This window comes from Leptosomus discolor, unplaced genomic scaffold, assembly GCF_034619465.1.
Source record: "Leptosomus discolor isolate bLepDis1 unplaced genomic scaffold, bLepDis1.hap2 HAP2_SCAFFOLD_27, whole genome shotgun sequence".
In the NCBI taxonomy this organism is placed as follows: domain Eukaryota; kingdom Metazoa; phylum Chordata; class Aves; order Leptosomiformes; family Leptosomidae; genus Leptosomus; species Leptosomus discolor.
In genome coordinates, this window is record NW_028237782.1 from 740,117 (window position 1) to 810,743 (window position 70,627).

The window sequence follows — 70,627 nt, forward strand, 5'->3', positions numbered from 1 at the left end:
TCTACGTCGGCATTTACCTTTCAGCTCTACGTCGGGACGTGCGTTGGGCTCTACGTCGGGACGTGCGTTGGGCTGTACTTCGGGACGTGCGTTGGGCTCTACGTCGGGACGTGCGTTGGGTTCTACGTCGGGACGTGCGTTGGGCTCCACGTCTGTAGTTAGCTAACTTTCTGCTCTACGTCAGGACGTGCGTTGGGCTCTACGTCTGTAGTTAGCTAACTTTCAGCTCTACGTCGGGAGGTGCGTTGGGCTCTACGTCGGGACGTGCGTTGGGCTCTACGTCGGGACGTGCGTTGGGCTCTACGTCGGGATTTAGGTTACTTTCAGCTCTACGTCGGGACGTGCGTTGGCCTCTACGTCGGGACGTGCGTTGGGCGCTACGTCGGGACGTGCGTTGGCCTCTACGTCGGGACGTGCGTTGGGCTCTACGTCGGGATTTAGCTTACTTTCGCTCTACGTCAGGACGTGCGTTGGGCTCTACGTCGGGACACGAGTTGGGCTCTACGTCGGGATTTAGCTTACTTTCAGCTCTACGTCGGGACGTGCGTTGGTCTCTACGTCGGGACGTGCGTTGGGCGCTACGTCGGGACGTGCGTTGGCCTCTACGTCGGGATTTAGCTTACTTTCAGATCTACGTCGGGACGTGCGTTGGCCTCTACGTCGGGACGTGCATTGGGCTCTACGTCGGGACACGCGTTGGGCTCTACGTCGCGACGCGCGTTGGGCTCTACGTCTGCAGATAGCTAACTTTCAGCTCTACGTCGGGACGCGCGTTGGGCTCTTCGTCTGTAGTTAGGTAACTTTCAGCTCTACGTCGGGACGTGCGTTGGGGTCTACGTCGGGACGTGCGTTGGGCTCTAGATCAGGATTTATTTTACTTTCAGCTCTACGAGGGGACGTGTGTTGGGCTCGACATCAGGATTTAGCGTACTTTCAGCTCTACGTCGGGACGTGTGTTGTGCTCTACGTCGGGACGTGTGTTGGGCTCCACGTCGGGACGCGTGTTGGGCTGAATGTCGGGACGTGTGTTGGGCTCTACGTCGGGATTTAGTTACTTTCAGCTCTACGTCGGGACGTGTGTTGGCCTCTACGTCGCGACGTGTGTTGGACTCTACGTCGCGACGTGTGTTGGGCTGTACGTCGCGACGTGTGTTGGGCTCTGCGTCGCGACGTGTGTTGGGCTCTGCGTCGCGACGTGTGTTGGGCTCTACGTCGGGACGTGTGTTGGGCTCTAAGTCGGGACGTGTTTTGGGCACTAGATCAGGATTTATCTTACTTTCAGCTCTACGAGGGGACGTGTCTTGGGCTCGACATCAGGATTTAGCGTACTTTCAGCTCTACGTGGGGACCTGTGTTGGGCTCTACGTCGGGACGTGTGTTGGGCTCCACGTCGGGACGCGTGTTGGGCTGCATGTCGGGACGTGTGTTGGGCTCTACATCGGGACGTGTGTTGGGCTCCACGTCGGGACACGTGTTGGGCTGCATGTCGGGACGTGTGTTGGGCTCTACGTCGGGACGCGCGTTGGGCTCTTCGTCTGTAGTTAGCTAACTTTCAGCTCTACGTCGGGACGTGCGGTGGGCTCTACGTCGGGACGTGCGTTGGGCTCTACATCGGGACGTGCGTTGGGCTCTACGTCGGGATTTAGCTTACTTTCAGCTCTACGTCGGGACGTGCGTTGGGCTCTACGTCGGGACGTGCGTTGGGCTCTACGTCAGGACGTGCGTTGGGCTCTACGTCGGGATTTAGCTTACTTTCAGCTCTACGTCGGGACGTGCGTTGGGCTGTACGTCGGGACGTGCGTTGGGCTCTACGTCTGTAGTTAGCTAACTTTCAGCTCTACGTCGGGACGTGCATTGGGCTCTATGTCGGGACGTGCGTTGGGCTCTACGTCGGGACGTGCGTTGGGCTCTACGTCGGGACGTGCGTTGGGCTCTACGTCGGGATTTAGCTTACTTTCAGCTCTACGTCGGGACGTGCGTTGGGCTCTACGTCGGAACGTGCGTTGGGCTCCACGTCGGGACATGCGTTGGGCTCTACGTCTGTAGTTAGCTAACTTTCTGCTCTACGTCGGGACGTGCGTTGGGCTCTACGTCTGTAGTTAGCTAACTTTCAGCTCTACGTCGGGACGTGTGTTGGGCTCTACGTCGGGACGTCCGTTGGGCTCTACGTCGGGACGTGCGTTGGGCTCTACGTTGGGATTTTGCTTACTTTCAGCTCTACGTCGAGACGTGCGTTGGCCTCTACGTCGGGACGTGCGTTGGCCTCTACGTCGGGACGTGCGTTGGCCTCTACGTCGGGATTTAGCTTACTTTCAGCTCTACGTCGGGACGTGCATTGTGCGCTACGTCGGGACGTGCGTTGGGCGCTACGTCGGGACGTGCGTTGGGCGGTACTTCGGGAAATGTGTTGGGCGCTACGTCGGGATTTAGCTTACTTTCAGCTCTACGTCGGGACGTGCGTTGGGCTCTATGTCGGGACGTGCGTTGGGCTCTACGTCGGGACGTGCGTTGGGCTCTACGTCGGGATTTAGCTTACTTTCAGCTCTACGTCGGGACGTGCGTTGGCCTCTACATTGGGACGTGCGTTGGCCTCTACGTCGGGATTTAGCTTACTTTCAGCTCTACGTCGGGACGTGCGTTGGCCTCTACGTCGGGACGTGCGTTGGCCTCTACGTCGGGATTTAGCTTACTTTCAGCTCTACGTCGGGACGCGCGTTGGGCTCTACGTCGGGATTTAGCTTACTTTCAGCTCTACGTCGGGACGTGCGTTGGGCTCTACGTCGGGACGTGCGTTGGGCTCTACGTCTGTAGATAGGTAACTTTCCGCTCTACGTCGGGACGTGCGTTGGGCTCTACGTCGGGACGTGCGTTGGGCTCTACGTCTGTAGTTAGCTAACTTTCAGCTCTACGTCGGGACGTGCGTTGGGCTCTACGTCGGGACGTGAGTTGGGCTCTACGTCGGGACGTGCGTTGGGCTCTACGTCGGGATTTAGCTTACTTTCAGCTCTACGTCGGGACGTGCGTTGGGCTCTACGTCGGGACCCGCGTTGGGCTCTACGTCTGTAGTTAGCCAACTTTCTGCTCTACGTCGGGACGTGCGTTGGGCTCTACGTCTGTAGTTAGCTAACTTTCAGCTCTACGTCGGGACGTGCGTTGGGCGCTACGTCGGGACGTGCGTTGGGCTCTACGTCGTGACGTGCGTTGGGCTCTACGTCGGGATTTAGGTTACTTTCAGCTCTACGTCAGGACGTGCGTTGGGCTCTACGTCGGGACGTGCGTTGGCCTCTACGTCGGGATTTAGCTTACTTTCAGCTCTACGTCGGGACGTGCGTTGGCCTCTACGTCGGGACGTGCGTTGGGCTCTACGTCGGGACACGCGTTGGGCTCTACGTCGGGACGTGTGTTGGGCTCCACGTCGGGACGCGTGTTGGGCTGCATGTCGGGACGTGTGTTGGGCTCTACGTCGGGTTTTAGTTACTTTCAGCTCTACGTCGGGACGTGTGTTGGCCTCTACGTCGCGACGTGTGTTGGACTCTACGTCGCGACGTGTGTTGGGCTGTACGTCGCGACGTGTGTTGGGCTCTGCGTCGCGATTTGTGTTGGGCTCTGCGTCGGGACGTGTGTTGGGCTCTACGTCGGGACGTGTTTTGGGCACTAGATCAGGATTTATCTTACTTTCAGCTCTACGAGGGGACGTGTCCTGGGCTCGACATCAGGATTTAGCGTGCTTTCAGCTCTACGTGGGGACCTGTGTTGGGCTCTACGTCGGGACGTGTGTTGGGCTCCACGTCGGGACGCGTGTTGGGCTGCATGTCGGGACGTGTGTTGGGCTCTACGTCGGGATTTTGTTACTTTCAGCTCTACGTCGGGACGTGTGTTGGCCTCTACTTCGCGACGTGTGTTGGACTCTATGTCGCGACGTGTGTTGGGCTGTACGTCGCGACGTGTGTTGGGCTCTGCGTCGCGACTTGTGTTGGGTCTGCGTCGGGACGTGTGTTGGGCTCTACGTCGGGACTTGTTTTGGGCACTAGATCAGGATTTATCTTACTTTCAGCTCTACGAGGGGACGTGTCCTGGGCTCGACATCAGGATTTAGCGTACTTTCAGCTCTACGTGGGGACCTGTGTTGGGCTCTACGTCGGGACGTGTGTTGGGCTCCACGTCGGGACGCGTGTTGGGCTGCATGTCGGGACGTGTGTTGGGCTCTACGTCGGGACGTGTGTTGGGCTCCACGTCGGGACACGTGTTGGGCTGCATGTCGGGACGTGTGTTGGGCTCTGCGTCGGGACGTGTGTTGGGCTCTACGTCGGGATTTAGTTACTTTCAGCTCTACGTCGGGACGTGTGTTGGGCTCTACGTCGGGACTTGTGTTGGGCTCTACGTCACGACGTGTGTTGGACTCTGCGTCGGGACGTGTGTTGGGCTCTGCGTCGGGACGTGTGTTGGGTTCTACGTCGGGACGTGCGTTGGGCTCTACGTCGGGACGTGCGTTGGGCTCTACGTCGGGACGTGCGTTGGGCTCTACGTCTGTAGTTAGCTAACTTTCAGCTCTACGTCGGGACGTGCGTTGGGCTCTACGTCGGGAGTGCGTTGGGCTCTACGTCTGTAGTTAGCTAACTTTCAGCTCTACGTCGGGACGTGCGTTGGGCTCTACGTCGGGACGTGAGTTGGGCTCTACGTCGGGACGTGCGTTGGGCTCTACGTCGGGATTTAGCTTACTTTCAGCTCTACGTCGGGACGTGCGTTGGCCTCTAAGTCGGCATTTAGCTTACTTTCAGCTCTACGTCGGGACGTGCGTTGGGCTCTACGTCGGGACGTGCGTTGGGCTCTACGTCGGGACGTGCGTTGGGTTCTACGTCGGGACGTGCGTTGGGCTCTACGTCTGTAGTTAGCTAACTTTCTGCTCTACGTCGTGACGTGCGTTGGGCTCTACGTCTGTAGTTAGCTAACTTTCAGCTCTACGTCGGGACGTGCGTTGGGCGCTACGTCGGGACGTGCGTTGGGCTCTACGTCGGGACGTGCGTTGGGCTCTACGTCGGGATTTAGGTTACTTTCAGCTCTACGTCAGGACGTGCGTTGGCCTCTACGTTGGGACGTGCGTTGGCCTCTACGTCGGGATTTAGCTTACTTTCAGCTCTACGTCGGTACGTGCGTTGGCCTCTACGTCGGGACGTGCGTTGGGCTCTACGTCGGGACACGCGTTGGGCTCTACGTCGGGACGCGCGTTGGGCTCTACGTCTGTAGTTAGCTAACTTTCAGCTCTACGTCGGGACGCGCGTTGGGCTCTACGTCGGTACGTGCGTTTGGCTCTACGTCGGGATTTAGCTTACTTTCAGCTCTACGTCGGGACGTGCGTTGGGCTCTAGATCAGGATTTATTTTACTTTCAGCTCTACGAGGGGATGTGTGTTGGGCTCGACATCAGGATTTAGCGTACTTTCAGCTCTACGTCGGGACGTGTGTTGGGCTCTACGTCGGGACGTGTGTTGGGCTCCACGTCGGGACGCGTGTTGGGCTGCATGTCGGGACGTGTGTTGGGCTCTACGTCGGGATTTAGTTACTTTCAGCTCTACGTCGGGACGTGTGTTGGCCTCTACGTCGCGACGTGTGTTGGACTCTACGTCGCGACGTGTGTTGGGCTGTACGTCGCGACGTGTGTTGGGCTCTGCGTCGCGACGTGTGTTGGGCTCTACGTCGGGACGTGTGTTGGGCTCTACGTCGGGACGTGTTTTGGGCACTAGATCAGGATTTATCTTACTTTCAGCTCTACGAGGGGACGTGTCTTGGGCTCGACATCAGGATTTAGCGTACTTTCAGCTCTACGTGGGGACCTGTGTTGGGCTCTACGTCGGGACGTGTGTTGGGCTCCACGTCGGGACGCGTGTTGGGCTGCATTTCGGGACGTGTGTTGGGCTCTACTTCGGGACGTGTGTTGGGCTCCACGTCGGGACACGTGTTGGGCTGCATGTCGGGACGTGTGTTGGGCTCTGCGTTGGGACGTGTGTTGGGCTCTACGTCGGGATTTAGTTACTTTCAGCTCTACGTCGGGACGTGTGTTGGGCTCTACGTCGGGACTTGTGTTGGGCTCTACGTCACGACGTGTGTTGGACTCTGCGTCGGGACGTGTGTTGGGCACTGCGTCGGGACGTGTGTTGGGCTCTACGTCGGGACGTGCGTTGGGCTCTACGTCGGGACGTGCGTTGGGCTCTACTTCGGGATTTAGCTTACTTTCAGCTCTACGTCGGGACGTGCGTTGGGCTCTACGTCAGGATTTAGCTTACTTTCAGCTCTACGTCGGGACGTGCGTTGGGCTCTACGTCGGGACGTGCGTTGGGCTCTACGTCGGGACGTGTGTTGGGCTCTACGTCGGGACGTGCGTTAGGCTCTACATCTGTAGTTAGCTATCTTTCAGCTCTACGTCGGGACGTGCGTTGGGCTCTACGTCGGGACGTGCGTTGGGCTCTACGTCGGGACGTGTTTTGGGCTCTACGTCGGGACGTGTGTTGGGCTCTACGTCAGGATTTAGGATAATTTCAGCTCTACGTCGGGTCGTGCGTTGGGCACTACGTCGGGACGTGCGTTGGGCTCTACGTCGGGACGTGCGTTGGGCTCTACGTCGGGACGTGCGTTGGGCTCTACGTCGGGACGTGTGTTGGGATCTACATCATGATTTAGGTTAATTTCAGCTCTACGTCGGGTCGTGTGTTGGGCACTACGTCGGGAAGTGTGTTGGGCTCTATATCAGGATTTAGCTTACTTTCAGCTCTACGTCGGGACGTGCGTTGGGCTCTACGTCGGGACGTGCGTTGGGCTCTACGTCGGGACGTGTGTTGGGCTCTACATCAGGATTTAGATTACTTTCAGCTCTACGTCGGGACGTGTGTTGGGCTTTACGTCGGGAAGTGTGTTGGGCTCTACATCAGGATTTGGATTACTTTCAGCTCTTCGTCGGGACGTGTGTTGGGCTCTACGTTGGGACATGTGTTGGGCTGTACATCAGGATTTAGCTTACTTTTAGCTCTACGTGGGGACGTGTGTTGCGCTCGACATCAGGATTTAGCTTACTTTTAGCTCTACGTCGGGAGATGTGTTGGGCTCTACGTCGCGACGTGTGTTGGAGTCTGCCTCGGGACGTGTGTTGGGCTCTACGTCGGGACGTGGGTTGGACTCTACATCAGGATTTAGCTTACTTTCAGCTCTACGTCGGGACGTGTGTTGGGCTCTACATCATGATTTAGCTTACTTTCAGCTCTACGTCGGGACGTGTGTTGGGCTCTACATCAGGATTTAGCTTGTTTTCAGCTCTACCTCGGGACGTGCGTTGGGCTCTACGTCGGGACGTGCGCTGGGCTCTACGTCGGGACGTGCGCTGGGCTCTACGTCGGGACATGCGTTGGGCTCTACGTCGGGACTTGCGTTGGGCTCTACGTCGGGACGTGCGTTGTGCTCTACATCAGGGTTTAGCTTACTTTCACCTCTACGTCGGGACGTGTGTTGGGCTCTACATCGGGACGTGTGTTGCGCTCTACGTCGGGACGTGTGTTGGGCTCTACGTTGGGACGTGTGTTGGGCTGTACGTCGGGACGAGTGTTGGGCTCTACTTCGGGACGTGTGTTGGTCTCTACATAAGGATTTAGCTTACTTTCAGCTCTACGTCGGGACGTGTGTTGGGCTCTACGTCGGGACGTGCGTTGGGCTCTACGTCGGGACGTGCGTTGGGCTCTAAGTCGGGACGTGTGTTGGGATCTACATCAGGATTTAGGTTAATTTCAGCACTACGTCGGGTCGTGTGTAGGGCACTACGTCGGGACGTGTGTTGGGCTCTACATCAGGTTTTAGCTTACTTTCAGCTCTACGTCGGGACGTGTGTTGGGCTCTACTTCGGGACGTGTGTTGGGCTCTACATCAGGATTTGGATTACTTTCAGCTCTTCGTCGGGACGTGTGTTGGGCTCTACGTCGCGACGTGTGTTGGACTCTACGTCGCGACGTGTGTTGGGCTCTACGTCGCGACGTGTGTTGGGCTCTGCGTCGCGACGTGTTTTGGGCACTAGATCAGGATTTATCTTACTTCCAGCTCTACGAGGGGACGTGTCTTGGGCTCGACATCAGGATTTAGCGTACTTTCAGCTCTACGTGGGGACCTGTGTTGGGCTCTACGTCGGGACGTGTGTTGGGCTCCACGTCGGGACGCGTGTTGGGCTGCATGTCGGGACGTGTGTTGGGCTCTGCGTCGAGACGTGTGTTGGGCTCTATGTCGGGATTTAGTTACTTTCAGCTCTACGTCGGGACGTGTGTTGGGCTCTACGTCGGGATTTGTGTTGGGCTCTACGTCGCGACGTGTGTTGGACTCTGCGTCGGGACGTGTGTTGGGCTCTGCGTCGGGACGTGTGTTGGGCTCTACGTCGGGACGTGTGTTGGGCTCTACATCAGGATTTAGCTTACTTTCAGCTCTACGTCGGGACGTGTGTTGTGCTCTACATCGGGATGTTTGTTGGGCTCTACATCAGGATTTAGCTTACTTTCAGCTCTACGTCGGGACGTGTGTTGGGCTCTACGTCGGGACCTGTGTTGGGCTCTACGTCGGGACGTGTGTTGGGCTCTACATCAGGATTTAGCTTACATTCAGCTCTACGTCGGGACGTGTGTTGGGCTCTACGTCGGGACGTGTGTTGGGCTCCACGTCGGGACGTGCGTTGGGCTCTATGTCGGGACGTGCGTTGGGCTCTATGTCGGGACGTGCGTTGGGCTCTACGTCTGTAGTTAGCTTACTTTCAGCTCTATGTCGGGACGTGTGTTGGGCTCTATGTCGGGACGTGTGTTGTGCTCTACGTCGCGACGTGTGTTGGGCTCTACGTCGAGACGTATGTTGGGCTCTACATCAGGGTTTACCTTACTTTCAGCTCTACGTCGGGACGTGTGTTTGTGTCTACGTCGGGACGTGTGCTGGGCTCTACGTCGGGACGTGTGCTGGGCTCTACGTCGGGACGTGTTTTGGGCTCTACGTCGCGACTTGTGTTGGAGTCTGGCCCGGGACGTGTGTTGGGCTCTACGTCGGGACGTGTGTTGGGCTCTACGTCGGGACGTCGGTTGGCTCTACGTCGGGACGTGTGATGGGCTCTACGTCGGGACGTGGGTTGGGCTCTACGTCGGGACGTCTGTCGGGCCCTACGTCGGGACGTGGGTTGGGCTCTACGTCGGGACGTCTGTCGGGCTCTACGTCGGGACATCTGTTGGGCTCTACGTCGTGACATGTGTTGGGCTCTGCGTCGGGACGTGTGTTGGTCTCTACGTCAGGATTTAGCTTACTTTCAGCTCTATGTCGGGACGTGTGTTGGGCTCTTCATCGGGACGTGTGTTGGGCTCTACGTCGGGACGTGTGTTGGGCTCTACATCAGGATTTAGCTTACTTTTAGCTCTACGTCGGGACGTGTGTTGGGCTCTACGTCGGGACATGCATTGGGCTCTACGTCGGGACGTGTGTTGGGCTCTACGTCGGGACGTGTGTTGGGCTCTACGTCGGGACGTGTGTTGGGCTCTACATCAGGACTTAGCTTACTTTCGGCTCTACGTCGGGACGTGCGTTGGGCTCTACGTCGGGACGTGCGTTGGGCTCTACGTCGGGACGTGTGTTGGGCTCTACGTCGGGACGTGCGTTGGGCCCTACGTCGGGACGTGTGTTGGGCTCTTCGTCGGGACGTCTGTTCGGCTCTACTTCGGGATGTAGCTTACTTTCAGCTCTATGTCGGGACGTGTGTTGGGCTCTATGTCGGGACGTGTGTTGGGCTCTACGTCTCGATGTGTGTTGGGCTCTACGTCGAGACGTATGTTGGGCTCTACATCAGGGTTTACTTTACTTTCAGCTCTACGTCGGGACGTGAGTTTGTGTCTACGTCGGGACGTGTGCTGGGCTATACGTCGGGACGTGTGCTGGGCTCTACGTCGGGACGTGTGTTGGGCTCTACGTCGCGACTTGTGTTGGAGTCTGGCCCGGGACGTGTGTTGGGCTCTACGTCGGGACGTGTGTTGGGCTCTACGTCGGGAAGTCGGTTGGCTCTACGTCGGGACGTGTGATGGGCTCTACGTCGGGACGTGGGTTGGGCTCTACGTCGGGACGTGGGTTGGGCTCTACGTCGGGACATCTGTCGGGCCCTACGTCGGGACGTGGGTTGGGCTCTACGTCGGGACATCTGTTGGGCTTTACGTCGTGACATGTGTTGGGCTCTACGTCGTGACATGTGTTGGTCTCTGCGTCGGGACATGTGTTGGTCTCTACGTCAGGATTTAGCTTACTTTCAGCTCTATGTCGGGACGTGTGTTGGGCTCTTCATCGGGACGTGTGTTGGGCTCTACGTCGGGATGTGTGTTGGGCTCTACATCAGGATTTAGCTTACTTTTAGCTCTACGTCGGGACGTGTGTTGGGCTCTACGTCGGGACATGCGTTGGGCTCTACGTCGGGACGTGTGTTGGGCTCTACGTCGGGACGTGTGTTGGGCTCTACGTCGGGACGTGTGTTGGGCTCTACATCAGGACTTAGCTTACTTTCGGCTCTACGTCGGGACGTGCGTTGGGCTCTACGTCGGGACGTGCGTTGGGCTCTACGTCGGGACGTGTGTTGGGTTCTACGTCTGTAATTAGCTAACGTTCAGCTCTACATCGAGACGTGTGTTGGGCTCTACGTGTGTAGTTAGCTGACTTTCAGCTGTACGTCGGGACGTGTGTTGGGCTCTACATCAGGATTTAGCTTACTTTCAGCTCTACGTCGGGACGTGCGTTGGGCTCTACGTCGGGACGTGCGTTGGGCTCTACGTCGGGACGTGCGTTGGGCTCTACGTCGGGACGTGTGTTGGGTTCTACGTCTGTAATTAGCTAACGTTCAGCTCTACATCGAGACGTGTGTTGGGCTCTACGTCTGTAGTTAGCTGACTTTCAGCTGTACGTCGGGACGTGTGTTGGGCTCTACATCAGGATTTAGCTTACTTTCAGCTCTACGTCGGGAAGTGTGTTGGGCTCGACATCAGGATTTAGCTTGTTTTCAGCTCTACGTCGGGACGTGTGTTGGGCTCTACGTCGGGACGTGTGTTGGGCTCTACGTCGGGACGTGTGTTGGGCTCTACATCAGGTTTAGCTTATATTGAGCTCTACGTCGGGACGTGTGTTGGGCTCTACGTCGGGACGTGTGTTGGGCTCTACATCAGTGTTTAGCTTACTTTCACCTCTACGTCGGGACATGTGTTGGGCTCTACGTCGGGACGTGTGTTGGGCTCTACGTCCGGACGTGTGTTGGGCTCTACGTCGGGACGTGTGTTGGGCTCTACGTCGGGACGTGTGTTGGGCTCTACGTCGGGACGTGTGTTGGGCTCTACATCAGTGTTTAGCTTACTTTCACCTCTACGTCGGGACATGTGTTGGGCTCTACGTCGGGACGTGTGTTGGGCTCTACGTCGCGACGTGTGTTGGGCTCTACGTCGAGACGTATTTTGGGCTCTACATCAGGGTTTATCTTACTTTCAGCTCTACGTCGGGACGTGAGTTTGTGTCTACGTCGGGACGTGTGTTGGGCTCTACGTCGGGACGTGTGTTGGGCTCTACGTCGGGACGTCGGGTGGCTCTACGTCGGGACGTGTGATGGGCTCTACGTCGGGACGTGGGTTGGGCTCTACGTCGGGACGTGGGTTGGGCTCTACGTCGGGACGTCTGTCGGGCCCTACGTCGGGACGTGGGTTGGGCTCTACGTCGGGACGTGTGTTGGGCTCTACGTCGGGACGTGTGTTGGGCTCTACATCAGGTTTAGCTTATATTGAGCTCTACGTCGGGACGTGTGTTGGGCTCTACGTCGGGACGTGTGTTGGGCTCTACATCAGTGTTTAGCTTACTTTCACCTCTACGTCGGGACATGTGTTGGGCTCTACGTCGGGACGTGTGTTGGGCTCTACGTCCGGACGTGTGTTGGGCTCTACGTCGGGACGTGTGTTGGGCTCTACATCAGTGTTTAGCTTACTTTCACCTCTACTTCGGGACGTGTGTTGGGCTCTACGTCGGGACGTGTGTTGGGCTCTTCGTCGGGACATCTGTTCGGCTCTACGTCGGGATGTAGCTTACTTTCAGCTCTATGTCGGGACGTGTGTTGGGCTCTATGTCGGGACGTGTGTTGGGCTCTATGTCCGGACGTGTGTTGGGCTCTACGTCGCGACGTGTGTTGGGCTCTACGTCGAGACGTATGTTGGGCTCTATATCAGGGTTTATCTTACTTTCAGCTCTACGTCGGGACGTGAGTTTGTGTCTACGTCGGGACGTGTGTTGGGCTCTACGTCGGGACGTGTGTTGGGCTCTACGTCGGGACGTCGGTTGGCTCTACGTCAGGACGTGTGATGGGCTCTACGTCGGGACGTGGGTTGGGCTCTACGTCGGGACGTGGGTTGGGCTCTACGTCGGGACGTCTGTCGGGCCCTACGTCGGGACGTGGGTTGGGCTCTACGTCGGGACGTGTGTTGGGCTCTACGTCGGGACGTGTGTTGGGCTCTACGTCGGGACGTGTGTTGGGCTCTACATCAGGTTTAGCTTATATTGAGCTCTACGTCGGGACGTGTGTTGGGCTCTACGTCGGGACGTGTGTTGGGCTCTACATCAGTGTTTAGCTTACTTTCACCTCTACGTCGGGACATGTGTTGGGCTCTACGTCGGGACGTGTGTTGGGCTCTACGTCCGGACGTGTGTTGGGCTCTACGTCGGGACGTGTGTTGGGCTCTACGTCGGGACGTGTGTTGGGCTCGACATCAGGATTTAGCTTACTTTCAGCTCTACTTCGGGACGTGTGTTGGGCTCTACGTCGGGACGTGTGTTGGGCTCTTCGTCGGGACATCTGTTCGGCTCTACGTCGGGATGTAGCTTACTTTCAGCTCTATGTCGGGACGTGTGTTGGGCTCTATGACGGGACGTGTGTTGGGCTCTATGTCCGGACGTGTGTTGGGCTCTACGTCGCGACGTGTGTTGGGCTCTACGTCGAGACGTATGTTGGGCTCTACATCAGGGTTTATCTTACTTTCAGCTATACGTCGGGACGTGAGTTTGTGTCTACGTCGGGACGTGTGTTGGGCTCTACGTCGGGACGTGTGTTGGGCTCTACGTCGGGACGTCGGTTGGCTCTACATCGGGACGTGTGATGGGCTCTACGTCGGGACGTGGGTTGGGCTCTACGTCGGGACGTGGGTTGGGCTCTACGTCGGGACGTCTGTCGGGCCCTACGTCGGGACGTGGGTTGGGCTCTACGTCGGGACGTCTGTCGGGCTCTACGTCGGGACATCTGTTGGGCTCTACTTCGTGACATGTGTTGGGCTCTGCGTCGGGACGTGTGTTGGTCTCTACGTCAGGATTTAGCTTACTTTCAGCTCTATGTCGGGACGTGTGTTGGGCTCTTCATCGGGACGTGTGTTGGGCTCTACGTCGGGACGTGTGTTGGGCTCTACATCAGGATTTAGCTTACTTTTAGCTCTACGTCGGGACGTGTGTTGGGCTCTACGTCGGGACATGCGTTGGGCTCTACGTCGGGACTTGTGTTGGGCTCTACGTCGGGACGTGTGTTGGGCTCTACGTCGGGACGTGTGTTGGGCTCTACATCAGGACTTAGCTTACTTTCGGCTCTACGTCGGGACGTGCGTTGGGCTCTACGTCGGGACGTGTGTTGGGTTCTACGTCTGTAGTTAGCTAACGTTCAGCTCTACATCGAGATGTGTGTTGGGCTCTACGTCTGTAGTTAGCTGACTTTCAGCGGTACGTCGGGACGTGTGTTGGGCTCTACTTTAGGATTTAGCTTACTTTCAGCTCTACGTCGGGACGTGCGTTGGGCTCTACGTCGGGACGTGCGTTGGGCCCTACGTCGGGACGTGTGTTGGGTTCTACGTCTGTAGTTAGCTAACGTTCAGCTCTACATCGAGACGTGTGTTGGGCTCTACGTCTGTAGTTAGCTGACTTTCAGCTGTACGTCGGGACGTGTGTTGGGCTCTACATCAGGATTTAGCTTACTTTCAGCTCTACGTCGGGAAGTGTGTTGGGCTCGACATCAGGATTTAGCTTGTTTTCAGCTCTACGTCGGGACGTGTGTTGGGCTCTACGTCGGGACGTGTGTTGGGCTCTACGTCGGGACGTGTGTTGGGCTCTACATCAGGTTTAGCTTATATTGAGCTCTACGTCGGGACGTGTGTTGGGCTCTATGTCGGGACGTGTGTTGGGCTCTACATCAGTGTTTAGCTTACTTTCACCTCTACGTCGGGACATGTGTTGGGCTCTACGTCGGGACGTGTGTTGGGCTCTACGTCCGGACGTGTGTTGGGCTCTACGTCGGGACGTGTGTTGGGCTCTGCGTCGGGACGTGTGTTGGGCTCTACGTCGGGACGTGTGTTGGGCTCGACATCAGGATTTAGCTTACTTTCAGCTCTACTTCAGGACGTGTGTTGGGCTCTACGTCGGGACGTGTGTTGGGCTCTTCGTCGGGACATCTGTTCGGCTCTACGTCGGGATGTAGCTTACTTTCAGCTCTATGTCGGGACGTGTGTTGGGCTCTATGTCGGGACGTGTGTTGGGCTCTACGTCGCGACGTGTGTTGGGCTCTACGTCGAGACGTATGTTGGGCTCTACATCAGGGTTTACCTTACTTTCAGCTCTACGTCGGGACGTGAGTTTGTGTCTACGTCGGGACGTGTGCTGGGCTCTACGTCGGGACGTGTGCTGGGCTCTACGTCGGGACGTGTTTTGGGCTCTACGTCGCGACTTGTGTTGGAGTCTGGCCCGGGACGTGTGTTGGGCTCTACGTCGGGACGTGTGTTGGGCTCTACGTCGGGACGTCGGTTGGCTCTACATCGGGACGTGTGATGGGCTCTACGTCGGGACGTGGGTTGGGCTCTACGTCGGGACGTGGGTTGGGCTCTACGTCGGGACGTCTGTCGGGCCCTACGTCGGGACGTGGGTTGGGCTCTACGTCGGGACGTCTGTCGGGCTCTACGTCGGGACATCTGTTGGGCTCTACTTCGTGACATGTGTTGGGCTCTGCGTCGGGACGTGTGTTGGTCTCTACGTCAGGATTTAGCTTACTTTCAGCTCTATGTCGGGACGTGTGTTGGGCTCTTCATCGGGACGTGTGTTGGGCTCTACGTCGGGACGTGTGTTGGGCTCTACATCAGGATTTAGCTTACTTTTAGCTCTACGTCGGGACGTGTGTTGGGCTCTACGTCGGGACATGCGTTGGGCTCTACGTCGGGACGTGTGTTGGGCTCTACGTCGGGACGTGTGTTGGGCTCTACGTCGGGACGTGTGTTGGGCTCAACATCAGGACTTAGCTTACTTTCGGCTCTACGTCGGGACGTGCGTTGGGCTCTACGTCGGGACGTGCGTTGGGCTCTACGTCGGGACGTGTGTTGGGCTCTACGTCGGGACGTGCGTTGGGCCCTACGTCGGGACGTGTGTTGGGCTCTTCGTCGGGACGTCTGTTCGGCTCTACGTCGGGATGTAGCTTACTTTCAGCTCTATGTCTGGACGTGTGTTGGGCTCTATGTCGGGACGTGTGTTGGGCTCTACGTCGCGATGTGTGTTGGGCTCTACGTCGAGACGTATGTTGGGCTCTACATCAGGGTTTACCTTACTTTCAGCTCTACGTCGGGACGTGAGTTTGTGTCTACGTCGGGACGTGTGCTGGGCTATACGTCGGGACGTGTGCTGGGCTCTACGTCGTGACGTGTGTTGGGCTCTACGTCGCGACTTGTGTTGGAGTCTGGCCCGGGACGTGTGTTGGGCTCTACGTCGGGACGTGTGTTGGGCTCTACGTCGGGACGTCGGTTGGCTCTACGTCGGGACGTGGGTTGGGCTCTACGTCGGGACGTCTGTCGGGCCCTACGTCGGGACGTGGGTTGGGCTCTACGTCGGGACGTCTGTCGGGCTCTACGTCGGGACATCTGTTGGGCTCTACGTCGTGACATGTGTTGGTCTCTGCGTCGGGACGTGCGTTGGGCTCTACCTCAGGATTTAGCTTACTTTCAGCTCTACGTGGGGACGTGTGTTGGGCTCTACATCAGGATTTAGCTTACTTTTAGCTCTACGTCGGGACGTGTGTTGGGCTCTACGTCGGGACATGCGTTGGGCTCTACGTCGGGACATGTGTTGGGCTCTACGTCGGGACGTGTGTTGGGCTCTACGTCGGGACGTGTGTTGGGCTCTACATCAGGACTTAGCTTACTTTCGGCTCTACGTCGGGACGTGCGTTGGGCTCTACGTCGGGACGTGCGTTGGGCTCTACGTCGGGACGTGCGTTGGGCTCTACGTCGGGACGTGTGTTGGGTTCTACGTCTGTAATTAGCTAACGTTCAGCTCTACATCGAGACGTGTGTTGGGCTCTACGTCTGTAGTTAGCTGACTTTCAGCTGTACGTCGGGACGTGTGTTGGGCTCTACATCAGGATTTAGCTTACTTTCAGCTCTACGTCGGGACGTGCGTTGGGCTCTACGTCGGGACGTGCGTTGGGCCCTTCGTCGGGACGTGTGTTGGGTTCTACGTCTGTAGTTAGCTAACGTTCAGCTCTACATCGAGACGTGTGTTGGGCTCTACGTCTGTAGTTAGCTGACTTTCAGCTGTACGTCGGGACGTGTGTTGGGCTCTACATCAGGATTTAGCTTACTTTCAGCTCTACGTCGGGAAGTGTGTTGGGCTCGACATCAGGATTTAGCTTGTTTTCAGCTCTACGTCGGGACGTGTGTTGGGCTCTACGTCGGGACGTGTGTTGGGCTCTACGTCGGGACGTGTGTTGGGCTCTACGTCGGGACGTGTGTTGGGCTCTACATCAGGTTTAGCTTTTATTGAGCTCTACATCGGGACGTGTGTTGGGCTCTACGTCGGGACGTGTGTTGGGCTCTACATCAGTGTTTAGCTTACTTTCACCTCTACGTCGGGACATGTGTTGGGCTCTACGTCGGGACGTGTGTTGGGCTCTACGTCCGGACGTGTGTTGGGCTCTACGTCGGGACGTGTGTTGGGCTCTACGTCGGGACGTGTGTTGGGCTCGACATCAGGATTTAGCTTACTTTCAGCTCTACTTCGGGAAGTGTGTTGGGCTCTACGTCGGGACGTGTGTTGGGCTCTTCGTCGGGACATCTGTTCGGCTCTACGTCGGGATGTAGCTTACTTTCAGCTCTATGTCGGGACGTGTGTTGGGCTCTATGTCGGGACGTGTGTTGGGCTCTATGTCGGGACGTGTGTTGGGCTCTATGTCCGGACGTGTGTTGGGCTCTACGTCGCGACGTGTGTTGGGCTCTACGTCGAGACGTATGTTGGGCTCTACATCAGGGTTTATCTTACTTTCAGCTATACGTCGGGACGTGAGTTTGTGTCTACGTCGGGACGTGTGTTGGGCTCTACGTCGGGACGTGTGTTGGGCTCTACGTCGGGACGTCGGTTGGCTCTACATCGGGACGTGTGATGGGCTCTACGTCGGGACGTGGGTTGGGCTCTACGTCGGGACGTGGGTTGGGCTCTACGTCGGGACGTCTGTCGGGCCCTACGTCGGGACGTGGGTTGGGCTCTACGTCGGGACGTCTGTCGGGCTCTACGTCGGGACATCTGTTGGGCTCTACTTCGTGACATGTGTTGGGCTCTGCGTCGGGACGTGTGTTAGTCTCTACGTCAGGATTTAGCTTACTTTCAGCTCTATGTCGGGACGTGTGTTGGGCTCTTCATCGGGACGTGTGTTGGGCTCTACGTCGGGACGTGTGTTGGGCTCTACATCAGGATTTAGCTTACTTTTAGCTCTACGTCGGGACGTGTGTTGGGCTCTACGTCGGGACATGCGTTGGGCTCTACGTCGGGACGTGTGTTGGGCTCTACGTCGGGACGTGTGTTGGGCTCTACGTCGGGACGTGTGTTGGGCTCTACATCAGGACTTAGCTTACTTTCGGCTCTACGTCGGGACGTGCGTTGGGCTCTACGTCGGGACGTGCGTTGGGCTCTACGTCGGGACGTGCGTTGGGTTCTACGTCTGTACTTAGCTAACGTTCAGCTCTACATCGAGACGTGTGTTGGGCTCTACGTCTGTAGTTAGCTGACTTTCAGCTGTACGTCGGGACGTGTGTTGGGCTCTACATCAGGATTTAGCTTACTTTCAGCTCTACGTCGGGACGTGCGTTGGGCTCTACGTCGGGACGTGCGTTGGGCCCTACGTCGGGACGTGTGTTGGGTTCTACGTCTGTAGTTAGCTAACGTTCAGCTCCACATCGAGACGTGTGTTGGGCTCTACGTCTGTAGTTAGCTGACTTTCAGCTGTACGTCGGGACGTGTGTTGGGCTCTACATCAGGATTTAGCTTACTTTCAGCTCTACGTCGGGAAGTGTGTTGGGCTCGACATCAGGATTTAGCTTGTTTTCAGCTCTACGTCGGGACGTGTGTTGGGCTCTACGTCGGGACGTGTGTTGGGCTCTACGTCGGGACGTGTGTTGGGCTCTACATCAGGTTTAGCTTATATTGAGCTCTACGTCGGGACGTGTGTTGGGCTCTACGTCGGGACGTGTGTTGGGCTCTACATCAGTGTTTAGCTTACTTTCACCTCTACGTCGGGACATGTGTTGGGCTCTACGTCGGGACGTGTGTTGGGCTCTACGTCCGAACGTGTGTTGGGCTCTATGTCGGGACGTGTGTTGGGCTCTACGTCGGGACGTGTGTTGGGCTCTACGTCGGGACGTGTGTTGGGCTCGACATCAGGATTTAGCTTACTTTCAGCTCTACTTCAGGACGTGTGTTGGGCTCTACGTCGGGACGTGTGTTGGGCTCTTCGTCGGGACATCTGTTCGGCTCTACGTCGGGATGTAGCTTACTTTCAGCTCTATGTCGGGACGTGTGTTGGGCTCTATGTCGGGACGTGTGTTGGGCTCTACGTCGCGACGTGTGTTGGGCTCTACGTCGAGACGTATGTTGGGCTCTACATCAGGGTTTACCTTACTTTCAGCTCTACGTCGGGACGTGAGTTTGTGTCTACGTCGGGACGTGTGCTGGGCTCTACGTCGGGACGTGTGCTGGGCTCTACGTCGGGACGTGTTTTGGGCTCTACGTCGCGACTTGTGTTGGAGTCTGGCCCGGGACGTGTGTTGGGCTCTACGTCGGGACGTGTGTTGGGCTCTACGTCGGGACGTCGGTTGGCTCTACGTCGGGACGTGTGATGGGCTCTACGTCGGGACGTGGGTTGGGCTCTACGTCGGGACGTCTGTCGGGCCCTACGTCGGGACGTGGGTTGGGCTCTACGTCGGGACGTCTGTCGGGCTCTACGTCGGGACATCTGTTGGGCTCTACTTCGTGACATGTGTTGGGCTCTGCGTCGGGACGTGTGTTGGTCTCTACGTCAGGATTTAGCTTACTTTCAGCTCTATGTCGGGACGTGTGTTGGGCTCTTCATCGGGACGTGTGTTGGGCTCTACGTCGGGACGTGTGTTGGGCTCTACATCAGGATTTAGCTTACTTTTAGCTCTACGTCGGGACGTGTGTTGGGCTCTACGTCGGGACATGCGTTGGGCTCTACGTCGGGACGTGTGTTGGGCTCTACGTCGGGACGTGTGTTGGGCTCTACGTCGGGACGTGTGTTGGGCTCAACATCAGGACTTAGCTTACTTTCGGCTCTACGTCGGGACGTGCGTTGGGCTCTACGTCGGGACGTGCGTTGGGCTCTACGTCGGGACGTGTGTTGGGCTCTACGTCGGGACGTGCGTTGGGCCCTACGTCGGGACGTGTGTTGGGCTCTTCGTCGGGACGTCTGTTCGGCTCTACGTCGGGATGTAGCTTACTTTCAGCTCTATGTCGGGACGTGTGTTGGGCTCTATGTCGGGACGTGTGTTGGGCTCTACGTCGCGATGTGTGTTGGGCTCTACGTCGAGACGTATGTTGGGCTCTACATCAGGGTTTACCTTACTTTCAGCTCTACGTCGGGACGTGAGTTTGTGTCTACGTCGGGACGTGTGCTGGGCTATACGTCGGGACGTGTGCTGGGCTCTACGTCGGGACGTGTGTTGGGCTCTACGTCGCGACTTGTGTTGGAGTCTGGCCCGGGACGTGTGTTGGGCTCTACGTCGGGACGTGTGTTGGGCTCTACGTCGGGACGTCGGTTGGCTCTACGTCGGGACGTGGGTTGGGCTCTACGTCGGGACGTCTGTCGGGCCCTACGTCGGGACGTGGGTTGGGCTCTACGTCGGGACGTCTGTCGGGCTCTACGTCGGGACATCTGTTGGGCTCTACGTCGTGACATGTGTTGGTCTCTGCGTCGGGACGTGCGTTGGGCTCTACCTCAGGATTTAGCTTACTTTCAGCTCTACGTGGGGACGTGTGTTGGGCTCTACATCAGGATTTAGCTTACTTTTAGCTCTACGTCGGGACGTGTGTTGGGCTCTACGTCGGGACATGCGTTGGGCTCTACGTCGGGACATGTGTTGGGCTCTACGTCGGGACGTGTGTTGGGCTCTACGTCGGGACGTGTGTTGGGCTCTACATCAGGACTTAGCTTACTTTCGGCTCTACGTCGGGACGTGCGTTGGGCTCTACGTCGGGACGTGCGTTGGGCTCTACGTCGGGACGTGCGTTGGGCTCTACGTCGGGACGTGTGTTGGGTTCTACGTCTGTAATTAGCTAACGTTCAGCTCTACATCGAGACGTGTGTTGGGCTCTACGTCTGTAGTTAGCTGACTTTCAGCTGTACGTCGGGACGTGTGTTGGGCTCTACATCAGGATTTAGCTTACTTTCAGCTCTACGTCGGGACGTGCGTTGGGCTCTACGTCGGGACGTGCGTTGGGCCCTTCGTCGGGACGTGTGTTGGGTTCTACGTCTGTAGTTAGCTAACGTTCAGCTCTACATCGAGACGTGTGTTGGGCTCTACGTCTGTAGTTAGCTGACTTTCAGCTGTACGTCGGGACGTGTGTTGGGCTCTACATCAGGATTTAGCTTACTTTCAGCTCTACGTCGGGAAGTGTGTTGGGCTCGACATCAGAATTTAGCTTGTTTTCAGCTCTACGTCGGGACGTGTGTTGGGCTCTACGTCGGGACGTGTGTTGGGCTCTACGTCGGGACGTGTGTTGGGCTCTACGTCGGGACGTGTGTTGGGCTCTACATCAGGTTTAGCTTTTATTGAGCTCTACATCGGGACGTGTGTTGGGCTCTACGTCGGGACGTGTGTTGGGCTCTACATCAGTGTTTAGCTTACTTTCACCTCTACGTCGGGACATGTGTTGGGCTCTACGTCGGGACGTGTGTTGGGCTCTACGTCCGGACGTGTGTTGGGCTCTACGTCGGGACGTGTGTTGGGCTCTACGTCGGGACGTGTGTTGGGCTCGACATCAGGATTTAGCTTACTTTCAGCTCTACTTCGGGAAGTGTGTTGGGCTCTACGTCGGGACGTGTGTTGGGCTCTTCGTCGGGACATCTGTTCGGCTCTACGTCGGGATGTAGCTTACTTTCAGCTCTATGTCGGGACGTGTGTTGGGCTCTATGTCGGGACGTGTGTTGGGCTCTATGTCGGGACGTGTGTTGGGCTCTATGTCCGGACGTGTGTTGGGCTCTACGTCGCGACGTGTGTTGGGCTCTACGTCGAGACGTATGTTGGGCTCTACATCAGGGTTTATCTTACTTTCAGCTATACGTCGGGACGTGAGTTTGTGTCTACGTCGGGACGTGTGTTGGGCTCTACGTCGGGACGTGTGTTGGGCTCTACGTCGGGACGTCGGTTGGCTCTACATCGGGACGTGTGATGGGCTCTACGTCGGGACGTGGGTTGGGCTCTACGTCGGGACGTGGGTTGGGCTCTACGTCGGGACGTCTGTCGGGCCCTACGTCGGGACGTGGGTTGGGCTCTACGTCGGGACGTCTGTCGGGCTCTACGTCGGGACATCTGTTGGGCTCTACTTCGTGACATGTGTTGGGCTCTGCGTCGGGACGTGTGTTAGTCTCTACGTCAGGATTTAGCTTACTTTCAGCTCTATGTCGGGACGTGTGTTGGGCTCTTCATCGGGACGTGTGTTGGGCTCTACGTCGGGACGTGTGTTGGGCTCTACATCAGGATTTAGCTTACTTTTAGCTCTACGTCGGGACGTGTGTTGGGCTCTACGTCGGGACATGCGTTGGGCTCTACGTCGGGACGTGTGTTGGGCTCTACGTCGGGACGTGTGTTGGGCTCTACGTCGGGACGTGTGTTGGGCTCTACATCAGGACTTAGCTTACTTTCGGCTCTACGTCGGGACGTGCGTTGGGCTCTACGTCGGGACGTGCGTTGGGCTCTACGTCGGGACGTGCGTTGGGTTCTACGTCTGTACTTAGCTAACGTTCAGCTCTACATCGAGACGTGTGTTGGGCTCTACGTCTGTAGTTAGCTGACTTTCAGCTGTACGTCGGGACGTGTGTTGGGCTCTACATCAGGATTTAGCTTACTTTCAGCTCTACGTCGGGACGTGCGTTGGGCTCTACGTCGGGACGTGCGTTGGGCCCTACGTCGGGACGTGTGTTGGGTTCTACGTCTGTAGTTAGCTAACGTTCAGCTCCACATCGAGACGTGTGTTGGGCTCTACGTCTGTAGTTAGCTGACTTTCAGCTGTACGTCGGGACGTGTGTTGGGCTCTACATCAGGATTTAGCTTACTTTCAGCTCTACGTCGGGAAGTGTGTTGGGCTCGACATCAGGATTTAGCTTGTTTTCAGCTCTACGTCGGGACGTGTGTTGGGCTCTACGTCGGGACGTGTGTTGGGCTCTACGTCGGGACGTGTGTTGGGCTCTACATCAGGTTTAGCTTATATTGAGCTCTACGTCGGGACGTGTGTTGGGCTCTACGTCGGGACGTGTGTTGGGCTCTACATCAGTGTTTAGCTTACTTTCACCTCTACGTCGGGACATGTGTTGGGCTCTACGTCGGGACGTGTGTTGGGCTCTACGTCCGAACGTGTGTTGGGCTCTATGTCGGGACGTGTGTTGGGCTCTACGTCGGGACGTGTGTTGGGCTCTACGTCGGGACGTGTGTTGGGCTCGACATCAGGATTTAGCTTACTTTCAGCTCTACTTCAGGACGTGTGTTGGGCTCTACGTCGGGACGTGTGTTGGGCTCTTCGTCGGGACATCTGTTCGGCTCTACGTCGGGATGTAGCTTACTTTCAGCTCTATGTCGGGACGTGTGTTGGGCTCTATGTCGGGACGTGTGTTGGGCTCTACGTCGCGACGTGTGTTGGGCTCTACGTCGAGACGTATGTTGGGCTCTACATCAGGGTTTACCTTACTTTCAGCTCTACGTCGGGACGTGAGTTTGTGTCTACGTCGGGACGTGTGCTGGGCTCTACGTCGGGACGTGTGCTGGGCTCTACGTCGGGACGTGTTTTGGGCTCTACGTCGCGACTTGTGTTGGAGTCTGGCCCGGGACGTGTGTTGGGCTCTACGTCGGGACGTGTGTTGGGCTCTACGTCGGGACGTCGGTTGGCTCTACGTCGGGACGTGTGATGGGCTCTACGTCGGGACGTGGGTTGGGCTCTACGTCGGGACGTCTGTCGGGCCCTACGTCGGGACGTGGGTTGGGCTCTACGTCGGGACGTCTGTCGGGCTCTACGTCGGGACATCTGTTGGGCTCTACGTCGTGACATGTGTTGGGCTCTGCGTCGGGACGTGTGTTGGTCTCTACGTCAGGATTTAGCTTACTTTCAGCTCTATGTCGGGACGTGTGTTGGGCTCTTCATCGGGACGTGTGTTGGGCTCTACGTCGGGACGTGTGTTGGGCTCTACATCAGGATTTAGCTTACTTTTAGCTCTACGTCGGGACGTGTGTTGGGCTCTACGTCGGGACATGCATTGGGCTCTACGTCGGGACGTGTGTTGGGCTCTACGTCGGGACGTGTGTTGGGCTCTACGTCGGGACGTGTGTTGGGCTCTACATCAGGACTTAGCTTACTTTCGGCTCTACGTCGGGACGTGCGTTGGGCTCTACGTCGGGACGTGCGTTGGGCTCTACGTCGGGACGTGTGTTGGGCTCTACGTCGGGACGTGCGTTGGGCCCTACGTCGGGACGTGTGTTGGGTTCTACGTCTGTAGTTAGCTAACGTTCAGCTCTACATCGAGACGTGTGTTGGGCTCTACGTCTCTACTTAGCTGACTTTCAGCTGTACGTCGGGACGTGTGTTGGGCTCTACATCAGGATTTAGCTTACTTTCAGCTCTACGTCGGGAAGTGTGTTGGGCTCGACATCAGGATTTAGCTTGTTTTCAGCTCTACGTCGGGACGTGCGTTGGGCTCTACGTCGGGACGTGTGTTGGGCTCTACGTCGGGACGTGTGTTGGGCTCTACATCAGGTTTAGCTTATATTGAGCTCTACGTCGGGACGTGTGTTGGGCTCTACGTCGGGACGTGTGTTGGGCTCTACATCAGTGTTTAGCTTACTTTCACCTCTACGTCGGGACATGTGTTGGGCTCTACGTCGGGACGTGTGTTGGGCTCTACGTCCGGACGTGTGTTGGGCTCTACGTCGGGACGTGTGTTGGGCTCTACGTCGGGACGTGTGTTGGGCTCTACGTCGGGACGTGTGTTGGGCTCGACATCAGGATTTAGCTTACTTTCAGCTCTACTTCAGGACGTGTGTTGGGCTCTACGTCGGGACGTGTGTTGGGCTCTTCGTCAGGACATCTGTTCGGCTCTACGTCGGGATGTAGCTTACTTTCAGCTCTATGTCGGGACGTGTGTTGGGCTCTATGTCGGGACGTGTGTTGGGCTCTATGTCGGGACGTGTGTTGGGCTCTACGTCGCGATGTGTGTTGGGCTCTACGTCGAGACATATGTTGGGCTCTACATCAGGGTTTACCTTACTTTCAGCTCTACGTCGGGACGTGAGTTTGTGTCTACGTCGGGACGTGTGCTGGGCTCTACGTCGGGACGTGTGCTGGGCTCTACGTCGGGACGTGTTTTGGGCTCTACGTCGCGACTTGTGTTGGAGTCTGGCCCGGGACGTGTGTTGGGCTCTACGTCGGGACGTGTGTTGGGCTCTACGTCGGGACGTCGGTTGGCTCTACGTCGGGACGTGTGATGGGCTCTACGTCGGGACGTGGGTTGGGCTCTACGTCGGGACGTCTGTCGGGCCCTACGTCGGGACGTGGGTTGGGCTCTACGTCGGGACGTCTGTCGGGCTCTACGTCGGGACATCTGTTGGGCTCTACGTCGTGACATGTGTTGGGCTCTGCGTCGGGACGTGTGTTGGTCTCTACGTCAGGATTTAGCTTACTTTCAGCTCTATGTCGGGACGTGTGTTGGGCTCTTCATCGGGACGTGTGTTGGGCTCTACATCAGGATTTAGCTTACTTTTAGCTCTACGTCGGGACGTGTGTTGGGCTCTACGTCGGGACATGCATTGGGCTCTACGTCGGGACGTGTGTTGGGCTCTACGTCGGGACGTGTGTTGGGCTCTACGTCGGGACGTGTGTTGGGCTCTACATCAGGACTTAGCTTACTTTCGGCTCTACGTCGGGACGTGCGTTGGGCTCTACGTCGGGACGTGCGTTGGGCTCTACGTCGGGACGTGCGTTGGGCCCTACGTCGGGACGTGTGTTGGGTTCTACGTCTGTAGTTAGCTAACGTTCAGCTCTACATCGAGACGTGTGTTGGGCTCTACGTCTGTAGTTAGCTGACTTTCAGCTGTACGTCGGGACGTGTGTTGGGCTCTACATCAGGATTTAGCTTACTTTCAGCTCTACGTCGGGAAGTGTGTTGGGCTCGACATCAGGATTTAGCTTGTTTTCAGCTCTACGTCGGGACGTGTGTTGGGCTCTACGTCGGGACGTGTGTTGGGCTCTACATCAGGTTTAGCTTATATTGAGCTCTACGTCGGGACGTGTGTTGGGCTCTACGTCGGGACGTGTGTTGGGCTCTACATCAGTGTTTAGCTTACTTTCACCTCTACGTCGGGACATGTGTTGGTCTCTACGTCGGTACGTGTGTTGGGCTCTATGTCCGGACGTGTGTTGGGCTCTACGTCGGGACGTGTGTTGGGCTCTACATCACGATTTAGCGTACTTTCAGCTCTACGTCGGGACTTGTGTTGGGCTCTACGTCGGGATGTGTGTTGGGCTCTACATGAGGATTTAGCTTACTTTCAGCTCTACGTGGTGACGTGTGTTGGGCTCGACATCAGGATTTAGCTTACTTTCAGCTCTACTTCGGGACGTGTGTTGGGCTCTACATCGGGACGTGTGTTGGGCTCTACGTCGGGACGTGTGTTGGGCTCTTCGTCGGGACGTCTCTTCGGCTCTACGTCGGGATTTAGCTTACTTTCAGCTCTGTGTCGGGACGTGTGTTGGGCTCTATGTCGGGACGTGTGTTGGGCTCTACGTCGCGACGTGTGTTGGGCTCTACGTCGAGACGTATGTTGGACTCTACATCAGGGTTTACCTTACTTTCAGCTCTACGTCGGGACGTGAGTTTGTGTCTACGTCGGGACGTGTGCTGGGCTCTACGTCGGGACGTGTGCTGGGCTCTACGTCGGGACGTGTGTTGGGCTCTACGTCGCGACTTGTGTTGGAGTCTGGCCCGGGACGTGTGTTGGGCTCTACGTCGGGACGTGTGTTGGGCTCTACGTCGGGACGTGTTTTGGGCTCTACGTCGGGACGTCGGTTGGCTGTACGTCGGGACGTGTGATGGGCTCTACGTCGGGACGTGGGTTGGGCTCTACGTCGGGACGTGTGTTGGGCTCTACGTCGGGACGTCTGTCGGGCCCTACGTCGGGACGTGGGTTGGGCTCTACGTCGGGACGTCTGTCGGGCTCTACGTCGGGACATCTGTTGGGCTCTACTTCGTGACATGTGTTGGGCTCTGCGTCGGGACGTGTGTTGGTCTCTACGTCAGGATTTAGCTTACTTTCAGCTCTATGTCGGGACGTGTGTTGGGCTCTTCATCGGGACGTGTGTTGGGCTCTACGTCGGGACGTGTGTTGGGCTCTACATCAGGATTTAGCTTACTTTTAGCTCTACGTCGGGACGTGTGTTGGGCTCTACGTCGGGACATGCATTGGGCTCTACGTCGGGACGTGTGTTGGGCTCTACGTCGGGACGTGTGTTGGGCTCTACGTCAGGACTTAGCTTACTTTCGGCTCTACGTCGGGACGTGCGTTGGGCTCTACGTCGGGACGTGCGTTGGGCTCTACGTCGGGACGTGTGTTGGGTTCTATGAATGTAGTTAGCTAACGTTCAGCTCTAAATCGAGACGTGTGTTGGGCTGTACGTCTGTAGTTAGCTTACTTTCAGCTGTACGTCGGGAGGTGTGTTGGGCTCTACATCAGGATTTAGCTTGTTTTCAGCTCTACGTCGGGACGTGTGTTGGGCTCTACGTCGGGACGTGTGTTGGGCTCTACATCAGAATTAGCTTACTTTCACCTCTACGTCGGGACATGTGTTGGGCTCTACGTCGGGACGTGTGTTGGGCTCTACATCGGGACGTGTGTTGGGCTCTACGTCGGGATGTGTGTTGGGCTCTACGTCGGGACGTGTGTTGGGCTCTACGTCGGGACGTGTGTTGGGCTCTATATCTGTAGATAGCTAACTTTCAGCTCTACGTCGGCACGTGCGTTGGGCTCTTCGTCGGCACGTGCGTTGGGCTCTACGTCGGCACGTGCGTTGGGCTCTACGTCGGGACTTGCGTTGGGCTCTACGTCGGGACGTGCGTTGGGCTCTACGTCGGGACGTGTGTTGGGCTCTACATCAGGATTTAGCTTAATTTCAGCTCTACGTTGGGACGTATGTTGGGCCCTACGTCGGGACGTGTGTTGGGCCCTACGTCGGTACGTGTGTTGGGCCCTACGTCGGTACGTGAGTTGGGCCCTACGTCGGGACGTGTGTTGGGTTCTACGTCTGTAGTTAGCTAACGTTCAGCTCTACGTCGAGACGTGTGTTGGGCTCTACGTCTGTAGTTAGCTGACTTTCAGCTGTATGTCGGGTCGTGTGTTGGGCTCTACATCAGGATTTAGCTTACTTTCAGCTCTACGTCGGGACGTGTGTTGGGTTCTACGTCGGGACGTGTGTTGGGCTCTACGTCGGGACGTGTGTTGTGCTCTACGTTGGGACGTGTGTTGGGCTCTACATCGGGACATGTGTTGGGCTCTACGTCGGGATGTGTGTTGGGCTCTACATCAGGATTTAGCTTACTTTGAGCTCTTCGTTGGGACGTGTGTTAGGCTCGGCATCAGGATTTAGCTTACTTTCAGGTCTACGTCGGGACGTGTGTTGGGCTCTACGTCGGGACGTGTGTTGGGCTCTACATCAGGATTTAGCTTACTTTAAGCTCTACGTCGGGACGTGTGTTGGTCACTACGTTGGGACGTGTGTTGGGCTCTACGCCGGGACGTGTGTTGGGCTCTACGCCGGGACGTGTGTTGGGCTCTACATCAGGATTTAGCTTACTTTCAGCTCTACGTCGCGACATGTGTTGGGCTCTACGTCGGGACGTGTGTTGCGCTCTACATCAGGATTTAGATTACTTTCATCTCTACGTCGGGACCTGTGTTGGGCTCTACGTCGGGATGTGTGTTGGAGTCTACATCAGGATTTAGCTTACTTTCAGCTCTATGTGGGATGTGTGTTGGGCTCGACATCAGGATTTAGCTTACTTTCAGCTCTACGTCGGGACGTGTGTTGGGCTCTACGTCAGGACGTCTGTTGGGCTCTACATCAGAATTTAGCGTATTTTCAGCTCTACGTCGGGACGTGTCTTGGGCTCTACGTCGGTACGTGTGTTGGGCTCTACGTTGGGACGTGTGTTGGGCTCTGCGTCGCGACGAGTGTTGGACTCTGCGTCGGGACGTGTGTTGGGCTCTACGTCAGGACGTGTGTTGGTCTCTACGTCGGGACGTGTGTTGGGCTCTACGTCGGGACTTGTGTTGGTCTCTACGTCGGGACGTGTGTTGTGCTCTACGTCGGGACTTGTGTTGGGCTCTACGTCAGGACGTGTGTTGGGCTCTACGTCGGGACGTGTGTTGGGCTCTACATCAGGATTTAACTTTTTTTCAGCTCTACGTGGGGACGTGTGTTGGGCTCGACATCAGGGTTTACCTTACTTTCACCTCTACGTCGGGACGTGTGTTGGGTTCTACGTCGGGACGTATGTGGGGCTCTACGTCGGGACGTGTGTTGGGCTCTACATCAGGATTTAGCTTACTTTCAGCTCTACGTCGGGACGTGTGTTGGGCTCTACATCAGGATTTAAATTACTTTCAGCTCTACGTCGGGACGTGTGTTGGGCTCTACATCAGGATTTAGATTACTTTCAGCTCTAAGTCGGAACGTGTGTTGGGCTCTACGTCGGGACGTGTGTTGGGCTCGACATCAGGATTTAGCGTACTTACAGCTCTACGTCGGGACGTGCGTTGGGCTCTACGTCGGGACGTGCGTTGGGCTCTACGTCGGGACGTGTATTGGGCTCTACATCTGGATTTAGCTTATTTTCAGCTCTACGTCGGGACGTGTGTTGGGCTCTACGTCGCGACGTGTGTTGGTCTCTGCTTCGGGACGTGCGTTGGGCTCTACTTCGGGACGTGCGTTGGGCTCTACGTCGGGACGTGCGTTGGGCTCTACGTCGGGACGTGTGTTGGGCTCTACGTCGGGACGTGTGTTGGGCTCTACGTCGGGACGTGTGTTCGGCTCTACATCAGGATTTAGCTTACTTTCAGCTCTACGTCGGGACGTGTGTTGGGCTCTACGTCGGGACGTGTGTTGGGCTCTACATCAGGATTTAGATTACTTTCAGCTCTACGTCGCGACATGTGTTGGGCTCTACGTCGGGACGTGTGTTGGGCTCTACATCAGGGTTTAGCTTACTTTCAGCTCTACGTCGGGACGTGTGTTGGGCTCGACATCAGGACTTAGCTTACTTTCAGCTCTACTTCGGGACGTGTGCTGGGCTCTGTGTCGGGACGTGTGCTGGGCTCTACGTCGGGATGTGTGCTGGGCTCTACGTCGGGACGTGTGTTGGGCTCTTCGTCGGGACGTCTGTTGGGCTCTACGTCAGGATTTAGCTTGTTTTCAGCTCTACATCGGGACGTGTGTTTGGCTCTACGTCGGGACGTGTGTTGGGCTCTACGTCGGGACGTGTGTTGGGCTCTAGATCAGGATTTAGCTTACTTTCAGCTCTACGTCGGGAAGTGTGTTGGGCTCGACATCAGGATTTAGCTTGTTTTCAGCTCTACGTCGGGACGTGTGTTGGGCTCTACGTCGGGACGTGTGTTGGGCTCTACGTCGGGACGTGTGTTGGGCTCTACATCAGGTTTAGCTTTTATTGAGCTCTACGTCGGGACGTGTGTTGGGCTCTACGTCGGGACGTGTGTTGGGCTCTACATCAGTGTTTAGCTTACTTTCACCTCTACGTCGGGACATGTGTTGGGCTCTACGTCGGGACGTGTGTTGGGCTCTACGTCCGGACGTGTGTTGGGCTCTACGTCGGGACGTGTGTTGGGCTCTACGTCGGGACGTGTGTTGGGCTCGACATCAGGATTTAGCTTACTTTCAGCTCTACTTCGGGAAGTGTGTTGGGCTCTACGTCGGGACGTGTGTTGGGCTCTTCGTCGGGACATCTGTTCGGCTCTACGTCGGGATGTAGCTTACTTTCAGCTCTATGTCGGGACGTGTGTTGGGCTCTATGTCGGGACGTGTGTTGGGCTCTATGTCGGGACGTGTGTTGGGCTCTATGTCCGGACGTGTGTTGGGCTCTACGTCGCGACGTGTGTTGGGCTCTACGTCGAGACGTATGTTGGGCTCTACATCAGGGTTTATCTTACTTTCAGCTATACGTCGGGACGTGAGTTTGTGTCTACGTCGGGACGTGTGTTGGGCTCTACGTCGGGACGTGTGTTGGGCTCTACGTCGGGACGTCGGTTGGCTCTACATCGGGACGTGTGATGGGCTCTACGTCGGGACGTGGGTTGGGCTCTACGTCGGGACGTGGGTTGGGCTCTACGTCGGGACGTCTGTCGGGCCCTACGTCGGGACGTGGGTTGGGCTCTACGTCGGGACGTCTGTCGGGCTCTACGTCGGGACATCTGTTGGGCTCTACTTCGTGACATGTGTTGGGCTCTGCGTCGGGACGTGTGTTAGTCTCTACGTCAGGATTTAGCTTACTTTCAGCTCTATGTCGGGACGTGTGTTGGGCTCTTCATCGGGACGTGTGTTGGGCTCTACGTCGGGACGTGTGTTGGGCTCTACATCAGGATTTAGCTTACTTTTAGCTCTACGTCGGGACGTGTGTTGGGCTCTACGTCGGGACATGCGTTGGGCTCTACGTCGGGACGTGTGTTGGGCTCTACGTCGGGACGTGTGTTGGGCTCTACGTCGGGACGTGTGTTGGGCTCTACATCAGGACTTAGCTTACTTTCGGCTCTACGTCGGGACGTGCGTTGGGCTCTACGTCGGGACGTGCGTTGGGCTCTACGTCGGGACGTGCGTTGGGTTCTACGTCTGTACTTAGCTAACGTTCAGCTCTACATCGAGACGTGTGTTGGGCTCTACGTCTGTAGTTAGCTGACTTTCAGCTGTACGTCGGGACGTGTGTTGGGCTCTACATCAGGATTTAGCTTACTTTCAGCTCTACGTCGGGACGTGCGTTGGGCTCTACGTCGGGACGTGCGTTGGGCCCTACGTCGGGACGTGTGTTGGGTTCTACGTCTGTAGTTAGCTAACGTTCAGCTCCACATCGAGACGTGTGTTGGGCTCTACGTCTGTAGTTAGCTGACTTTCAGCTGTACGTCGGGACGTGTGTTGGGCTCTACATCAGGATTTAGCTTACTTTCAGCTCTACGTCGGGAAGTGTGTTGGGCTCGACATCAGGATTTAGCTTGTTTTCAGCTCTACGTCGGGACGTGTGTTGGGCTCTACGTCGGGACGTGTGTTGGGCTCTACGTCGGGACGTGTGTTGGGCTCTACATCAGGTTTAGCTTATATTGAGCTCTACGTCGGGACGTGTGTTGGGCTCTACGTCGGGACGTGTGTTGGGCTCTACATCAGTGTTTAGCTTACTTTCACCTCTACGTCGGGACATGTGTTGGGCTCTACGTCGGGACGTGTGTTGGGCTCTACGTCCGAACGTGTGTTGGGCTCTATGTCGGGACGTGTGTTGGGCTCTACGTCGGGACGTGTGTTGGGCTCTACGTCGGGACGTGTGTTGGGCTCGACATCAGGATTTAGCTTACTTTCAGCTCTACTTCAGGACGTGTGTTGGGCTCTACGTCGGGACGTGTGTTGGGCTCTTCGTCGGGACATCTGTTCGGCTCTACGTCGGGATGTAGCTTACTTTCAGCTCTATGTCGGGACGTGTGTTGGGCTCTATGTCGGGACGTGTGTTGGGCTCTACGTCGCGACGTGTGTTGGGCTCTACGTCGAGACGTATGTTGGGCTCTACATCAGGGTTTACCTTACTTTCAGCTCTACGTCGGGACGTGAGTTTGTGTCTACGTCGGGACGTGTGCTGGGCTCTACGTCGGGACGTGTGCTGGGCTCTACGTCGGGACGTGTTTTGGGCTCTACGTCGCGACTTGTGTTGGAGTCTGGCCCGGGACGTGTGTTGGGCTCTACGTCGGGACGTGTGTTGGGCTCTACGTCGGGACGTCGGTTGGCTCTACGTCGGGACGTGTGATGGGCTCTACGTCGGGACGTGGGTTGGGCTCTACGTCGGGACGTCTGTCGGGCCCTACGTCGGGACGTGGGTTGGGCTCTACGTCGGGACGTCTGTCGGGCTCTACGTCGGGACATCTGTTGGGCTCTACGTCGTGACATGTGTTGGGCTCTGCGTCGGGACGTGTGTTGGTCTCTACGTCAGGATTTAGCTTACTTTCAGCTCTATGTCGGGACGTGTGTTGGGCTCTTCATCGGGACGTGTGTTGGGCTCTACGTCGGGACGTGTGTTGGGCTCTACATCAGGATTTAGCTTACTTTTAGCTCTACGTCGGGACGTGTGTTGGGCTCTACGTCGGGACATGCATTGGGCTCTACGTCGGGACGTGTGTTGGGCTCTACGTCGGGACGTGTGTTGGGCTCTACGTCGGGACGTGTGTTGGGCTCTACATCAGGACTTAGCTTACTTTCGGCTCTACGTCGGGACGTGCGTTGGGCTCTACGTCGGGACGTGCGTTGGGCTCTACGTCGGGACGTGTGTTGGGCTCTACGTCGGGACGTGCGTTGGGCCCTACGTCGGGACGTGTGTTGGGTTCTACGTCTGTAGTTAGCTAACGTTCAGCTCTACATCGAGACGTGTGTTGGGCTCTACGTCTCTACTTAGCTGACTTTCAGCTGTACGTCGGGACGTGTGTTGGGCTCTACATCAGGATTTAGCTTACTTTCAGCTCTACGTCGGGAAGTGTGTTGGGCTCGACATCAGGATTTAGCTTGTTTTCAGCTCTACGTCGGGACGTGCGTTGGGCTCTACGTCGGGACGTGTGTTGGGCTCTACGTCGGGACGTGTGTTGGGCTCTACATCAGGTTTAGCTTATATTGAGCTCTACGTCGGGACGTGTGTTGGGCTCTACGTCGGGACGTGTGTTGGGCTCTACATCAGTGTTTAGCTTACTTTCACCTCTACGTCGGGACATGTGTTGGGCTCTACGTCGGGACGTGTGTTGGGCTCTACGTCCGGACGTGTGTTGGGCTCTACGTCGGGACGTGTGTTGGGCTCTACGTCGGGACGTGTGTTGGGCTCTACGTCGGGACGTGTGTTGGGCTCGACATCAGGATTTAGCTTACTTTCAGCTCTACTTCAGGACGTGTGTTGGGCTCTACGTCGGGACGTGTGTTGGGCTCTTCGTCAGGACATCTGTTCGGCTCTACGTCGGGATGTAGCTTACTTTCAGCTCTATGTCGGGACGTGTGTTGAGCTCTATGTCGGGACGTGTGTTGGGCTCTATGTCGGGACGTGTGTTGGGCTCTACGTCGCGATGTGTGTTGGGCTCTACGTCGAGACATATGTTGGGCTCTACATCAGGGTTTACCTTACTTTCAGCTCTACGTCGGGACGTGAGTTTGTGTCTACGTCGGGACGTGTGCTGGGCTCTACGTCGGGACGTGTGCTGGGCTCTACGTCGGGACGTGTTTTGGGCTCTACGTCGCGACTTGTGTTGGAGTCTGGCCCGGGACGTGTGTTGGGCTCTACGTCGGGACGTGTGTTGGGCTCTACGTCGGGACGTCGGTTGGCTCTACGTCGGGACGTGTGATGGGCTCTACGTCGGGACGTGGGTTGGGCTCTACGTCGGGACGTCTGTCGGGCCCTACGTCGGGACGTGGGTTGGGCTCTACGTCGGGACGTCTGTCGGGCTCTACGTCGGGACATCTGTTGGGCTCTACGTCGTGACATGTGTTGGGCTCTGCGTCGGGACGTGTGTTGGTCTCTACGTCAGGATTTAGCTTACTTTCAGCTCTATGTCGGGACGTGTGTTGGGCTCTTCATCGGGACGTGTGTTGGGCTCTACATCAGGATTTAGCTTACTTTTAGCTCTACGTCGGGACGTGTGTTGGGCTCTACGTCGGGACATGCATTGGGCTCTACGTCGGGACGTGTGTTGGGCTCTACGTCGGGACGTGTGTTGGGCTCTACGTCGGGACGTGTGTTGGGCTCTACATCAGGACTTAGCTTACTTTCGGCTCTACGTCGGGACGTGCGTTGGGCTCTACGTCGGGACGTGCGTTGGGCTCTACGTCGGGACGTGCGTTGGGCTCTACGTCGGGACGTGCGTTGGGCCCTACGTCGGGACGTGTGTTGGGTTCTACGTCTGTAGTTAGCTAACGTTCAGCTCTACATCGAGACGTGTGTTGGGCTCTACGTCTGTAGTTAGCTGACTTTCAGCTGTACGTCGGGACGTGTGTTGGGCTCTACATCAGGATTTAGCTTACTTTCAGCTCTACGTCGGGAAGTGTGTTGGGCTCGACATCAGGATTTAGCTTGTTTTCAGCTCTACGTCGGGACGTGTGTTGGGCTCTACGTCGGGACGTGTGTTGGGCTCTACATCAGGTTTAGCTTATATTGAGCTCTACGTCGGGACGTGTGTTGGGCTCTACGTCGGGACGTGTGTTGGGCTCTACATCAGTGTTTAGCTTACTTTCACCTCTACGTCGGGACATGTGTTGGTCTCTACGTCGGTACGTGTGTTGGGCTCTATGTCCGGACGTGTGTTGGGCTCTACGTCGGGACGTGTGTTGGGCTCTACATCACGATTTAGCGTACTTTCAGCTCTACGTCGGGACTTGTGTTGGGCTCTACGTCGGGATGTGTGTTGGGCTCTACATGAGGATTTAGCTTACTTTCAGCTCTACGTGGTGACGTGTGTTGGGCTCGACATCAGGATTTAGCTTACTTTCAGCTCTACTTCGGGACGTGTGTTGGGCTCTACATCGGGACGTGTGTTGGGCTCTACGTCGGGACGTGTGTTGGGCTCTTCGTCGGGACGTCTCTTCGGCTCTACGTCGGGATTTAGCTTACTTTCAGCTCTGTGTCGGGACGTGTGTTGGGCTCTATGTCGGGACGTGTGTTGGGCTCTACGTCGCGACGTGTGTTGGGCTCTACGTCGAGACGTATGTTGGACTCTACATCAGGGTTTACCTTACTTTCAGCTCTACGTCGGGACGTGAGTTTGTGTCTACGTCGGGACGTGTGCTGGGCTCTACGTCGGGACGTGTGCTGGGCTCTACGTCGGGACGTGTGTTGGGCTCTACGTCGCGACTTGTGTTGGAGTCTGGCCCGGGACGTGTGTTGGGCTCTACGTCGGGACGTGTGTTGGGCTCTACGTCGGGACGTGTTTTGGGCTCTACGTCGGGACGTCGGTTGGCTGTACGTCGGGACGTGTGATGGGCTCTACGTCGGGACGTGGGTTGGGCTCTACGTCGGGACGTGTGTTGGGCTCTACGTCGGGACGTCTGTCGGGCCCTACGTCGGGACGTGGGTTGGGCTCTACGTCGGGACGTCTGTCGGGCTCTACGTCGGGACATCTGTTGGGCTCTACGTCGTGACATGTGTTGGGCTCTGCGTCGGGACGTGTGTTGGTCTCTACGTCAGGATTTAGCTTACTTTCAGCTCTATGTCGGGACGTGTGTTGGGCTCTTCATCGGGACGTGTGTTGGGCTCTACGTCGGGACGTGTGTTGGGCTCTACATCAGGATTTAGCTTACTTTTAGCTCTACGTCGGGACGTGTGTTGGGCTCTACGTCGGGACATGCATTGGGCTCTACGTCGGGACGTGTGTTGGGCTCTACGTCGGGACGTGTGTTGGGCTCTACGTCAGGACTTAGCTTACTTTCGGCTCTACGTCGGGACGTGCGTTGCGCTCTACGTCGGGACGTGCGTTGGGCTCTACGTCTGTAATTAGCTAACTTTCAGGTCTACGTCGGGACGTGCGTTGGGCTCTACGTCGGGATTTAGCTTACTTTCAGCTCTACGTCGGGATGTGCGTTGGGTTCTATGTCGGGACGTGCGTTGGGCTCTATGTCGGGACGTGCGTTGGGCTCTACGTCGGGACGTGCGTTGGGCTCTACTTCGGGACGTGCTTTGGGCTCTAGGCCTGTAGTTAGCTAACTTTCAGCTCTACGTCGGGATGTGCGTTGGCCTCTAATTCGGGACGTGCGTTGGGCTCTACGTCGGGATTTAGCTTAATTTCAGGTCTACGTCGGGACGTGCATTGGCCTCTACGTCGGGATTTAGCTTACTTTCAGCTCTACGTCGGGACGTGCGTTGGCCTCTACGTCGGGATTTAGCTTACTTTCAGCTCTACGTCGGGACGTGCTTTGGCCTCTACGTCGGGATTTAGCTTACTTTCAGCTCTACGTCGGGACGTGCGTTGGGCTCTACGTCGGGACGTGCGTTGGGCATTACGTCGGGACGTGCGTTGGGCTCTACGTCTGTAGTTAGCTAACTTTCAGTTCTACGTCGGGACGTGCGTTGGGCTCTACGTCGGGATTTAGCTTACTTTCAGCTCTACGTCGGGACGTGCGTTGGGCTCTACGTCGGGACGTGCGTTGGGCTCTACGTCGGGACGTGCGTTGGCCTCTACGTCGGGACGTGCGTTGGGCTCTACGTCGGGATTTAGCTTACTTTCAGCTCTACGTCGGGACACGCGTTTGCCTCTACGTCGGGACGCGCGTTGGCCTCTACGTCGGGATTTAGCTTACTTTCAGCTCTACGTCGGGACGCGCGTTGGGCTGTACGTCGGGACGCGCGTTGGGCTCTACGTCGGGACGCGCGTTGGGCTCTACGTCTGTAGTTAGCTAACTTTCAGCTCTACGTCGGGACGCGCGTTGGGCTCTACGTCGGGACGCGCGTTGAGCTCTACGTCGGGACGCGCGTTGGGCTCTACGTCGGGACGCGCGTTGGGCTCTACGTCGGGATTTAGCTTACTTTTAGCTCTACGTCGGGACGTGCGTTGGGCTCTACGTCGGGACGTGCGTTGGGCTCTACGTCGGGACGTGCGTTGGGCTCTACGTCTGTAGTTAGCTAACTTTCAGCTCTACGTCGGGACGTGCGTTGGGCTCTACGTCGGGACGTGCGTTGGGCTCTACGTCGGGACGTCGTTGGGCTCTACGTCGGGACGTGCGTTGGGCTCTACGTCGGGATTTAGCTTACTTTCAGCTCTACGTCGGGACGTGCGTTGGGCTCTACGTCGGGACGTGCGTTGGGCTCTACGTCTGTAGTTAGCTAACTTTCAGCTCTACGTCGGGACGTGCGTTGGGCGCTACGTCGGGACGTGCGTTGGGCTCTGCGTCGGGACGTGCGTTGGGCTCTACGTCGGGACTTAGCTTACGTTCAGCTCTACGTCGGGACGTGCGTTGGGCTCTACGTCGGGACGTGCGTTGGGCTCTACGTCGGGACGTGCGTTGGGCTCTACGTCTGTAATTAGCTAACTTTCAGGTCTACGTCGGGACGTGCGTTGGGCTCTACGTCGGGACGTGCGTTGGGCTCTACGTCGGGACGTGCGTTGGGCTCTACGTCGGGACGTGCGTTGGGCTCTACGTCGGGATTTAGCTTACTTTCAGCTCTACGTCGGGATGTGCGTTGGGTTCTATGTCGGGACGTGCGTTGGGCTCTATGTCGGGACGTGCGTTGGGCTCTACGTCGGGACGTGCGTTGGGCTCTACTTCGGGACGTGCTTTGGGCTCTACGCCTGTAGTTAGCTAACTTTCAGCTCTACGTCGGGATGTGCGTTGGCCTCTACTTCGGGACGTGCGTTGGGCTCTACGTCGGGATTTAGCTTAATTTCAGGTCTACGTCGGGACGTGCGTTGGCCTCTACGTCGGGATTTAGCTTACTTTCAGCTCTACGTCGGGACGTGCGTTGGCCTCTACGTCGGGATTTAGCTTACTTTCAGCTCTACGTCGGGACGTGCTTTGGCCTCTACGTCGGGATTTAGCTTACTTTCAGCTCTACGTCGGGACGTGCGTTGGCCTCTACGTCGGGACGTGCGTTGGGCATTACGTCGGGACGTGCGTTGGGCTCTACGTCTGTAGTTAGCTAACTTTCAGTTCTACGTCGGGACGTGCGTTGGGCTCTACGTCGGGATTTAGCTTACTTTCAGCTCTACGTCGGGACGTGCGTTGGGCTCTACGTCGGGACGTGCGTCGGGCTCTACGTCGGGACGTGCGTTGGCCTCTACGTCGGGACGTGCGTTGGGCTCTACGTCGGGATTTAGCTTACTTTCAGCTCTACGTCGGGACGTGCATTGGCCTCTACGTCGGGATTTAGCTTACTTTCAGCTCTACGTCGGGACGTGCTTTGGCCTCTACGTCGGGATTTAGCTTACTTTCAGCTCTACGTCGGGACGTGCGTTGGGCTCTACGTCGGGACGTGCGTTGGGCATTACGTCGGGACGTGCGTTGGGCTCTACGTCTGTAGTTAGCTAACTTTCAGTTCTACGTCGGGACGTGCGTTGGGCTCTACGTCGGGATTTAGCTTACTTTCAGCTCTACGTCGGGACGTGCGTTGGGCTCTACGTCGGGATGTGCGTTGGGCTCTACGTCGGGAAGTGTGTTGGGCTCTACGTCGGGAAGTCTGTTGGGCTCTACTTCAGGATTTAGCTTCCTTTCAGCTCTACGTCGGGACGTGTGTTGGGCTCTACGTCGGGACGTGTGTTGGGCTCTACTTCGGGACTTGTGTTGGGCTCTACATCACGATTTAGCTTACTTTCTACTCTACGTCGGGACGTGGGTTCGGTTCCACGTAGGGACGTGTGTTGGGCTCTACGTCGGGACGTGTGTTGGGCTCTACTTCGGGACTTGTGTTGGGCTCTACATCAGGATTTAGCTTACTTTCTGCTCTACGTTGGGACGTGGGTTGGGTTCTACGTAGGGACGTGTGTTGGGCTCTACGTCGGGACGTGTGTTGGGCTCTACGTCGGGAAGTGTGTTGGGCTCTACGTCGGGAAGTGTGTTGGGCTCTACATCAAGATTTAGCTTCCTTTCAGCTCTACGTCGGGACGTGTGTTGGGCTCCACGTCGGGACGTGCGTTTGGCTCTACCTCGGGACGTGTGTTGGTCTCTACGTCTAGACGTGTTTTTGGCTCTACATAAGGATTTAGCTTACTTTGAGCTCTATGTCGGGACGTGTGTTGGGCTCTACGTTGGGACGTGTGTTGGGCTCTACGTCTAGATGTGTGTTGGGCTCTACATCAGGATTTAGCTTACTTTGAGCTCTATGTCGGGACGTGTGTTGGGCTCTACGTCGGGACGTGTGTTGGGCTCTACGTCGCGACGTGCGTTGGGCTCTACGTCTGTAGTTAGCTAACTTTCAGCTCTACGTCGGGACGTGCGTTGGGCTCTACATCGGGACGTGCGTTGGGCTCTACGTCGGGACATGGGTTGGGCTCTACGTAGGGACGTGCGTTGGCCTCTCCGTCGGGACGTGTGTTGGGCTCTACATCAGGATTTAGCTTACTTTCAGCTCTACGTCGGGACGTGTGTTGGCATCTACGTCGGGAAGTGTGTTGAGCTCTACGTCGGGAAGTGTGTTGGGCTCTACGTCGGGAAGTGTGTTGGGCTCTAAGTCGGAACGTGTGTTGGGCTTTACGTCGGGAAGTGTGTTGGGCTCTACATCAAGATTTAGCTTCCTTTCAGCTCTACGTCGAGACGTGTGTTGGGCTCTACGTCGGGACGTGTGTTGGGCTCTACGTCGGGACGTGTGTTGGGCTCTACATCAGGATTTAGCTTATTTTCAGCTCTACTTCGGGACGTGTGTTGGGCTCTACGTCGGGACGTGTGTTGGGCTCTACGTCGGGATGTGTGTTGGGCTCTACGTCGGGATTTAGCTTACTTTCAGCTCTACGTCGGGACGTGCGTTGGGCTCTACGTCGGGATGTGCGTTGGGCTCTACGTCGGGACGTGCGTTGGGCTCTACGTCGGGATTTAGCTTACTTTCAGCTCTACGTCGGGACGTGCTTTGGCCTCTACGTCGGGATTTAGCTTACTTTCAGCTCTACGTCGGGACGTGCGTTGGGCTCTACGTCGGGACGTGCGTTGGGCATTACGTCGGGACGTGCGTTGGGCTCTACGTCTGTAGTTAGCTAACTTTCAGTTCTACGTCGGGACGTGCGTTGGGCTCTACGTCGGGATTTAGCTTACTTTCAGCTCTACGTCGGGACGTGCGTTGGGCTCTACGTCGGGATGTGCGTTGGGCTCTACGTCGGGACGTGCGTTGGGCTCTACGTCGGGACGTGCGTTGGGCTCTACGTCGGGATTTAGCTTACTTTCAGCTCTACGTCGGGACGTGCGTTGGGCTCTACGTCGGGACGTGCGTTGGGCTCTACGTCGGGACGTGCGTTGGGCTCTACGTCGGGACGTGCGTTGGGCTCTACGTCTGTAGTTAGCTAACTTTCGGCTCTACGTCGGGACGTGCGTTGGGCTCTACGTCGGGACATGTGTTTCTAAGCAGAGAATAGAAACGCTTCCGCAAGTCTATTAAGATTCCTGATAAGATGGTAAAAGGAAAAGCAAAGAAAGAAGTCTGTCTTATTTGATGGGGACAGGAAATAACACCGTATTACATAACCCATTAAATGTTCCAAGCTTTACTTCACACTAAAGCTCAATGCCAATGGTTTTATATATGTGTGTGTGTGTTTTTGTAAAAACCTGTGTAGCTGTTCTGGCAGATCTGCACTGATCCATTGCCATAATTTTTTTTTCCCAGTGGTTCAAATCTCTGACACCAACCCAGTGCTCTAGTACAAAAATACTAGAGTACAATAGTTCAATTTCTAGTGCTAAGGTCTAAATTGTTTTCCCTGTGGTTTGAGAGTGAAAATTTGGCACATCAAACAGGCCACAAGATCATCCAAATTAAACTTCATCCAAACAATTGAACCCACTCCTGTAAACACAGTAAGCAAATTTATATCCAAGCATTTGGCTTTACATTGTTTCGAATTATTTGCTAGCATATATGGAACGTGATAAAACAGGTGATTACTCAATCACTGGCATAAAATGCACCAAAAATAAATATAAGCTAATATTAGTTGGCAAGTTCTGAATGATCCAGAGGTTCCCTTTAACATGCGCATTTGAGCTTCAGATTTGGGAAAGAAAAAGTTTTCTTTTAGTCTTGAGTGTTCACGGATTACGTCCACTGCATAGTAAACTGCTTTTCATGGTATTTTAATAGCACTGTGGTGTTAAAAATACGCGCGTAACTATAGTATCATTTTGCCAGAATGCATTTAAAGAGTATGCTGAAAGATATATTTCAATGGCAAATGGTGACAGAACAAGAATATATTGGGGGTGCTTTCTTTGGAGATTTAATGGGTCACTTCTTAAATATACATGAAGTGGTAAAGCCGCAAAGGACCGGCTACATTGAATGAGGGTCTCACTCCAAAATCACTGAGGGAATTTTTTAACACTTTGGATCTGATCTAAATGTTCACTTGGTGTAAACATCTGGAAGATGTTTACTTTCTACAGTTACAGCCCAGGCCAACCGAGGAGAGAGGAGTGATGGCCTGTAGTGAGTTATGTGCTCAGCATTGTTGCCCAAAGGCCAGTGTAGTTGAAGGGACACCGGCCTAACTGCATCTGTGCTGAGGAGTAGCCAGAGAAGGCGTGCCGTTTAAGTAGGTCTTTAATTTGAAGGAGCCCAACTGAAAGGCATCCTGTCTCTGGATGCAGCCATTGACTGTTCCCTGCTGCAAGGCATTGGCATACACATGCATGGCCCTGTTACACAGTCTGACGCATGGCTTCTCATAGGATAGGACCCAGAAATGCTTGAGCTGCCTGCCTTTTCTCAAAGGGGCTCTACGCACACAGATGCTAGCATACCTCCATGGAGCTCCCCCTAAGAAGTCTGTGGCAATGCTGCATACAGCAATTGCCTGTGATTTTCTCGTGGTTCTTCCCTTTAGTTGCAAAAGGATTTGAGCAAAGCTAGTTTGTTCCTTCCAGCATGGGCCACGTTCTCTGTGCAGGTGCACCACTGTAATTAAAACTGGAGTAACTCTAATGACTCCCATTTACTCAGGTTACTGCAAGCTGGTCCTGAGATGAAGCATAGATCTTGCTGCCTCCTCCTCCTAACATAATTGTTAAGGACATAAACTACAACTGCGTTCACTGTGACTACTGAACTAGAGGGTAAACAGGCTTAGCACAGTAATATAGAGGATTTAAAGTCATGGGTTCTTATGCCTGTTAACAGTCTAGTTCCAAAGATCTGATCCAGGTTCTGTTTATCTGTGGTGTAAATCTAGACTAATTCGATGTGCTCAGTGGAATTGTGGCTGTATAAAGCTGAATGAGAAGAGAATCAGCATGTAGGTATCAAACGTGGTGGACAGATGTCCCCTTCAGGATTCTTCTGTTTCAGTGGTAGGGGATATCACCTCCAGCTTTTCTTCAGTCACCTGCAACAATCTGGCAAACTCGACTGCAGAAAAAGCAGTCTTTCTGCTACCTAGGAGAGATATTCTACCGTTATACTTCAACCCTGTGTGAAGAAGGGACATCCGTTCATTGCTTGAAAATAGGACTTGGAGGCAGCTCCTCAGTAAAATTTAAGCCAAATATAGTTTCTGCCCTTCTGAAATATTTTGAAGGGAAGGAAAGAAGCGGAGGACTGTCATACTAAGAACTTCTACCTTCATGTTTTTATAAAACTCGTGGGTCACTGCCCTTGTTTTTCACCTGGACAGCTGCATCTAAAGGCCTGTAAGGCTCGAGAGATTAAATGCATTGCAAGTATAAGAGCGGAAAGACACCTAAAGACAGCATAACCTGGATTCCATCTTTCAGTTTTTAAGAAATGCTGAATTTTGGTAATGACATTACATAAGGTAAATTAGGAGTTATTTTTTGGTATCCATCCAAACCTTCCTGGGTAAGATGTGATTTGACCTAAAGAGGAGACAGGCTCAAGAAGAAAACCAGACATGCAAAATTGTTTGGCTGTTCTTGCTTGCTCTGATAAATACCACGGCCGGAGCTAGGGTAGCTTCTCTGAAAAGATGACTGTATTTATCATGCTATCAGATGTTTACTAAAAAGAATTATGCTCTTACTCAGTGGTATTGTAATAGAGGACATAAATTAACACAGTGTTTTGGAACTATGCATATTTTTTTCAGCCAAACATTTGGCCTGCGGCCCAGATAACAATGAGGTTTAGGGCAAAGCTGTGCACTCTGAGTAACCCATGGGATCAACAGCTCCCTTTCCCAACACACATTTTATTTTTACCTTTCCATTCTGTCTCTTCCTTCCCAATTGGAAAAGCAAAATTGAGACAGTAATGAAAACAATGAGACACAATACATTGATTCAAGGATTCCAAGTGCTCCTTGCCCATATACATCTTCCGTGTCCTTTTTGGTCATCAAAATGCCTTTGAATTAAGGAGGAACTTAGAGCAATGCTCTCAGGCAAGAGAAAGAGAGACCATGTGAGGTGGAAAGATGGGTCTGCAAGACAGGGACAACTTGGAAAGCCATACTCTAAGACTGCAAAACCTCTTTCTTCAGTGAAAAGATACATACTGATCATTTCCTCATTGGTTACTGCCATCACACACAAGGCAACTCGCTTCTCCTGTTCCGGCGTAAAACTGGCCAGTTTTTTTTTCCTTCTCTTTTAGGGCTCAAACTGGCAAAGTGCATGTTAAGGTTCAAGGCCTTGAGAAACTCTGGAGCAACTGGAAAGTTCTCCTGGGTTATAGTATCATTTACTGATAGAGCTTTACCTCTGCTGATGCCCCTATTACTGTCCACAAAGTCAGACTCCTCTGCTTACGGATTTGTTAAGAGCAGTCTTCTAAAGGACACACTCCCTTGGCCTTTAGGGACCAGCATAAAACTCGCATACAGTGCCCGTGTTTTCAGGAGACTAAGACTCTGGCTGGTTGCCAACACAAGTGAGAAAAGGATAATGGATCTTATCCCTTTGAAGAACAGACACAATATAGCAGCCTTTCTCCTCCATCCCCTTTGAAGTACACGACAACACAGAGGAGACAATGAAAAAGACGGAAATTTAATGTGAATGCACCTAAGAGTAATCAAAAAAAGATCCTCTTCTGCAATTTGACCAGAAAAGCACACCCTTCTCGAAGGAAGGAACTCCCATCTAAAAGGAAGTTCATTCAGAGTGAGGGAGGTCATGAATGTGCAGCATACGGCATATGCTACACCTGTTCCTTATACAGACACTCATGGGGTTAAGAGAGATGATATGGTTGATCTAATCTAATGGTACACTGTGGCCAAGACGGAAAGCCAAGTCTCCTGTTACCATCCTCACTCCCACTGTTTGTGTCATGCCATTTCTGGGTTCATCAGAACACTTCATGAGGCAATTCAATCATTCAACCCAACAGAAAACCAGTCCAAGCAAAAAAGAAATGGATTTGCCCTCTTCTGGGCTAGTAAGCTCAGTCAGCAACGGACAGAGCAGGAAAGAACTGGTAGCACTGAGAGTGGCACTGAGAGTGGCGACTGGAAAGGAAGAAGACCACTCTCACTGGGCAGCAGTGTGTGGCTAGTCTGGTTCTTGGCATGCAGTAAGACTACCCTTGAATGGAATCAGTTCCTCAGTCTCACTCTTCACAAAGCATGCTGATTAATTAGTGCACAGCAAATTTGTATCATACCTTATTGCGCAGTAACTTCCAATGGCAGACATAGCTCTTCTCACGCTGGCAAAGCTTCATAAACCAATAGGGCAGCAGGGATCAATGCCAGCAGGGAAGCTGTCTCTGCTTTGACAGGGAAAAAAAAAAATCTAAGAAGAGATGCTTTCCTTCCAGAAAGGCAGTGAGACACAACTGCTGTATTCTCTCATAGGTACCCACTGGGGTGGAAAATGTTTTCCCTGTGGGAATGCTGCTTTCAGCAAGGTGTCAGAGAACAATGCTGTCACCAGCCCCAGCCACATATGATTTCCATGTCTCTTTCTATCTTTTCTTCTCACATAGTTACTTGTGCGCTTTATCTGGCTGGAGCAGGGCCATTTATCTCCTATGGTACATTGCTTCCCAGGTCAAGTCTGCCTCTCCCTTCCCCCTTCTTTCCTCAACAGCTTGAAAAACATACCTTAAATTCTGTAAAGTAATCGAAGGCCTTGTTCTCTGCCATCAAAAGAGTCTAAAGGGCTTGCTGTGAAAGATGCTGGACAGTTCTGGTACTGGCAACCTCCGTACTCCTGCCAGCCAAAATTCTGCTCGTGACGAGACTAAGACTATATCTCTCCACTACCGCTCTCTTCTGCCACTGCCAAAAGAGGAGTGAGAATAAAGCAGGATCCTCAGGGTCTCTGTACTGAAAGCAACTAAGGAGCAAAGAAGTGAGAATAGAAGCTGAAATGAAGGACTGAAGAGCACGCAGTAGGAGGAATGGATATGTGTGATTTGTGGTGTTGTATGAGCACCTGGAGTTTCAGTATGCCTGGGTCTATCCCATCTACACTCCACTTACTCTTAAACTGGGCTGTGAGAATAAATTTAGTGTTGCCTGCAGATGTGTAACCACTTCTCATACTGTACCTTTTCCGCTTGGCAAGAAAGCACTATCTCTAGCTAAAAGCTGAAAGTAAAGCTGTCTCTGTTTTTTGTGCACAGACTGACAGGTCAGTCTGTGTTGCTTCCCTCTGGTGAGGAAACTCCTGAGAGTATTGAGTCATTGGTTTCCTGCCATTGCTGGGGCAGAGCAGAAGCACAGTGTCTGACCTCAAAGAGGACTCAGTTCAGGGCTCCTACTTCTGCAACATTAACGACTGAATTTTGCAGATACTGACATTTCACCTCAGCAAATGGTAGTCTGACAAGGACTGGCAAATAGGGAAGCTCAGAGAGGAGCCAACACATACCTGATTCCCACAGAGTCTGTTGTCTTCCTGCAAACAGATGACCTTCACAGACAGCCAGGTGGCAAGCACGTGGGAACACTTGGAATTTTTAGAGGAAAAATGTGGCAGGCTTTTTTTTGCAGCAGGTATTTGCTCATCCTCTTGCTGACTCTCCATTTCCCAATTACCTGCAAAATGCCTTCTTTTAGAGAAGACTCCCATAGAAAGGTTTACTGCACGAGTGTTTACTGTTTAAGAGTTTCAGTCCAGAGCAAGTATGTCACAAATTCTGTCCCTTCTGGCAATCGGCCCTTAGCAAAAGATTTCTCTAAGGTTTAAACTGAATGGCGGCATGCGTGTGCATTTCGTACTGACAAGTAAGAGGTTACGGCTGTCGGGGGCAGTTTGTTCATGAGCCAGCCAATTTTGTAGCAAGGATGCATTGGATCTGCGATGGAGGAACATTATGGTTTCTATTCCTCTGACAAACGTGCACGCTTCAAATGATGCCAGTCCTTCCTCAGCTTATCCTAGTGCTCACTGCAATTTATATGCCAAAACCATTGCTATTCCTCTCCCTGGCATCCCAGCTGGGAGAGCTCTGGGAAGGGAGAGAATCAATTTTCTTGGCAAGAAGTAGGTCACATGGCAGCATGTTTTGCCCATTTTTTCTCTGCCAAGCCCCATCCTAACATACCCTTGTCCTCTGCCGATTCTGATAGGCTGGTCTTTTTCCAGAGTGGACTGGGAAACTAGCTAAAAAAATAAAACAATCAACCAGCTTCTGCTCAATGCCAGATGCTGTGCTTTGTAAAAATGGCTCAGGTGAGATCCTGCTGGCCAAGTCAGTAGGAGATTTGCCAGTGGTGTACAGGATGCCACATCAGGCTTTTCCAGCAAGAAGCAGTCTTGGAATTTATTACAGAAAGTATCCTTTCATACTAACAACAACCACCCGCAAGATTTGGTTCCAAAGGAGTCCAAAATGCAGTGTACAGACTGGATGTAGAGGTGTAATGGATTAAGGATGGGAAATGTTTCTTTCGGATTCATTTTCAAGACAGCAGTTTTCCTATTTTTTTATGCCAGGCCAGACACTTCAAAAACTACAGGCATAACTGCTTCATGCTGTAGCCTGAATCGCTTCAACCATTCTGTCAGAGACATCCTCCCTGCACTAGTAATTTTCATCCCTCCTCTACCTCAGTTCACCTATATGCAGAATACAGCTAATAACATCCCCTCAAGTAAAGCACCTTCCATTGACTGTCTTGCTGAATATCGTGGTCAGCTGTTTTGGTCGTGGACTATTTTTTACCCCATGAATTACTGGGCAGCATCCAGCATAACTGGGAACTCTCAGTACTCCTATAATAAAAGAAGTACTTGTAACACTGGCACCATTCATAAGGCAGCATGCCATCCTAACCACCAGCTTAACCCATCAGCTCTCGGCACATTCCCAGGTTTAGGCTTGGAATCTTGATGACTATGACAGACCACCAGGATACATGTCCAGCTGTTAGGATGTGCTTCTTTCCCCTTCCTCTGACAGGTACCAGGCTACCAGAGTCTAAGCAGCAACCTGCAAGATGGCTCAAGGCTTCCACTGGGAGACCATTTCCTATGCCAGCAAGCAGTGCCTGGCATCTTCCATGGCTCACTCCTGCTCACTGTCATTTGTATTCCAAAATTAAGCCTCAAAATTAATGAGGAGATTAAGTTAGAGAATAAGATTCAAAGTTCTAGGTTGCTGCAAACAAGACACCTTGGATTAATCAGCATACATGTTTAAAACAGATTATAATGACTGGTGGTGTCAAAGTGGAGCTGAAAAATACAGTTTATAAAAGCGCTGGATTAAGCAGGCAGCTTCATGGCATCAGGCAAAGCAGAGGGAATAACTGCATCACTGAAAAGCATACACGTCTGCTTAACTCTGACTCAAAAAGATGCATATGCCTGTGTCCAAATTTGCATCTGATTGGCTTTGTTCTTAAAAAAGATACTCGAGTGTTTTGCTGTACTTCAGCATGACACAAGAAACAGGCGTGCAGTACCAAAGCAAGCACAAGCCACATCAATGCACGTGCAAAAGACCAAAGGCTTTGCACTTATTGTGTGAAATATGATTATTACCAAAAGGCAAGTGCACATGCAAAAAGATTTCTAGTGCACTCAATGTGATTTGACAGTGTGTCGCATGCTGATCAACACAGCACACTGCAGTCCTAATTCTGGAGTCCTTAAAATCAACTGTGCACTACAGCTGCATATGATAAGTGCTTCACTGTCGGATTTTCCTTACTTCAGATTTGTTCCTCTTTGGACATCTTTCTAAGTTGGTTTTATTTTATGAACTGTTTTAGTTGCTTGAGTCTCTTTTCATTCATGTTAGCAGACCAGTCAGAGCAGGGACTAGCAATGGGGCTCTGGTCTTCCCTATGACACTGACTTTCCAGCAATCATTGGGCAAGCTCCTGAAACTCTGGGACTACTGAGGATTAAAGGCCCTTTATGCTCTCCTGCCAAAACTGGGGTGACAGGAAGTGGATGTGACTTCAGTTTGCTGTAAAGTTTCTTTTGCTTGTGAAAAGGGCATTTCTAGGTCTCCCTCTCTCCCTGCCTCCATTTATCCAGGTCCCTGTTGATTGTGGGAAGTGTGGTGGGTTTCCACTGGCGCTTTTGTTGTATTTTCTTCCTCTGGTTGAGGAAAGGAAGTGATGGAGCACCTTGGTGGGCACTCAACAGCCAGCCAAGGTCAACCCATGGCAGTTTGCTTCTACTGGGCTCTCTGTTCCTGTTTTTTCCTTCTTGCATGTTTCTTGTACCCCATCGCTTTTGAAAGTTTCTACCTCTCCGTTCCTGTCTTTTAACTTCTCACTTAAGTCTCTTGAACCCAGTCGCTTTTTAAATTTTCTTGCAACCTCTCTCTTGCTCTCCCCCTCCCTGACCTAATTTTAATTTCTTGCCTATGTTTCTCGTCTCCTGTTGTTTTTCACATTTTTGCCTGCATCCCTTTACGCAGGTCCATATACCTATTCTTTTAATTCTTGTACCCTTTCACATTTAAAATATTCTTTCTGCTTTTCCCTCTGTCCATCTCCCTGTCTCTAGTTCTTAATTCTTCCCTCTGTGTCCTCTACCCAACCACTTCTTCAGTTTTGCTTCTTCCATCTGTCACCCTGCCCCCATGTGTTATTTCTTGCCTGTGTTTCCCGTACTCCATCGCTTTTTGAAATATTTGTTCTACATGTGTTTCTATTTGGCTCCCTGTTTCTATTTTTAATTTCTTGCCTATGTTTCTTTTCCCCTGTTGCTTTAGAATTTGTCCCTGGCCCTTGTTTTGCCTCTGTCTCGTCAGTCCCTTCTGCCTCACTCCCCATCTCTCCCATTTGTCTCTCAGTCCCTATTTTCTGGTGCAATCTCTCAGCTCTCCTCTCTACACCCTTGTCCCCCTCTCCATCCCTCTCTTGTTCATGGTGTCCCATTTTCTGGCTCCCTCTCCCAATTTCTTAATGCTTTCCCGTGTTTCTTGTGCCTCACTGCATTGCAATTTCTCTTTCTCATTTTCCCTCCCTCTGGCACCCTGTCCCTCCTTTTTTAATTCCTCTCTCTGTCCTGTATGCTCTCACTTAAAAAAAAAAATAAATTCTTCCTCAATTTTCTTCTATCCACCTCCCCAACCCTATTTTTAAATTATTTCTGTTTCTTGTACCCTGTTGCTCTTAAAGATTTCTATCTACTTTTATCCCACATCCTGTCTTTATTTTTTAATTATGCCTTATCTTTCCTTACCACCATCCTTTTAAATTTTTCTTTCTCTGTCTCCATTTTTGTTGGCTGTCACTTTCTGTATTTTTATATCTTTCCCCTTTATTTCCCTAATCCCTATTGCTTACACTGTATTTTCTACATCTACTCTTTGCTTTTTGATATCTTAAGTTTTAACTTTTTCTTTTTCTTCAGTGCCTTTGCTTTATAGATTTTTCTTTCTACTTCTCCATTACTATTTTTATTTTTTTCCCTTATTTCCTTAATCCCCATCACTTTTAAAAGTTTCTGTCTACAGACTTGCTTGTCTGTGTTTCACTGTCACGGTTTGGCTGGTCCAGAATCACAGCCCAGCAATGCTCAGCAGGCTGTTAGCAGTTTGAGTCAGCTACAGGTGTAGCCCGGACCATTGTGTCATGCTCAGTATAAAGCGGGAAGGTTTGCTGAGGAAGGGGATCTCCCGCGGGGCTCCTGCAGGGCTCTCTCCTTTCCCTGCTTCTCCTTGCTCCCGAGGACCCCTCTCCTGTCGATCGTGGCTGCTGCACGTTCATTTGGCCCAGTGTAACTTTGCATGCCTCTGTTGGTAGTGGTGCTGTCTCGTTAAACCCGATTTCACTTCGACCCGCAGGTCTCCTCCCCTTTTCTCGACGCCCCTCCCTGGCTAGTGAGGGGTCATCGGGGGACAGGGCAGCTGTTGCCGTGTAGCCCCGGACACGGGCTGGAGGGGCACGTTCGCTGCCTTTTCTGTCCATCGCCCCCGGATTTCCTCAGAGCCCGCGCTTCTTAAATGGGCTTTCTGCGCGTTTCAGTTCGCTTTGCGGCGCTCTGCTGCCACCATGCGGCCAAGGGCAGGTACTGCAGCCCCGACCCGCGCATGCGCGGTGTCGCTCGCTGTTTCCACGCTGCCGTTCGCCCGCAGCGGCCATGCGAGACCGCGGGGGCTGCCTGGCGCCGTCTGCTGCCTCCCGGTAAGGCAGCCCCGCTGCCGCTCCGCGGGCGCGGGGCCGGCGCTGCCGTTCTGCCCCTCGCCCTCTGCCCGTTCGCGCGCCGGCTCCGGCCCCTCCGGCGCGTCGGTGGTGGGCGGGGCAAGCGCGTGCCGGGCAAACGCGTGCCCGGCAGCAGCACGGCGGCGCGCCGGGGGAGGGCCGAGGCCACCGGTGAGGCGAGCGAGTCATCCCTTTCGGCGGGTGCGCGGGGTCTCCTGGTCGGCGGCGGCCCGGAGGTGCCGTCCCGCTCCCTTCTCCCGCCCCTGGTGCGCGTGCTTTGGCGCTGCCCAGCGGTGCTCCCGCCCGCCCAGGGGTGTGTCTTCCATGCTCCCCCCGCCCGGCAGGGGGCGCGCTTTGCCGCATCCCCCCGTCCTGGTGGGCGCGTGTTCCTGCATCCTGTCGCGCCGCCGGAAGCGTCACTTCCGCCTCTCTCCCCGCCCCTCCGGGGCGCGTGGCTTCCTGCACTCTCCGGTGCACCGCCCGGCAGTGCGAGTCGCGGCAGGAGCGGCGCGGTCACCGAACGTTGCGGGGCTGGGGCTGCGGCTGGGGCTCTTCTGGCTCGGGCTCCGCCGGGGGAGCGGGTGAGTGGGGAGCGGGCGATCGACCGGTGGGTCCCGGGGAAAGCCGTGAGGCGGGCGGCCAGGCCGGCGGGGCCCGTGTCGGAGGCGCGGAGCGGGGGGGGGCTGCGGGCGGAGCCGCGCCGTGTGGGAAGGAGCGGGGGGGAGCCGCGCCGTGGGGGGGAGGGTGGGGAGGGCGATGTCCCCGCAGGGCCGGAAGCCGGGCAGGCGCCTCTCGCGACACGGCGGGAGCGGCGGTCCCGGGGCGCGGCGCTGCCGGGCTGCCCTGCCGGTGCGCCGGAGCGGGCCGGGCGGTGCTCGCCGGTGTCTGGGGCGGGGCGGCGGGGCCTGCTCGGTGCCGGGCAAAGGGGACGGAAAGGGGCCGGCTGGGGCTCCAGGGGGCCCTGCCCGGCCCCTCGGGCAGAACCTTGCTCGGTCTTCTCGCCGCTGGCCGGGCGACCTGACCAAGAGGTTCCTGTTCCGCCGCCTCTTCCCGGCGTCGCGTTCCGCGTCCCACGAGGGAGATCCCGCGCGGGCGGATGCGGTCGGTGCTTGGGCGATGGCCCACGTGGGGCTGGGGGAGCGCGGAGGGGCCAGGGCGAGTGGAAGGGCCCCGCCGCCCCTCCCCACCCAAGCCCGGGGCAGAGAAGCTGGAGACAAAACGCCGTTAATGGAGCACGGTTCGTTCCCCGGGAGGTCTCTTGGGAGTCGAGAGTGGTTTTTTTTTCCGGGCCGAGGAACAGACTTTCCTCCGTGGTAAGTGCAGAGCTGCCTGTTGCCGCCTTGAGAGTTTCTCTTCTCGTGGTTCACCCTGATTTTATGGGTGGGGTGGAGATGGCTTTTTATTTTTAGATGCCCGAGTACATTGTCAGTAACCTGTGGTGTGAGGACAGTGAACTCTTGAGCACCTAGATGCCGGTAGAAATGTAACCAAAGACACAGGATGGACAGTGATGTTTAAACTTGGTTTATAGTCGATTTGGTTTTTTCATTAGAGTGTTGATGACTGCTTGTCCTGTGGTTCAGTCCACATGCTATTCCGTGGAGCCCTCAGTCTGGGACTTTTATGTGTTAAAAAAAAAAAAGCTTGTCCTTCAAAAAAAAGAACTAGTCCTTCGTAGGACTGAGGTATAGACTTGGGGAGTCTCTTAAAGACGTGATCAGAATTAAAGCTGGATTTCACTTAACGTTGCTGCTGTTTGTCTTTGCTTTTGTTACTGTCCCCACCGCTCCGTCATGATTGGGAGCTCCGAATCATGCCCTTTTTTTTTTTTCCAATTTGTAATGCCTTTCTCCCCCCTGCCCCTCTCCTAGGACTGTAGCGTACAGACCCTTCATTTAAACGTTAGTTTGTTTCCTCACAATTGAGTTCTGATGATTGAAATCACAGAAATGACACCTGTCTGTCTTACAGATTCGGAGTATTTCTGAACATGTACCCTCACAGACAAATGCTGTGGGGATACGCATCTTCTGCACTTCATCCTCCAGCAGGACAATCCGCCGAGACGGGGACGAGCTGTGAAGGGGCAGTTTCTGCAAGGAGGCGGTTGACAAGGACAGGTGGGTCGCTGTACATTTTAAGGATAGTATTCGATTTGGGATGTCTAGGGTGAGGAAACCCTGGCTCTGTGTAGGCTTGAGAAAAGGTGCGTAGTTATCTGTGTCGATCTAAGGAAGGGAGTTCTGGTGAGACTGAAGCTGCCAATGAGTCAGAAGGAGGAAAAAAAAGAAAAAAAAAAAAAGGCAGAAAGCACCCAGTTTTCTATGAAAACCAAAATCTCTAGTGGCCTGTCTCAACAGCTGTACCAAAGATGATGCAAAATGCTTTTTCCTCCACTCGGTTGTAGTCATTGCAAACCTTCGCCGAAATAGGAAGCTTTTGATTCCTAGCCCGCTTTGTGCTAAAAGGTGGCTTGTTTTTTTTTTTTTTCCTCTCTCAGCAGACTATCAACTGGCATCATTTCACCATGGTGACCCTTTCTTCTGCCCTGGAGGTACAAGACTGGCCCAGAGGATCCCGAGTGGCCTGCAAGGACAAGGTACATCTGCCCCGTGCGTCTGCATTTTTCCCCAGGTACTTGTAGTACGGACTTTAAAGTGAACGTGAAGAACGTGCCAGCTCTCCTTCTCTAGTTTTGATAGGAAGTGCTTCAGCAGAAACACTCAAAATAAGATCTGTTCTGGAGCACGTTGTGCCTGTGTGAAGTGTACTCCCCTCCGTTTATTTGCTCTTCCTGAGAGCGTGCGTAGCTTTCTGTTTTGTGTGCTTGCTGAGAAACGATTCTGTGAGAATCGTGTGGTGCTGAAAGGGGAAAGAAACTGTGTGTCAGAGTTTGGATGTTCTGAAGAAATGGACTGTGTTCCAGATAAAAGCTTTCTCCTTTTTCAGTCCTTAAGTGTTTAAAATATCTCATAGGGGTACGTGAAAACCTGACTGAGATACTGACATCTGTACTAAGAGCAATCAAGGTCGTGGGTTGGGGTTTTTTTTGTGTTGTGTTGTTTTGTTTTGTTGTTTGGGGTTTTTTTGCTTGTTTGGTGGGTTTTTTCCCCCCACCTCTCTCTGGCAAATCTTCCAGTCCTGTTTGGTAGCCTTAAGCATTGCAGAACTGGGTAGTTGATTTCTGCATTGTGTCGTCATCCCTGTCCGTCATCGTCCCGTCCGTGTGTGTGTCGTGTGTGTGTGTGTCCCCCAAAGTAAAATAGTATGGGGATCTCTTATCTTACTAATTTTTTATAAGTTTCATTTCTGATAGGAAAAAACCCCAAACAGTTCATGTTGTGTAATATACAAATGAACTTGCCTTGTTTAAACTGTAACCGCCCGCGAGCTTCAGGGTACGATTGAAGAGGGTGTTTAAGCAATTCGGTATTTCTTCTATGTGTTTAAAAAGAGAGGCTGCTGAATGTTATGGGTGGTTTTCCCCATATTTGGAGGGAGCACTCCAAAGTACTTTATTTCTGTCTGGCTTTCGGTGGTGCATTTCCCTGGCCATTTGGTGGCATCTCTCCTGGGCGGTGCAGCTGCCCAGATGTCCCTCCTAATGGTGTAATGCACAAGAAACCCCCCAGTCGGATGGGAACGGTGTATTTTGGAGACAGGTGATTTAATGGTATCTGCTTGCAGCTGGGTGAGTGCAGTTAACGCAAACATCAAATCAAATACTTTGGTAGTGTAAGCGTTTTTGTTGGATGTACATGAACATCCACGTGCTTTTTCGGTATAAAGTGAACGACTGAGATTTGTTCTTTCTTTAAAGAACGTTTTAAACATGACTTTGTTATGTTTATTTAGAGTTTTACACTTCACTCTGCAGATTTATTGACTGAGCAAGCGAGACGTGCAGCAGCAGCGGCGGTGGCGCAAGGGCTGTAGCTGTTATGGTGAGTCCGAGGATGGTACGAGGTCTTCATGCGGTCTCACGGGCGGGGGGGGGGGGGGGGTGTGTATCTCCCCCCAGGGGTGCTGTGAGAAAGGGACGAGACGTTTTCCAGCACTATCAAGGGTGTTTGCTTTTATGCTGAGAATGCTTTCAAAATTGTATTGATGAGTCTTAGTATTGATTTTTTTTTTTAAATTTTTTTTTAAGCGTACCGATGGCTCTGGCTTTGAACAGATGTGTTGTAGTTTGAGCTGACCTCCTTTAGCTCAACTGCTATCCTATCCCTCATTCTCACTGAATTCTTCTGCTTTCTCCTGTGTTACTTTTCTCATATGCTGAGACATAACTTGGGATTTTTGTTCTTGAGCTGCCGTGTTGTGTCTGGTGCTGCTCGGCAGCTCCCCCTGCCCAGGTTTGCCTGCCGGCCGTTCAGCGTGCTCGCCCGGCGGCGCCAGCCCTGCGGCCGGAGGCTCCTGGCTCTGTCTCCAGCGGGGACCTGCGGGTGCTGCAGCCGGGGCTGTCCGGTGGGGAGAGTCCGGGGCCCAGAGGGTCTCCTCCCCGCTGTTCTGCCCGCCCCCGCCCCCCCCATCCCTGTCGTCCGTCGTGTCGTCCCGTCCCCCCCCCCCCCCCCCCCCCCCCAAGTGATTCCCATGGAGATGTTGCCCCATGCGAGGTTTTTGCGGGACGTGCCCCCGAACCCCCTGCCCTCCGACCTTGTGCCCCCTCCGCCCCACCATGCTCGGCACCGCCCTCCCACCGCCCCTCGGGTGCCGCCTGCACCCGCCGACTTGCCCCTCGCCCCCAGCCCAAGCTCAGACCCGCCCCTTCCCCGCTCCCGCCCCGCCGGGGGCGTGTCCTCCCGCCCCAGGGGCGCGGGGCCGGCGGGCGCTCGGCGCGCAACGCGCGGGGCTGCAGCGTCGGGGCCGCCCCGGGCACGCGCCGCCCGGCGGGCGCTGCTGCCGCGCGGCCAAAGCGCGGTCCCGCAGCGCGGCGGTCGCGCGCCGGGCGTGGACCTTCCGGCGCGCCGGCGGCGGCTCGCGCATGCGCGGTGCGCGAGAGCAGCATGGCGGCGGGTGAGGGGCGAGGCCGGCGGTGAGGCGAGCTCGCTCCTTCGGCTGGTGCGGGAGTCTCTGCTGGCCGCTGGCCGCCGGGGGTGGCGGGACGGGAAGCCTCAAGGCCCGTGCTGCGGCGGGCAGCCCCGGGGAGCTCCCGGGAGCTGGTGGGAGGGAAGAGGGGAAGGAGGCGGACGCCCCTCCAGGCGCCGGGTGCCTTCCCAACTCGCCAGAGCTCCCCTTGAGCCTTCCCCGGCCCCGCTGGCCCCGCGCAGCTGCCTCCAGCTCCAGCACCTCCCCTGCAGCCTGTCTCCCCAGGTCATCCTGTTGTGATGGCAGCAAGCTGGCCCTCGGATGCACTTGATTCTGCCTTAACGTGGATGCCATTAGCTGCAGTGCAGGGAAAAAGTGGCATCTCCAGAAGCTGCTGTGGAAGGAGGCGATTTGGCCGGGGATGATCGACGGTCATAATGGTCACTGATTCTCCTTGTCTCCCAGAGGCTGCACTGAGGGCACAGGTGTCCCTTCCTCCCCTGAGGATGCTGTTGTCTGCACCCGCCTCGGTCTTGCCTGGGTTGTCTCTGCCTGACCTCGCTCTCGTCGCGGCGTGGGGGCAAAAAGGGGCGGGCGGAGCGCTTGCTGGCTGTGGGCAGTGGACAGGAGCTGCTGCGGCTGAAGCTGGAGAGGCCAGAGAAAGGTAAAGAAGAAGGAATCAGAGGCCGGCCGGCCGGCAGCTGCCTCCCACCGCAGGCAAGCGGAGAGTCCATGTGCGTAACCCACGGCGTGGTACGGCCGTGTGACGCATGAACGAGCGAGGCTACATGTCTAGGAAGCCTTGTCTCGCAAGAGTTGAGACAGCCATGTAATCTTTTAGGTGGAGAACCACCATGTGACCGGAGCTGCAGAAGAGGAAGGGAGGAGAGGAAGAGAAGGAAGCGTCTGAACGGGCAAATTCTCCTGGCAGCACTGAGAACAAGGGATGCGGTGAGTCCTGGGCCCTCGGGGCCCCATCGCCCCACTTGTGTGTCCCAGGCCCTCCCTATCCCCCTCCCCTGGCCCCCTGTCTTTCACATGGTGCTGTGATTTCCCCCTTGCCCGCCCCCGTCTTTTTTTTTTTTTTTTTTTTATCCCTCCCCTGTCTCAGTCTCTCTCTGTCCAGCTCCTGGTCTCTAATTTTAAATTCCCCTCTCTCTCTGGAAGCCTGTCAGGACTTTTCTCTGTCTGGCTCTCTGTCCCTGTTGTTTAATTCCTTCCTGTGTGCCCTTTTAGGCCTCACCATTTTTATTTGCTCGGTCTCTCTTGGTCCAGCACAAGATCCGGATTTTTTAAAATTCCTCCCTCTCTGCCCTGCAGCCTGTCGCTTTCGAAGTTCGTGTTGCGATTTCATTCCTTTTGCCGTCTCTCCCTGCTGGGATTTTTCAATTCCTCCCTGTCTGTCTCGCAGCCCGTTGTTGCTTTCTTGTTCTCTCTGTCTCTGTTGGGCTCCCTGTCCCTGTCTTGACCCACTTCTAAAAATGCCTTCCTCTCTGCCTCGTATGCATTGTTCTTGAAACTTCCGTTTCCCGACGTCTCTCTGTAGGTTGCTCCTGGTCCCAGATGTTTATTTCTTCCCTCTCTGTCCTGTGGCCTGTTGCGATTTGGTGTTTCTGCGTGTCTCCTGTTCCCGGCTCTCGGTCCCCGTTTTTCAGTTTCTCTCTCTCAGCCCTGTAGCCCACTGCTGTTATCTGTCTGTCCTCATCTCTCTCTGGCCAGTTGCCTCTCCCCACATATGTGGTTCCTCCCTCTGCCCTGTGGCCCGTCACTGGTTTTCCGTTCTCTGTCCTGCTCCTTTTCCCCGAGTCTTCAGTTGCTCCCTCTCTGTCCTGTAGCCCATCAAGGGGCTTTGTTTCTTTCTCCATCGCTCCCTGTCCGTCTCCCTGCCCCATCTTTTTAATCCTTCCCTTGCTGCCGTGTGGCGGCTCCCCGCTATCTTCCCTTTCTTCATATCTCTCTCTGGACGGCTCCCGCTTCCCTGTTTTTCAGTTTCTTCCTTCTGGGCCCTGTAGCCTGTGGTGATTGTGCTGCTTTCTCCTTCTCTCTGTCCGGCTGTGGATCCCATTTCTTTAATTCCTCCTGCTTCTCCCTGTAGCCTGTCTTTCTGTCTGCCCTCTCCCCCTTTATCTGTCTCCCCACTCCACCTCTGGCGCCCTGTCCCTGTGTTTTAATTCTTCCCTTTCTGCCCTCCAGCTGTTGCTGTGCTTCCTGCGTGTGTCACACTGGGTCCGGCCCCTCATCTCTGTCTTTTCATTCCTCCCGCTCCTCCCTGGAGCTTGTCGCTGTCATTTTCTTTTGCTGTTGCTCTGTCTGGCTCCAGATCCTCGCAGCTTCCCCCCACCCCTGTCCCGCCTCGTTGCTCCTGGCTGTTTTTTCTGTCTCGATCTCTCTGTGCCTGGCTCTGGCTCCCTGTTGTTTCACTCCTCCCTCTCTGTCCTGTAGCCCATCGGCACATTTTCTTTCGTTGGGCTCTCTTTGGCCGTTTCCCTGTCCCTGTTGTTCAGTTTCTTCCTTCTCAGCCCTGTAGTGTGCCGTGATTCTTTTTCTTTCTCCCCCTCTCCCAGCTCCCAGTCCCTCCCTTTTAATTCCTCCCTCTCTGTCCTGTTGCCTGTCAGGAGTCGTGTGTCCTGGAGTCCCCGGCCCACCCCCCCCCCCCCAGCCCCTTCTCACTTTCGCACTTCCTGTCCGTGTTTTTTAATTCCTCCTCCTTTGCTGTGTAGCCTGTTGCTTTTTTCTTTTCTCCATCTCTGTGTCTCAGTGCCCCCATTTTTTAATTCTTACTCTCTGCCCTCTACCCTACCCCTATTTTCACCTTTCTCTGACCCTCTGTATCCAGCTCCCTGTCCCTATCGATTATTTTCTCCCTCTTACTCCTGCACCCGCTGCTATTCCCTGCTGTCGCCATCCCTCTCTGTTCAGCTCTCTGTCCCCAGATTTTAATTCCTTCTTCTGCCCCTCCGTAGCCTGTCTGGATTTTCCCCCTGCTCTCTGTCTGGCTCCCTCTCTCTGCCTTTTCATTCCACATTCTCTGTCCCATAGCCCCAGGCTATTTGTCTGTGTTTCTCAGTCTCTTCTGTCTGGCTCCCTGCTGCTGTTTTTTCTTTCCTCCTTATTTGTCTCATAGCCCATCACTGTTTCGTGGTTTGTTTTTTTTTTTTCTGTCTCTTTGTCCAGCTCCCAGTCCCTGCTCTTGAATTCCTCTTCCCTGTAGCCCGCTGCTGTTTTTTTCTGTTCTCGATCACGCTCTGTCTGGTCCCCTGTCCCTGTTGGTCAATTCTTCCTTCTCTGCCCTGCAGCCCCTGCAGTCTTGTACTTTTTTCTGTCTCTCTCTGGCCGGAGCTCTGTTGCTGCTCATGAGTTCCTCCCTCTCTGCCCTGTAGCCTGTTGCTTTTGTCCTTTCTCCGTCTCGCTTTCTCTGGCTCCCTGATGACGCTATTTTAATATTCCCTCCCTTTTTGTATGAATCGCTATACTTTTTGCTCTCCAGCTTTTTTTTTTTCCTGGCTCCCCGGCTCTATTTTTTAATTCTTCCACCTGTAGTGTGTAGCTCTGTGGTTTGTACCGTGTTGTTGTTCCCCCCACCCCCGCCCCTTCCCTCCATCGTTGGCTGTCTTGGCTCCCTGTCCCTGTTGTTTCATCCTCCCTCTCTGCCCTGTTCTTTGTTGTCTTTCTCCATGTGTCTCGGTCCAGCTTCCTGCCCCTGTTCTTCTTTCCTTCCTCTCTGTCGTGCTGCCTGTCCCAGTTTTGTCCTGCGTCTCCGTCCTCCTTTGTCAGTCTCTGCCCTGCTCCCTTCTCCCTCTATCTGCTGCCTCTCTTCTTCTCTCCCTGCTGCTTCTTTCTCCACCTGTCGGGCTCCCTGTCCCTGTCTTTCTCTCGCCATCCTGTTCCCTGCCTCAGGCGCTCTCGCTGCATCCGCTACCTGCGTGACTGAAGAAACGTTCGCAGTCTCCTTTGCCCTCCCAGCTGCGTTTGCAGTCCCTTCACAGCAGGCGAGGGGCTGTGAGGGAGCCCAGGGGAGGAGGTGCTGCGCTGCGGGGGTCGAGTGATGGCCCCCCGCTCCTGCGGCACGGCCCAGCCCTCGCCACAGCCGCCGCACGAGCTGTGGGCTCGTTGCCAGGGCCGCATGGCTGCCTGCGGGCGTCCGGCTCGGGCACCATGCTCAGCGCTGCATCCGGCGAGCAGCAGGCTGTCCTGCCGGCGGGCGCCGCCGGTAACGGCCGCGCGATGCTGCAGGGCCTGTGGGATGGGGCCGCCGTGCCCGCTGCCACTTCCCCGTGAGGAAAGGCCGCTGCTGCCCCCTGGGCACAGGGCTGGTGGGCGTGCTCTTTTCACCCGCCTGGCTCCCTGACCCCGTTTTCCTTCCACAGACCAGGACTCTGTGTCCTTTCTTTATCTGTGTCTCCCCCTCTCTGTTCTTTTCCCGGTACCTCTCTTTCTCTGCTCCTCAGTTCCTCTCCCTCACCTTATTTTTCTCTTTCTGTTCCTCTGCCCAGCTCCCCATGGCTGTGTTTTCGTTCTCCGTACCTGCTGCCCCAGCGTGGACTGCCGAGCGGTCCCAGGGAAGGGTGAGTGGACGGGCTCTGAGCCCCAGAGCAGGCGTGTTCCTCGCACTTAGATGGGTTTGCAAATAAACCCTCGCTCTGTCTCCTTTGTACTTGCTGAGCAGCGGTCAGAGAGTCCAGGGGAGCAGGTACACAGCGGGGGTAAGGGGCCATGGCTGCAGCTGCGGGCTGGTGCCGGAGGAGCCCCGGAGGGAGCCAGCGAGGCTGATGGCGATGGCCGCTCTGTGTCATGGGGCCGCAGCCCCAGGGGATGGTGCTGCTAGGGCACGCCTGCCCGAGAGTGCCGACAGCAGACGTCGGGCCCCGTCAGGGCAGCTCCCAGGGGTTTTGTGAGCTGGTGGAGAGGAAGGAGGAAGAGGGGCAGATGGCTGCCTCCGGGCACCTGGAGGCCTTCCCACCCCCTGGAAAAGTGCTCCAGCCTGCGCGCCCCATGCAGCTGCCCACAGCTCCAGCACCTGTCCCGTAGCCCCTGACCACCCCAGACCCTGCCCTCGCAGCAGCAAGCTGACCCGCGAACGTGCTTTATTGCCCCATAAGCACGGGTGCCGTTGGCAATGGTCTGGGGCAGGAGGGGGCGTCTCCAGGAGCTCCTGCAGAAGGAGGGGTTCCTGCCTGGGGAAAGGGGTGGCCGTCGCTGTGGACAACAGTTGGCCGTTCTTTGTGTCTCCCAGGGGCAGCGCTGAGGACTTGGTTGCCGGTTCCTCCCCGGGGATGTTGCTGACTGCACCTGGCTCAGGTTTGTGTCCTTATTCTCCCAGTTAAAGCGGTTCCGTTAGTTTAATTCCCTGCCCGGTCACGTTGCTGGTGCCGCAGATACCTGCAGTAGAAGAGCAGGTGTCGGCCTTTGCGGTACGGGTCGCTGTCTTTGCTCAGTGCTTTGTACCCCGTGACACGGAGGCAGGTGAGGAAACTCCCCGCTGCTCCTCCGGCCGCCCTTGTGTCTGCTGGGGGTCGCCCCAGCCCCTTTCCCAGGGGATTGCAGGAAGGGTGGTGAGCAGGGCCCCGGGTGTATGAGCCCTGGCCTCTGCACAGGGAGCCCGTTCTGCTCCGGGGCTGCTGCGGTGCGGGCGCTCCGCTGGTCTGGTCGCTGGCGGCAGCTCTTGGAGCCGGCTGGGCTGCGCGGGCGTCGGGGGTTTGCTCACGGCAAGAAGCGGAGGCGTCGGTGTGAGGGAAGAGTTTCGAGACCGGCCGAGGTTCGGCTGTAGGCATAGTAGGAAGTACCCTTTTATGCAGTTGTTTTTGTTGTTTCAGGCTGGCGGTTTTCCGCTGAGGGTTTGGGGGTGGCAAAATGGTTTAATAGCCTGCCATTTTTTTTTTTTAAATTTTAGATGCATTGCATTTTTTTGGAATTCCTGACTATGGGAGATGGAACCTTGTTTTTTTTCCCCACCGTTTTTACTGTGTGCTGTGTAAGTTGCTGATGTCTTGATCTATGCTCTTTTTTCTCTCTTAATAGGACTGATGGTGAAATTGTCCAGCGAGGGTTAGGGTGAGCATCTTGTACTCGCCTGTATACGGAGCTTGAGAGTTTCTCGAGAAGGCATCTTCCCCAGAACTTCTCAGAGAAGAGGGTCTGCGTTCTTTGCGCTGGTAACAGTCTCCAGCCAGGGTCTGTCTTCTGTCGTAGGCCCGGGCACGCGAGCCTTCCCATTACTCCGTTTCTGACTTTTTCATGACGCGCCTGATGAGACGTGTCGTAGTGCCGGTCACAGCAGTTACGTTTCCGTGTAGTTTTTCACCTGTTGTGTGTTTAGCACCGGTTTCTGTGGTTGTAAGGTGCCTGTGTTAGATCTTTCAGCCGCCGTGGTTTTTCCGTCAGCTGACCGCCGCTGTGATTCCTTGAGGGGTTCAGTGGTAAGGAGGCGGTCGGTGGTGCTTGTTCCGTGTGCGCTATACTGCACATTAATGAGGTCTCGATGCTCCGGAGGTTTATTCTTTTGCGGTAGGCGGGCGCATCGGTAGCCGCACCGAGGGTCTCGTGCTCCTCGACTCACCGGGGTACCGCCGACCGAGCGCTCCCCGTCTCGCGCGAGAAGCTCCACACACAGATCTGTCCAGCACGTCTCGTGTCCGAGAAGGTGACGAGTGGTCCAGGATGCGCTGGGGTATCCGCTGTCGAGCGGTCTGTTCTCACGGAGCCCTCTTCTGGGACGACGACTTCTCCGCGTCCTGTGGATGTTGGGTCTTGGGGCCCGGCTTCTCGCGCGTCCACCGTTGCGGTTGCGGCCGCGGCCGTATCTTTTCGTCAGGGGCCGTGGCATTTGACTTCCGGGGTGGAAGGTGCTAAGGGTCGTACGCGTAGGGCCAGGTGTTGCTTTGGCTTTGGTTTTCTGTGATGGCTGGCTGGCTGTTGTTGGAGTCTAGAGGGTATTCCTACATGGAAAGGAGATCTCCGGAACCGTTAAGCTGTTGCTCCGCAGCCGGGTGACTCGTTCGATGCCGTTTTCAGATGCAGTGAGACGAGCCGTGCACCAAAGGGTTAGAGGAGGGGCGGGGGAGCGGCCATAAGAAGGTGGGTTGGCACGCAGTGTCAGCGGGCAGATGCGGCCGATGGCTGTGTGAGCAGCTGACAGGTCTTGGTAGGTTTGTTGTATTCCAAAGGCACGAAGTAGCGAGCGAAGCAGGGTATCGGCACTGCGGGTGGCTGGGGCGAGGTGAGCTGGGACTGGTGGGCTGCAGCAGAGAAGTTACTTTTCAGGCGTTGTGTCGTTTGTGAAGTTTATAAGCATCCCTTATGGGTTGTGTTTTACAGGTGGTACCGGAGCCTCAACGCGGCAGCTGGCAGAGGTAGGGTGGGTGGGCGGCCGAGGTAGAGGAGGAGGAGAGGGGAATGGGCACGGGCAGGCTGTGGTTTCGGGCGGTATCTCAGCACGTGCCTTTTGTTTTGGCTTTCGCAGGTCACGCACGTAGCCTCGGAGGGGCGAAGCTGCGCGCCGACCAGCGGCCTGAGGAGGCGAGGCGGTTGTCAGCCGGGCCGGCGTCCAAGAGCGGAGCATCCTGCGGCAGCTCGGTCAAGCGTTTCTGTGCGTTTGTGCAGGTGTTACGCAGCTGCCTTTGGAGTTGGGTGAGCTTTTGAGGTGGTGAGCTAAGGAGCAGCAAGGAGGAGCGTGGGGCTGGTGATTTCTCCCAAGCGTGACGGTATTTCTCTGTCTGTTGCTACCTTAGGGGGGCCGCAAGCGATGACAGCTGCAGCGTCCAACACGGGAATCGGTGCGGAGCAGTTGAGCGGAAGACCACGTTCCTTTTGAGGAGGAGGGTGTTTCGAGGAGGTCTGTGGTGACCCGTGTGACAGCTACCACTGTCAGCGGTGTGTGTGGTTTTTTTTTTTTCTTTTCTGTAGGCGATGAGGAGGAACGTGGCAACTGCAGGAGTAATCAGGTTAGTTGATGTGGTTTCTGCTGAGGATGGACGCGGATCCCCAGCCCTCTGGAAGCGAAGCTGAGGGACCAGGGACCGTTGTCCTGCAGTGCGTAACTTTGATTTCAGTTGGAAAAGGGATTTTCCTGGAATGGAAATCTTTCTCCTTCAAAGAAATTGCGTTGTACGAACTGCCTGTCGGACTCTGTGTGCTTGGCTGTAGAAGTCATGAGCAGTGAGACTTTTTGCCCTCTTTTGAAAAACAAAACAACAGCAAAGTCAATTTGTTTCCAAAGACTGAAGCACAGCAAGTGTTCCAAAAGTGGATGGCGTCGCTGGTCTTTACATTCTTGGTTGCAACGGTCGAGATACGATTAAAAAATGTTCCTCTGCGTGCTTTGGTACAGCCAGAAGCCTTAGTGCATCTGCCAGTCCTGTTCGGTGGCCTTACCTGTTGCAGCCCTGGGGATTTGAATTTCTTTTTTTTTTTTTTTCTTTTTAATGAGTAAAACCATGTGGGGGATCTATTATTTCACTGATCTTTTCCTGTCATATATGAAACTCTAGAGAAAGTTAAAATTGTATAATTGGCAGAATGACTAACGCGGTTTAAACTCGCTGCCGAATCAGTACAGCATGTAATGTATGAGGTGTACTTAAGCGGTCAGGGGTTTCTCTAACTCTTTCCAAGCCAGAGGCAGCTGCATGTTACTGAGTTTCTTCCCTGTGTTTTGACAGAGCGCTCTGAAGTACTTGGTTTCTAATCATGTGACATGATAGAACAAGGTGGGGCAGGAGCAGAGTCAATTAACAACTGTGTATTTTGGAGACAGGTGTAAGCATAGATCTAGATGGGGGTGTACAGCCTTGTTCTGCAGCAGCGCTCTAAGGAAGGGCATCAAACATGAGCAAGAGCAGTTGCTTTTCTGCTAAGAAGGGGTTGGAAATCGTATCTGTTTGTCTTTCTATGGAGTGTTAAGTATTCAAATCACTCTGGTTTGTAGAGGATGTGTCTGTATTTCGGGCTGGTCTCCTTCAGTTCGACTGCTCTCCTGTCCCTCGTTCTATTGAATTCCTCTCCTTGCTTCTGTGTTGTTCTTCTAATGTGCTGAACTATGGCTGGGGCCTTTTGTTTCCCGATGTCTTGCTGTGAGTGTCCGGTGCTGCGCAGCAGCTCGCCCCCCCCCCCCAGGTTTGCCTGCCGGTGGCTCAGCACTCTCGCCCCGCGGGGCCAGCTCTGTCTCTGTCCAAGCTTTCTGCCACGGCTGTCCGGTGGGGAAAGGGGCAGTTGTTGCTCTGGGGAGCCCGTCCGGGCGTGGTCCGAGACGGGGAACGTGGCAGAGCCGAGTGCGAGCAAGAGCCATGGCACCGTCCTTTGGCGGACGCCCTGCCACCCCTCTGCTGTGCGGCAGCCGGCGTCGATGATCTGGCGGGGGGCAGGCATCGAGCATGGATTCTGTCTCGTGGGCTGTGGCAGGTGAGTGCTCGTCTGTGGGTTATGCCGGGGAGAGCCGTTGGTGTCGGTCATCCCCCACCCCTCTCCGGGTCCCCCTGTACCCCCAGTGTCAGAGAAAGACGCAGGTGCTGCTGCGCCGCTGTGACCGCACGGGGGTGCTGCGTGAAACGGCGCTTTGTGCTGCCTGCGCGTGGGGGGTGTGCGGTACTGCAGGCCGGGGTACGCGCATGCGCGCTGGCGGCCGCCCGCGGCGCGCTCTGCTACCACGATTTGACTAGGGTTGGGTACTGGGGCGTGGTACACGCGCGTGTGCGGTGACACCGATTTGTGGCGCTCTCTGCTGCCACCCTGTGACCGAAAAGCAGTACTGCAGCCCCGAAGGCGCTGCCGCGCTCCCTGCTGCCACCCTGTGACCGAAAGTCGGTACTGCAGGCCCAGCGGAGCTTTCCGCGCTCCCTGCTGCCACCCTATGACCAAAAAGCGGTTATGCAGCCCCGGCGGCGCTGCCGCGCACCCTGCTGCCACCCTGTGACCAAAAGGCGGTACTGCAGCTCCGGGTGCGCGCTGCCGCGCTCTCTCCTGCTACCGCCTACAGTGAGTGGGCTACGCACCGGACGCTCTCACCTTTGTGCCCCGCGGCGGCCCCTTCCCCTGGGGATGTTTGGAAAGGCAGTGGGCGGGGCCTGGGGTAGATGAGTCCCGGGCTCTGCCCAGGGAGCTCCTTCCGTGCGAGGTGAGAGCTGTGGGATTGGGCAAGGTCCAGCAGCACCCACAGTAGAGAGAGCCCTGGGATGCAGCTTGGGCTTTTTTTTTTTATTATTTGTCAGCAGTTTCATACGGAGTGTTAAGGGGTGATGAGAGGGTTCTAAAACACACAGCTTTTTTAACTGACAGTTTTGCTGTGGTTTTGTTCTAGGTTGTCCTGGGTTACAGTGCAAAATGTGCCAAAAGAAAAAAATATTCTATTACCATCTTCAGGAGCTGTTGAGACCAGGTGGGGCGGTGCTCTCTGCCTCCCCCCCCCCCCCCCGGACTATCTCCTGTTACTGGGCACAACAATGCCTTATCGCCTGATTCATCGATAACTCGCTCCTGGACTATCTCCTGTTAATGGCCCATCAAGGAACTGCCTCACGACTCCCCATCCCATTGTGAGATGCTCCGCCCGGGGGGGGGGGGGGGGGGGGGGGGGCGGGGGGCGGGGGGGAAGGAGCCAAGCAGTCCATGCCAAATAAAAACAGAGATTTTGAACACCCTAGCAGCCTTCTTCCAGTGGATTCCCAGAGGAGCTTTTCCCCCCACTGGAGTTCCAGAGGACAAGAGCTACCTACCTACCACTGGACCTTCGGAGGAAGACCAGACTCTTTTACCTGATTGCTGCTTCCACAGAACTACATCCATCGCTTCAGGAGGACTGCAGCCAGCATCTTATCGGACTGCTACTGCCACCCTAACAGGGTGTCAGGTTGTATTCCTGACTCTGTCAGTGTAAACCAGTGGGTTGTTTGTTTTTTCCCTGCCTTGTGTTATATATATATATATATATTTATATATATATATATATTAGTAAAGAACTGTTATTCCTATTCCCCATATCTTTGCCTGAACGCCCGTTAATTTCAAAATTATAATAATTTGGAGGGAAGGGGGTTGCACTTTCCATTTCAAGGGAGGCTCCTGCCTTCCTCCACAGACACCTGTCTTTCAAACCAAGACATAGGTGCACTGGATTTTCCTGGAATTCTGAACTTCCTGCAGGATGGCAACTTGTTTTTTGTGACAAGGGTTTGTGATCCCATTTCCTTTCCTAGGACTGAAGGTGAGATTATCGAGTAGCATGAGGATGTGCACCACATCTGCACCTGTCTATGCCCCCCCATACCCCTGTCTCTGCCTTCAGGTGGGGTTTTTCCCATGCCACCCCGATCTTTGTGGCCTTGACTCCCGTGTGTGTGCCTGGCCCTACTTGTCATGTCCCTGCCTCCCATGGGCCTGCCTTGCCTGCTTTTTTTCATGGTAGGGATGGACAACGACAAGAGTATATGTAAGAAGGCAGTCTTTATTAAGTTGCAAAAACCAAGATGGCTGAGATGGTGCAGCAGAAAAAGCGTACCCTTTTATAACCTTTCTTATCTGTCCACCTGTTCATGCACTAAGGCTGCTAAAATGATTCGCTCAATAGCTTTGTCCATTCACCTCCATTCACATAATGATTGGCTGGAGCTCCTACTGTATTTCTCACTGTACCTACTGTTCTCTTGCCAAGTTTCTGCTCTGTGGTATTACTTGCTCAGTCTCTTCTTGCTCAATCTCTTATAACTTCCTCAAACTTGTTTACAACATTCTTCATCCACTTCTTCTGTCTTTTCAAGGGTATACTGGAATGCTGTCAAGGTCAACTTCATCTTCCTCAATCAGGTTATCCCTGACAGATTTTTGTACCCACTTTATGGGTGTGCATAGCTCACACCCTATCCTCCCCCTGTGCACCTGCCTTCCTCCCCCCCCCCCGCCCCCCCCACCATGGGTGTGCCTTGCACCTGCCTCCCATTACCATGTTTTGTGTCCCCCCCCCCCTTGTCCCTGCTCCATGCACCTGCCTTGCCCCCACCGCTACAAGAAGTGCTGCTCCAGATGCAAACTGTTTTAAACAAACTGTTTGCATTCCAAACTTCGCTCTGGCACTTCCTTGGGCCCAAAATGCCATCACCAGTAGATATCAGGGGGAATGAGGGGCACCCAGCAGGGACACCCTGAAGTCTCATGGTTTCCATCAGGCTTTCCCAAGGGCAGGGGTGGGTGGGAGAGTGGAAAAGCAGTATCGCTTTTTACATTTTCTTCCTACATCTCCCTCTTCAGAGCTCCTTGTCCCTGGGTGCTTGTTCTTGCCTGTGGCCCCTGTTCCTGATGGGCTCCAGGTGTGGCCAGTGGGGCTAATAACAGGGCCGGCCCTCCTGTGGGCTATAAAGGGGCTGCCTGAGGGAGCTGATAAAGGGGAACTGGTTGAGGAGGTAGCTGGAGGTACCTCCAGAATGGAATGGCTGGTCCCTGTGGTAAGGAAGGATCCCCCTGAGCTGTCCATGATGGAGCAGACCACCAGCACACGTTGCTGGCAGCTTGGTGCCTGCATCGGCTGTGTGTGTGAGCCGCTGGCCAGCCTGGCGGTGGAGGGGAGTTGAGAGAAAAGTGTTGGGGTGCTGAAGATCTGAGCTGGTGCCAGGAGCTGGGGTGAGTCACACGTTCTCCTGTGTGTGTCCCAGTCCACCTCTGCTGCCCTGCCTGCCGCTCCTTCTGCTGCCTGGGAAAGGGCTGCCCAGGGATGGGGAGGGCCAGCAATGGCTTTCTGTCCTGGCCCCTTTGCTGTGGGAGCCTGATGGACAGCCTAACACCTTCCTGACTGCACTGGGGCTTCCCCTCAAGCCAGGGGGAGAGGCAGGGCTGGAAGAAAGTGGAGGCTGAGATGGGGTGCGAAGTCAGGGAAAATGTGGAAGTCAAGATGGGGGTGGAAATGGTGTCACTTTTTACATTGTCTTTGTAAGGCTCCCTCTTTTTGTCTTCCTGACCCTATGTGTTAGTTCTTGCCTCTGTTTCTTTTCCCCTATTGCTTTACAATATTCCGCTGTCCCTTGTTTTGTCCCTGCTTTGTGGTCCTGCTGGTCCCTTTGGCCTCTCTCTCCTGCTCCTCCTCGCTCTTATGTATTCCTCCATCTCTCCCTGGGTTTTTTGCTCAGTGTCCCAGTACTCCTCTCTCTATGCTACTGTCCTGCTCCCTGTCCCTCTCCTGTTTGCAGCATCCCGTTTACTGGCTGCCTGTCCCCCACCTCTTCTCTACCTTCCTCCTGCTTTTTCCCTTCTCTCCTGCTGCGTTTGTTGTGTTTGCACATCGAGCCTTGTAGCCAGCTAAGTGCCAGGATTTGTTCTGGGCAGAGGTGAGTAAACTTTTCCTGCCTCCTCTGTGCCCCTGGATGGTATTCAAGCCCCTGGGTGCAGAGCTCGTGGCTGTGGGCAGGTGCCGGGGAGGGGGCCATGTGCTGTGGGGCTTTGCCCAGGCCCCTGTTCCTGATGGGCTCCAGCTGGGGCAGGTGTGGCCAGTGAGGCTAATGATGGGGCTGGCCCTACTTTGGGCTATGAAGGGGGCTGCCTGGGCATGCCTGCCTGCAGGAGCTGGCTGAGGAGTCAAACCAAGGGGCTTCCACAGGCAACTGTCTCCAGCTGGTCCCTGTGGCAAGGAATGATCCCTCCCACCCATCCACAACAGAGAATGCCACCATAACACAGCACCAGGACCTTGGCGCCTCTGTTGGCTGCACACGTGTGAGCTGCTGCATGTCCAGGAAACCTCGTGAGAGAAGTGCATTGAGTCACCCACCGCCTGCTCCTAAGGTCAGGCAGCTGGCACTGTGGAGGAGGAAGGGGCAGAGACAGAGAGAAAAGCCTCGGGGCGGTGAAGGTCTGCTGTTGTCACCAGGAGCCACGTGTCCCCTCGTGTGTGTCCAGGGCCATCCCTGCCCTGGTTCTCTGGATCTCTGCCTGCCTCCTTGCCTGTCCCTGCCTCTGTCTGCCTTTCAGGCTGTCTAGTTCCCCAAAGCTTTTTGCTCTTTTGCTAGCATTGCCCTGTAAAGTGTCACCTTCTACCTTTCCTTTCTATGTCGTTTCCTTTCTGGCACCCCACCAGCTCTGATTTCATTCTTCCTCATTGCTTGTGAAACTGGCATTTCTAGGTCCCCTCTCTCCGTGTCTCAGTTTACCCAGTTGCCTATGATTGTGGGAAGGGTGGTGGTTGGGGCCTGGGGTAGATGAGCCCTGAGCTCTCCCAGGAAGCTCCTTCTTACGTGTGAAGCAAGAACTCTGGGACTAGGCAGGGTCCAGCAGCACCCACAGTAGAAAGTGCCCTGGGATGAAGCTTGGGTTTTTTTTTTTTCTTGTTTTTATGTCAGCAGTTTCTTAGGGGGTGTTCAGGGGTGACAGGAGGGTTTTAAAACACACAGCCTTTTTTTTAACTGATAGTTTTGGTGCTGTTTTGTTCTAGGTGCACTGGATTTTCCCGGAATTCTGAACTTCCTGCAGGATGGCAACTTGTTTTTTGTGAGGAGTGTTTGTGACCGCATTTCCCTTCCTAGGACTTGAAGGTGAGACTATCGAGCAGCCGTGAGGATGCGCACC